The sequence below is a fragment of the Xyrauchen texanus genome, chromosome 28 (genome assembly GCF_025860055.1).
Source record: "Xyrauchen texanus isolate HMW12.3.18 chromosome 28, RBS_HiC_50CHRs, whole genome shotgun sequence".
Lineage (NCBI taxonomy): Eukaryota > Metazoa > Chordata > Actinopteri > Cypriniformes > Catostomidae > Xyrauchen > Xyrauchen texanus.
Window position 1 is genome coordinate 24,997,396 of NC_068303.1, and position 72,089 is coordinate 25,069,484.

General features: G+C 38.5%; 5 protein-coding genes and 1 long non-coding RNA gene across 6 annotated transcripts in view; all 6 read left to right on the top strand.

Moving 5' to 3' along the window:
- The first annotated feature begins 588 nt into the window (after positions 1-588).
- hif1ab (hypoxia inducible factor 1 subunit alpha b) lies at positions 589-18,406 on the top strand. The gene is made up of 15 exons (XM_052095569.1): positions 589-901; positions 8,995-9,185; positions 9,616-9,761; positions 9,857-9,941; positions 10,049-10,161; positions 12,246-12,448; positions 12,937-13,043; positions 13,185-13,332; positions 14,211-14,467; positions 14,921-15,141; positions 15,674-15,796; positions 15,883-16,214; positions 16,410-16,518; positions 16,644-16,761; positions 16,938-18,406. The coding sequence occupies exons 1-15, from the start codon at positions 870-872 to the stop codon at positions 17,090-17,092; spliced, it is 2,340 nt and encodes a 779-aa protein (XP_051951529.1). The 5' UTR covers positions 589-869; the 3' UTR covers positions 17,093-18,406.
- Positions 18,407-19,928: 1,522 nt separating this feature from the next.
- Positions 19,929-25,765, top strand: snapc1a (small nuclear RNA activating complex, polypeptide 1a; the record flags this gene model as incomplete). Its single annotated transcript, XM_052095420.1, has 8 exons — positions 19,929-20,104; positions 22,561-22,720; positions 22,837-22,977; positions 23,171-23,272; positions 23,451-23,591; positions 23,747-23,797; positions 23,933-23,995; positions 25,718-25,765. Coding segments are annotated over exons 1-8 (882 nt in total), but the record flags the coding sequence as incomplete, so codon positions are not given.
- Positions 25,766-26,508, top strand: LOC127621835 (uncharacterized). The gene is made up of 3 exons (XR_007967910.1): positions 25,766-25,850; positions 25,981-26,040; positions 26,400-26,508. It is a non-coding gene; the product is annotated as an uncharacterized LOC127621835 (long non-coding RNA).
- Positions 26,509-30,576: 4,068 nt separating this feature from the next.
- LOC127621699 (dual specificity tyrosine-phosphorylation-regulated kinase 4-like) lies at positions 30,577-35,391 on the top strand. The gene is made up of 10 exons (XM_052095421.1): positions 30,577-30,771; positions 30,934-31,070; positions 32,794-32,934; positions 33,172-33,310; positions 33,580-33,661; positions 34,259-34,431; positions 34,520-34,580; positions 34,668-34,788; positions 34,887-35,062; positions 35,219-35,391. The coding sequence occupies exons 1-10, from the start codon at positions 30,577-30,579 to the stop codon at positions 35,389-35,391; spliced, it is 1,398 nt and encodes a 465-aa protein (XP_051951381.1).
- Positions 35,392-38,857: 3,466 nt separating this feature from the next.
- On the top strand, positions 38,858-53,375 carry sgpp1a (sphingosine-1-phosphate phosphatase 1a). The gene is made up of 3 exons (XM_052095574.1): positions 38,858-39,788; positions 46,344-46,433; positions 50,720-53,375. The coding sequence occupies exons 1-3, from the start codon at positions 39,066-39,068 to the stop codon at positions 51,269-51,271; spliced, it is 1,365 nt and encodes a 454-aa protein (XP_051951534.1). The 5' UTR covers positions 38,858-39,065; the 3' UTR covers positions 51,272-53,375.
- Positions 53,376-60,989: 7,614 nt separating this feature from the next.
- Positions 60,990-72,089, top strand: part of ppp2r5ea (protein phosphatase 2, regulatory subunit B', epsilon isoform a) — a 33,070-nt gene continuing 21,970 nt past the window's right edge. Inside the window, exon 1 of the mRNA XM_052095573.1 lies at positions 60,990-61,427. The gene's annotated coding sequence lies outside the window, so the exon portion shown is untranslated. The remainder of the gene's footprint in view (positions 61,428-72,089) is intronic.

The following is a 72,089-nucleotide window of genomic DNA, read 5'->3' on the forward strand; positions in this document are numbered from 1 at the left end:
CATAAATATCATAGAATTCATGATTTTATGCTTTAATGGAACTGGGATCAAAAATTTCCGTTTTAATGGGTTTAAACGGAGACATTATTGTCCTGAAGGTCCTGAGTGTAACTATTTTGTGTACACAGTGTATTATAGATGTATTATAGTCTAGTAACTGAGGTTGGAATATCAAAATTCGCCAAAAAATAAAAATATTTGACTAAATGTATGATCGAAAACAAAAATGAAAAAAATGTCCCTAAGGTCGCACGAGGGTTAGCCTAATTATTATTAATTTCAACCTAGTCGTAATTCAAATCTCAATATAATTAAGTATTGACTGACAACAGCGCACAATATTCACTGGACGAGAAAAAAGGAAAACTGTGTATGACGGCAAACTTCGACAGATGCAAATGCCAATTCTTGGACACACAAGTGACATGAAATGACTACAGTGGTCAAATCGATGGGTGGTGGTGATTAAATCACATGCCCGCTTGAGGTCGATTGAACTGCTAGTTGTATGAATGTCCATTCGGATCTATGAATGGCTTTACAGTGTGAACACATGCGACTGCGCGCTCTCGTGTGTGTCCCATGAACGCGCGGGCCACGAGAAGTAGGAGTGTTACGAGTAGCCACGGAACACAGGCTGCACAGACTGGTGCCAGATTAATCATTTGACCTTCAGCGAACCAGAGGACTTATTTCACAAATCCAGACGCTTCAAATCCACCGGACTTGTATATGACAAACACATTTTTATCGCGTTTGGTCGTTTTTTAAATAAACATATTTATTTGTTAACAAGAGGTGTCCACGTCCTTGATTTTCTTGCCTCGGCGGTTTGGAAAAACTAACATACTGAGTGGTTTCACCCAGGAATGGATACTGGAGTTGTCACTGAAAAGAAAAGGTAGGGCTGTAAATCTCTAGTTGCCGTCTCTTTGTCAAATAAAGTCATCTGTTGAGCGGTATTTCTTGTGGTTAGTGTTGTACACAGGCCAAAAGATTTTCATCCCTACTTCATATTGAACGTGTCGCCATTTTGTGCCGGATGGCCAACCAAAATACCGAGAGAAAGTATGCAAACCAAATAACAGCACCCTTCTCGATTATTTATCCTTAAACGTAATTGAAATATTATGTGCGAATCAATATGTAATATATTTGGCTTTGGAGTGCATTATTAGTTGTATGTGTTTGTCAGAGATCTCATGTCTTGTCTGTAAGCTAACAGGCTAGCATCGCGCGCACTTCAAGTTACCGATTTAATGCATTCGTCTGCTATTAACATGTAAATAGCTAATATTATTGACATTTCTGTGTTTAAATAAAAGGTTGTGTTCTTCTAAATGTCGTCAGAGACATCTTTGAGCATGTGTCAATCAATCTGGGATGCAGAATGAAGGTTTTTATTTATTTATTACAACATGCTCAAATGTGTTGTTTTGTATCATTTTGAAAGCTTATATTAGTAAACCAACAGCAGAACTATATCTCAGGTCACATTTAATTAGTTGCCTTTGTTTGGCCAGCCTTTTTGTCATATTTGTGTATAAATTACACAAGGCAGAAATTCTTGTGTATTTTGCTGCCACAATGCCTTTGTCAAGCCTGTCTTTGGTGTCAGTTAAAATTGAATTGGGTCAAAACTAGAAATGTTTTTAGTTTTGATATTTCAATGGCTTGAAAATTTTGCTTGATTTGTCTGTTTTTCAGTAGGAGTATATTTACAGGAAGGATAAACTAGTCTATGTACAAGATTTAATAATACAGTATGGTAGGTGAGCCTGTAATTAGGCGAGCTACACTTTCCTGTGTGCCAGGTATTCCTCTGTAGGGCTGCACCTAACGATGATTTTTTTTTCTTCCGGTTAATCTTATGATTATTATTATTATAATTTTGTTTTTCGATTAATCTACCGATTAATTTGCAGATTTATTTTATTATTTGATTAATATAACAATGAAGTAACCCAAAATAAATATTTATTTAGTCATTCATATTTTAATAAATTATCTTCTCTTAAACACAAACAAAAAACAAAGTGCACTGCAGGGCATCATTCTGCAACAAAAATAGCCCTGTCTTAACTGATAATCTCCATTTTACAGTCCAACATTAATTTTATTTTGGAGAGATTTTATGTTGGTCTGCTAAACTCAAGGTTGCACAATGTTTTGATATTCCTCCTGAAAGTGACATGAATTTAACTTTTGTAAATCTCATTTAGCAATCCAACAACCAATTAAATTAAACAAAATGTAAAATTCAAGTCACTTTCAGGGGGAATATAAAAACATTGTGCAACCTCGAGTTTAGCAGTCCAACATAAAATTATTTTACAGTAGGCCTATAATTAGTGCAATTTGAGTAACACTTAAATGTTTTTCTAACAGGAATAACTAAAACTTGTGCATTCTTAATCAACTCTCAGTAAAATAAACATTTGTAACAAAACAATTCCCAAGGTAGGAACATAATAATGAAAATTAGGGGGTCACGATTGTGAAATTTGGCTGACAATTAATTGTCAAACTAATAATTGTGATTATGACTATGATTACTGTTTTAGGACTATGATGATTAATTGACTATGACTATTCAACTGACCTTGTTATTTTGTTTAACATTCAAGTCAATTCATGCAAACAGCAAATGAGCAAAATATTTGACTCCATATATTTTCTCAAATCTTAGTCACATTCTGCATTGACGTCAAATCCACTTCCTGCCCAGTCTTGTGGCAAGACAGCTGCAAGACTTCTAACAGTTAAATGTTGAAGTTTGGCTCTCTTTAAAAAAATAATAATAAATTAATAGGTCCAATGCATGTCTAACTGATTATGTCATCTCAATGACTGGTGTGTGATCTGTTTGAATCCAATTAAGTTCATTATACACACTACTGGTCTGTAAAACTCCCAATTCCCAATGCGCTCTAAATCCTTGTGATGGTGTAGTGACTCAATCCGAGTGGCGGAGGACAAATTTCAGTTGCGTCCGTGTCTGAGACTGTCAACCCGCGCATCTTATCCCGTGGCATGTTGAATGTGTGACCGCGAAGACGTAGCTCTTGTGGAGGCCCACGCTATTCTCCATGGCATCCACGCACCGCTCGCCACGCACCCTGTCAAGAGCGAACCACATTATAGCGACCACGTTGATGTTACTCCATGTGACTACCCACCCTAGCAACCGGCCCAATTTGGTTGCCTAGGAGACTTGGCTGGAGTCACTCAGCACGCCCTGGATTCGAACTCTCTCGTCTCGAGGTGGTACTCGCTGTGCACCCCCCACCTGGAAGCTTGTCTAGAAATGGACAAGCATGGTTTATTGTATCACTAAGGTGTTTCATGACTAATTGAAGGGAAATAGGCAATTAAGTTATACAATTAAGTCAATGTAGACATCAGGGGTTGAAAATTGCTTTGGCAAATGGACCAAGAGAAAACAGCATTATAAAATAAATATTGAACCAACGGATATAAGAACATGACTGGCGTCTTGATTGTTATCAGTTTACTTTATTGGTGGCAATTAGCCATCTTGTCATCATGATGAGACAAATCTGCTAGAAATGCTCAAGCACTGTATCAAAGCTTGTGTTTTTAGTTTTCTCATTGTGTTCTGAAATGGCTGTACTAAATTACTTTACAATGCATCATCTTAAAGCAGGGGGTCGGCAACCTTTGGCATGCAACAGTGAGAGAGGAGTAGACTATTTTATTTAAATTAAATTCCACACCTGCTTTCCTATCTACATCTTGATGTAATCATTCCTCATGATCTCGCAGCATGTTTTCATTAGCTGAATGGGAGGCTTGTTCAGAAAAAATATATTACTGCCATATCCAAAGAATTTTGGATAAACTATTTGGTAAAAACTTCAACAGGTTTGCCCTTAAAAAAACAATAATTTTATCACAACAGTGTAAGTTAAGTATGATATTTGTAGCAAAATCATAGTAACCACAATATAAACATGGTTACTGTTATTGTTACAATATATAGTAAAGTCATGGTTACTATTTAGAAACTAAAGTATTATTGTTGCAAAACTAATTGTATCAAAACCATGATTTCTGCCCAGAAAACCATGGTGACAGCAGTCATGGTTACTACAATTTTACTTTAGTAAAACCATGGTTAATTTTCGTCAGCGTCCTAATACGCTACATTCATCAACATAATGTGCACTTCAAACTTAACCTATATTCAATATACGGAAGCTGTTAATCACTATAGAAGGAATATCCTTGCAATTAAAATGCATAGGAGAATGGATGTTGTGATAATTCTGCTCAAGTATTTTAATAATACGTGGAAATCCCACATGAACACCCCAAGCACTTTAGTTATTGTTTCATGTCTGTCCGAATTAGTGCCTGCTAAAAATCAAAGAGAGTGTGTTCTGCCTGTGTTTGTGTGAGTGTCGGCACAGCCGTTGACCAGGAAAGTAAAAAATGGCACTCCATGTCAAAAATGTTGCTGACCCTTGTCTTAAAGGAATTTTCTGTATTGTCACACGGTACAGATTCAATGAAAACTCCCTTTGTGTCTCCCGATGAAGTTTTATATATATATACACACACACACATTTGTATGTGAAACAGGTGATCCTCTTTGGATAACTTAAGGGAATTGTGAAATTAGTGCAATCCTCTGAGTAGTAGGCTAGCAGCTAAAACTTATGCTGTGTCGGAAGTCTCCCCCATCCACTATATAGTGCACTATTTTGAGTGTAGGCCATTTTGCAGTAGTGTCTGAATTCGTTCCCTATATCTCGTTCCCTATGTTTGTTCACTCATTCTTACCCACAATGCATCCGGATTTCGGGTGTACAGCCGATTTACAATCTCTGGCACCATTTTGCCCATAATCCAATGTGGGGAGGACTGATATGCTGGGAGAGAGAGTGCGATTGGGTGAGCAAAAGACAGAGGAAGTGTGAGAGATGTCAGTTCACAGCTTCATCTCATTCCTGCAATGTTTTATTTCTTGCTGGCTGTAGTTTTTATTTACATCAACATAATAAAATATAGCAATCCAAAATCATACAGAAAATGTTTACTTATTATTAGTTATATAGATGAAATATTTGATATGTTATTTATTTATTTTATAAGTGATGTCTTCACTAATTCACTGAGGTTATATAATTGTTAACTCCGAAGACTGTGCACAGTGCAAATTATTCAAATATTAATTTATCACATGTATGTATTTGTCTAATAACAATGGCTGATGTTATTATTAATAACTTTAGTGCTGTATTACACATGTAATTTCTTCTCTGCGCTCAGAAATGCTTTCGAGTTTGGATGGGAGAGTGTCAAGATGGTCAAACAATACAAATAAATACAATAATGTACACTTGTACAAATGTTTTTGTTCTTGTTGGCAGTTAGTAGTATTAATATTTTAATAATAACAGGTATAACATTAGTGTTGTCAAAAGTACCGGTACTTTGGTACCAAGCCGATACTAAAATAAAAAAAGATGTAACGATACCAGTGTTTCTGCAGTATCGGTAGTACCGAGCACCGACTCTAACCGGTACCAGTGAAAGGTTTGACCTACACATGACTGCTTAAAATTATCATTTTGAGCACATGCTCTTTTACTCTTTACACTGAAATAGACAATTAATCAAATAAAAATCATGACGTGTCCTATTGTGATTTATTAAACCGGTAAATGCTGCAATCTTAGTGTGGAAGAGCTGCGTACTTTGAATGTATGTATAAATCTGACCAGTCATATATATTGAGAATCATTCACAACATGTATCATATGACAGGGCAGAGCACTAATCTACTGTGAACAATGCAGCACATGTAAACTATATAATTAAATCACAGCATTTGCACTTTAATCTCCACTCAGCTTTATTTATAAAGCATTTAAAACAAATTGCTTCACAGTAATACAATTTAAATCATTACATTTCAAAATGACCACATACACAAACACCAGTAATCTAAATCAAAAAATACAAACACTCCAAAAATCATAATAAAAGCACATTGCAAAATATATTTCAAATATATAGTAAGATATAATATGCACTTTAATCATAGTAATAATAATAATTTAGCAATATCTCACAAGCAAGACTGCTGTTGAATATAAGTTTGGCATACAAACACAATGACATGTTGAACATTTCTATTTGCACTTAATAAAAGATTTAAGAATGAATTGATTAGACACCATTTTGATGATGAAATAAATTTAACTAAAACATGGAGTTCTGGAAAATAATAATAATAATAAAAAGGAAAATATGATTTGGTAAAGAATAAAATTTAAAAACACTTAAGAAATGAATCCTTGATTGAGAAGCACTTCAAATTACATTTAAATGGAGCGGCTGTGGCTCAGGTGGTAGAGTGGGTTGTCCACTAATCACAGGGTTGGCTTTTCGATTCCTGGCCCACTTGACTCCACATGCCGAAGTGTCTTTGGGCAAGACACCGAACCCCAAGTTTCTCCCAATGGTAGGCTAGCACCTTGCAAGGCAGCTCTGCCGTCATTGGTGTGTGTGTGGGTGGGTGAATGAGTCACAGTGTAAAGCACTTTGAATATATGCCCCAAAAGTACCTACTCTGGAGTAGGAGCTAAAAATCCCCCTAAAACTATAGTTCCTCAGGTGACAAGTTCAATAGTAAACCATGGAATCACAATACGAAAGACAAGCGAGTTCTCTAGTGAGCTGATTGAAAAAAGAAAACTCATCTCTCTACAAGCTGCAGCAGTGATGACGAGTGAGTTGTCGATTTTCTCAACGAGGAACATTCAAAACCCTTTCACAAACATTTGCAATTCACCTGCTAGGTAAATTGTATTGACAGTATTATCATGTAGACACATTCTGAGGGGTGATTTAAATCACTACGTAATGCATGCACATAAGAACTTTTAAAACAAACGTTGTCTATTGGAAAAATACTGATTGTGTCTTATTGCCGCGCTCATCTACTTGTATAATACATTTGATCAACTCTGCATGTTATTAATTAAACTTGACTAAATCTAAATGCTCCAAGAGTCTATATCAGGGCTTCTTAAACTTTCTCGGCCCAGGACCCACATTTTTTGCTATATCCTTTAATTTATTAACTTTTTAAAACTAAACAATTGTGATGTAGACAGACTCTTACAGAAATCATTATTATCCTTTCACAGACTCAAAAAAATAAATAAAATTAAACATTTAAACGTGCACACAAACATGCACTCTCAAACTGTAGGAATAAAGAAAAAAAATATGTAGATATTGATAAAATCATTTGCTGCCATTTTGAACTGGAAAGCATCATATTTTGTAACCCCTACAAACATGTACCATGACAACCATAGTTCTGCCAAAACGTACCATAGTTAATACAGGTATTGTAAATTATAATACTAATATTCTATACTAATAATTTCCCTAACTAAACATTCCCACCAAGTTTGTTTATATTTTTAGTATAAACAAACTTGGTGGGAACTTTTAGTTAGGGAAAGATTCTGCAAGCATTTTACACAGTTTGAAAGTGATACCAATACCATGTGAATTGTAGTAACAATAACTGCAGATACAATGTGTTCATGTGAGGGCACATTGAGATATAATATTTACAATGCCATTCTAAAATTACATTTAAAAATAGGACTTGTGTAATATGATTTGTTTGATTTTATGCCCTTTCTCCCTTTCTTGTACATTAATCATATATTAATCATATATCTTACATAAGCCAACCAAGTACCACACTCAGACAGAAAAAGGCTGAAAATGGCTGTGAAGTGCATGTAAACATCCCCTGAGCACAATTTCCTCTCTTTCTGGAGGAATGATATCTGCCTTACTTTAGAAAACACTTTAAAAGGGATCATGGGTGCAGTTAGGAAGCCTTCTGTCTGAAGATGCTGTTTTTTTTCCTGCAAGGGCTGTCTTGGTCGTCTTCCCTCCTTTGTCCTGCTCGGCTTTGATGTTTGACACTATGCCTTGCCTTCTCATTATATGCCTTGCCTTCTCATTGTTCCAGCTGCTTTGGCCTTGGAGCTCTTGGGTGTGGAATATATAGATATTGCTAGTTGTTTGTTGACCTCATTAGTCCAATTAAAACCTTGCTGCTTATTTAGCTTTTGTTGAAAACATTACATCCACCACAGTAAGAGGCTGCCAGTTCTTGACCTCTGTCTGCTCAACAATGTGAATAAAAATGTATCTAAGCTTATAAAAATTACGTTTATCAGGATTTCAGGATCAGCAATTCTGGACTTGCAACCCATTTGCCTTAAGCAAGTGTCTTGAGAGCTTTTGTGAAAAAATAAATATTTTTTTTAAATGGTAAACATTTAAATAACACCAAAGGGAATTTGTATTTAAGAGAAGCTTTTTTTTCTCCAAAAGGTGTGCATTAAATTGTTGTAGCCAGCAGTTTTGCCTTGTTGCCAGAGCCCTCCATTCATGCAGTAATCAGCTGAAACACTAAAATAAACCTATGTATAGGTCACTGGCAGAATAGGCAGAGGTCCCAGAGGTAATAGATCTGTTTCTTTAGAAACCAGGATAGCCTTTTTTTAGGCAGAAAACTTTGTGATGGTGACGCGATTGAAGAGGAAAAGTTTTTTTTTGGCCAAGGACTGTTTATTTGAACTATTCTTTGTGCAGAAATGTACCTTGTCTGTTTGTAAGAGCTGTTGCTTTTATGGTTTGTTTGTGTGTATAGAGTTGTTCCTTTCATCTGACACCATAACATTTATCACCTTTTGGCTAAGCTTCAAGATTGATTCTCTCTCTCTCTCTCTCTCAGCAGCCAGTCATATTGAGACTATCTTTGTATCATCCTAACTGTGACCAATGCCATTGCTATGTTTGATGGCATGCAAATAAGACATTTAAATAAAAACTTGAGATTGCTGTTGCCATCAAACTAGCACAAGATGTTTCTCCTATCTCATAGACACTGTGTCAAACTAACGGCACAATCTTCCTTTATCTTTTCAGGGTGAGCTCGGAGCGCAGGAAGGAGAAGTCCAGAGATGCGGCTCGAAGTCGCAGGGGAAAGGAGTCTGAAGTATACTACGAGCTAGCACACCAGCTCCCCCTGCCACACAATGTCAGCTCCCACCTGGACAAAGCCTCGATCATGAGGCTGACCATCAGCTACCTGCGCATGAGGAACCTGCTCAGCTCTGGTCAGTCCCTGTCTTGAGAATAAGTAGTTGTATTGTACAGGTATATAGATGTGTAAATAGTCTATTTCCACATGCAAACAGGCATCAAAACCTTTGAACAATCACCAGCAGCTGGTTTAAAGAGATGCCATAACTACTGTGTCAATAAGTGTTATGTTTTCTTTACAAAACAAACAAGTTACACAATGACTATGTTTTCAATTTGCAATAATAGCAGGAAATAGCAGCTATAATGTAACTTCACTTGTTTATCAATCATCCTTGTCCATTTGTGAATATTCAATGTAGCTGTTTTGGGTACTTCGCCACCGGAAGTCCATCACACGAAATAAACGATTCCCATTGAGATAACTGTATTTCGGCTGCAAAATTTTACTGTGTGAACGTTAATGTGACTGCACTTTAAGACCCTTTTTTTGATGTTTTGCAGATGAAGAAGAGAAGGAGAATGAGGTGGAGAGTCAGTTTAACAGCTTCTACCTGAAGGCCCTGGAGGGATTCCTCATGGTCCTCTCTGAGGATGGAGACATGGTTTATCTCTCTGAGAATGTCAGCAAGAGCATGGGCCTCACACAGGTATTCAGCTGTTTTCATTTGTCTTCTGTCATTTGCGTAAGTCTTATATTGGTGCTTTTGGTGTTGCTAACCATCTTGGCCTTCTTTTCTCTCAGTTTGATCTGACCGGTCACAGCATCTTTGAATTTTCACACCCGTGTGATCATGAGGAGTTGAGAGAAATGCTGGTCCACAGGATGGGTGAGTCAGACAGACATGCGACGCTGTAGTTTCCTTTCAGTTGCAGCTGATAACACAACCGCTATTAGTAATTGAAGTAATGATGGCCCTCCTCCCCCCATGTTTAGGATCCAAAAAAAACAAGGAAATGCAAAACACAGAGCGAAGCTTCTTCCTGCGTATGAAGTGCACACTCACTAGCAGAGGGCGCACTGTCAATATCAAGTCTGCTACATGGAAGGTGAGATGCTTTCTGCATTCTTAAGCATTATTCTCAGACTGCTGTGAGTCAGTGAATGTGACACTCAGGATGGCCAGTGAATAAATTGGATTACTATGCGCTCTGAACAAAGCACAATATAGAATAGGCAGATAGTTTTCTCAAAGTTCATGGATAACTTGCCAAATCTCTCCTGTTGAGAGGAGCTGCATGGTCAGGTTTCTCCTAGGAGGATAATATGCTCAACACAAGTCTGAAAAGAATGCATTTAAATCCAATCTATCTTTTAATGTTACTGTTTTCACTAATGCGACATGTTAATTTGTATTTTGAATATAAGTAGTTGTAGACACAGTGACATTTTCATTTCTATTTTATGTACATATTTATTTTGCATTTAAATCTTACAACTGCAATTCATCTTGCTGTACAGTTGAAGTCAGAAGTTTACATACACCTCAGCATGTAAACTTAGTTTTTCCACAATTCCTGGCATTTAATCATATAAAACATTCCCTATCTTATGTCAGTTAGGATCACTACTTTATTTAAAAAATTTGAAATGTCAGAATAATAGTAGAGAGAATGATTTATTTCAGCTTTTATATCTTTCATCACATTCCCAATGGGTCAGAATTTTACATTCACTTTGTTATTATTTGGTAGCATTACCTTTAAATTGTTTAACTCTTGTCAAACATTTTGGGTAGCCATCCACAACCTTCTCACAATAAATTGCTGGAATTTTGGCCCATTCCTCCAGACAGAACTGATGTAACTGAGTCAGGTTTATAGGCTGGCTTTTTTATGGTGGTTTTGGTTTAGCCTTTCAGGTTATGTCGATATAGGACTCATTTACTGTGGATATAGATACTTGTCTGTCTGTTTCCTCCAGCATCTTCACACGGTCCTTTGCTGTTTTTCTGGGATGGATTTAAATTTTTCGCACCAAATTACTTTCAACTCTAGGGGACAGAATGCACCTCCTTCCTGTGCGGTATGATGGCTGCATAGTCCCAGGTGTTTATACTTGTGTACTATTGTTGTACAGATGAACGTGATACCGTCAGGCATTTGGAAATTGCTCCCAAGGATGAACCAGACTTGTGGAGGTCCACATTTATTTTTTCTGAGGTCTTGACTCATTTATTTTGATTTTTCCTTGATGTCAAGCAAAGAGGCACTGAGTTTGAAGGTAGGCCTTAAAATACATCCACAGGTACACATCCAGTTGACTCCCATTATCCAGTTAGCCTATCAGAAGCTAATTTCTTAAAGGCTTGACATAAGGAATTCTGGAATTTTTAAAGCTGCTTAAAGGCCCAGTTAACTTAGTGTATGTAAACTTCTGACCAACTGGAATTGTTATATAGTCAGTTAAAAGTGAAACAGTCTGTCTGTTAACAATTGTTGGAAAAATTAATTGTGTCATGCACAAAGTAGATATCCTAAACAAATTGCAAAACTATAGTTTGCTGTGGAGTGGTTAAAAAATGTGTTTTAATGACTTCAACCTAATATACAGTATGTAAACTTCTGACTTCAACTGTACATAATTGTTTAACACTGAACGTTTCTCCAATCATCGTCAATTACTCCATTTAAAACAATTAAATCTGTCATATAATCAGACTCATATATTTATATCGAAAATATACATTTTATTTGAACATTTGTTAAATTGATCTTATATCTGGAGATTATATTAAAAATAAAGGGCATAAAATGTATGCGATCATTATCATTGTGTGCTAAATGTTCTCACATTTCTGTAAAAAAGATGGAAGGTGAGGTAGGTCTGTTTAGATAAAGTATGCTATTGGCACTGCCATTGATAAAGACTGCAACGGGTGTGGTTTAACGCTACAATTTGAAGCTTCCATTACGAACACAGAAGCACTATAGCTGTGTAAGCAAGTTTTTCCCATAGGTTTACAGAATAATTTCCATTTAAAAGTTGGACACTTTTTTTGTTTTGCATTTAACAAGGATGTAGGACAGACAACTTGAGTCCTTCTCTGTGCACCGAGCATCCTTTCAATACTTTTTATGACATGTCTAGGGTTGGTGTTGGCAGACTGCTAAACCCCCCTCTTTTTCTACAGGTACTCCACTGCACAGGCCATGTCCGTGTGCAGGAGCGCAGTGAGGGTTCTGGAGACTGTGACTTTAAAGAACCCCCTCAGGCCTACCTTGTGCTTATATGTGAGCCCATTCCTCATCCCTCAAACATCGAGGTTCCTTTGGACAGCAAGACCTTCCTCAGCCGCCACACTCTGGACATGAAGTTCTCGTACTGTGATGAAAGGTTTGTAGAGAGATATTATGCCCTCATGTAAACAAAATGTAAAGCTGAACAGATATTAGATGATTAGTATATGTTTTACACATATTTTTCTTTCATCCTTTTAATTTTTGTGTGTGTACATTTATTTATTGTTAATTTGTTTTGCCTACCCTATTACATTTTTTCATTCCATTTTGCCTTTGGGCTTACACTGATGGTATCTCTATCTTGATGTGAATGCTGTACATGTCTATGACCTGTTTACCTCTTTTTGAATCAATACAATGCTGCAGAACTGGTCTTGCACACCACAGCAAAAAGGCTGCTGTTCTTTATCCTTGTAAATGATGTTAACACCATCTATTGGCAGAAGCCAGTAGAGCTCAGTTTTAAGCCATTGCTGTCCAGCCTCTATATCACAAGCCTTTGCGGTTGGCTCTGCATGTAGTACTTGCTAAATGCACACTCTCCTGACCATTGTCTCTCTCTCCTCTCACTCTATCCCACAGGATCACAGAATTAATGGGATATGAGCCAGATGATCTGCTAAACAAGTCAGTGTATGAATATTATCATGCCCTTGATTCAGACCATCTAACCAAGACACTTCACAACTGTGAGAACCCTTATATTATGATTACGTCCTCATTAATTAAACATGCTAAACTGCCACAGAAGATGTTGTAACTCCAGAGTGATTATAATCCAATAAATACTTGTGATTTGAGAGCAGTCAATTTTATTAATTCCTTCCCAGTGTTTGCAAAGGGCCAGGCTACCACAGGCCAGTACCGCATGCTGGCTAAGAAAGGTGGTTACATGTGGGTGGAAACTCAGGCCACCGTCATCTACAACCCCAAGAATTCCCAGCCACAGTGCATTGTGTGCGTCAACTATGTTCTCAGGTACGGATTCAGTTTGTGTTGCCTCTCAAATGTGGTTTTATGGAAACAAACTTTTTGGAATTTAATGTACATACAAAGACATTGAGTGACCAACTTTACATGCACATGTTTAAAAAAAAAAAGGTTCCAGGGTTTCTGCAGTCATGTAAACGAGAACGGCGATTTCTTTATGCTGTTAAAGGAATTAAGTGAAAGCGGTTCAACACCTAGGCTTCTCCCAGAGAACGCAGCTTATGTGGTCATGTAAACACACAAGCGGCATTGTTACAGGTTTTTGCATGTGCGTGAACAGACCGGAGAACAAATATCATTGGGAGTACAATGGGAAAAGCACATACACAATAAACTATACCCATTTACACCAATGTAAAATATTGACGGTCCCTCGCATTTGCGTATATGCGCTCATTCATTGAGCTAATACCATTTTTGTTTTTTTATGTAAGAGGGAAACCCACTATTACAGCACAATTCCACTGCATATCGCAATAAAAAGTTAAGGAGACAAACACAGCAATAACTTTGGAATATCAGTAAATAAAGCAAAGCAATGAAGAATAAAATATTGAAGTCTTCCTCGGATCCCATGGTTGTTATTTACAGTAGCATCGCAGGGAAATAGAGTTGCTATGGAGAAAACCGCTTACTGACTGAGCCACATTTATATGAGAGTAAAGAATATGCCGCTTATACAGTGTATGTAAACGTGTATGTCTCGCAATAAGCCGCTTTCCGGTGTCCATGTAAACGTATTCTTTGTTTTTTGTTAAATTAGTGTGCATATTTAGCATGTACGTATACGTATATAACCCCCAACCAAAAAAAATTATACTATATTTGTGATCACATACTCAGCTTGAACTTTCTGTCCATTTCAGTGGCATTGTGAATGGGGACATTGTCCTTTCCCTGCAGCAGACTGTGACAGAGCCACAGGCTGTGGAGAAAGAGAGCCTGGAGATTGCAGAGGCATCTGAGGTCGATGTGCGCAAACTCTTCAAGCCAGAAGGTCTCAAGCATTCAAAGGGGAGCTCTTCAAATCTGTATGATATGTTAAAGGACAAGTCTGAGGACCTTGATCGATTGGCACCTGCAATTGGAGACACCATCATCTCTCTGGAATTCAACAACTCAGGTCTGAAGACTCATCTGTAGGCCCCACTCTGAAAAGTGCTTTCTGAAGAATAGTTACATTTTAAACAAGACCGATTAAGCCTAGCTTTCATTGATGGAGATTTGCAGTGATCTTAAGTCATTTGTTTTCAATTAGAGTTGCTAATTTAAGGTGACTTGAGCAGCAATGATCTTGGATGATGCGTTGTGGGTGTATCCTCAACGTGATAAAGTTGAGCTTTATGCAAATTAGAAGTGGCGGAGCAACTACCAATGGGAGTGAAAATAGAGGAGATCACGTTATCTGCCATCTGTTGGATACAATAGAAAAATTAACCACAGCTGTGAGCTATAGAGCATGTAGTGTGAGACATATTGATTCATTTTCTTAGTTTAGGAAATGGTATCATAAACATGTTAAACAAATGCATAGTGTTTCTACTTATAATAGCTAACACGATTTAATTCTCTCTAGATTCTGATGTGCAGCTGCTGAAGGAGGTGCCCCTCTACAATGATGTCATGTTGCCCTCCAGCAGTGAGAATCTGCCTATGACTCTGTCTTGTCTGACCACCAGTGAGTCCGTCCCTCCACTGACCAAATTGGAGACAGCCGAGGACTTCCCTTTCAGCTCAGACTCACACCGGGTTCCCGACTCTAACACACCTTCTGCACCTGGACTTGGTTCCTCAGTGGTAAAGACACCATAAACACGATTTGTTAAAAAATTTAAATTCTCTCATTGTTTACTCATCCTCATACCATCCCAGATGTGTATGACTTTCTTCTGCAGAACACAAACAAAGATTTTCAAAAGAATATCTCAGCTCTGTAGATCCATACAATGCAAGTAAATGGTGACCAAAACTTTGAAGTTCCATAAAGCCCATAAAGGCAGCATAAAAGGAATCCATAAGACTTCAATGGATTAATCCATGTCTTCTGAAGTAATCCAATCGGTTTTGGGTGAAAACAGACCAAAATGTAACTCCTTTATTACTCTGTTTTTCTGATAATTATACACATCTGGGATGCCGTAATGGTGAGTAAATGATGAGAGAATTTTCATTTTTGGTTGAACTATCGCTTTAAAATGGTGTTCTTGGAAATGGGGAAAAATTCTTGCTCCTTTTTAATCATTAATACGGTAATGAGTCTCAAATTTTTACATGCTTTTGGATAAGTGATTTCTCATTAATGAGCTGTGTGTCCATTTATTGATCTTAGCACAACTGTCCTATGGATTACTGTTTCCAAATGGACTCCGATATCAGTTCTGAATTTAAACTGGACCTGGTCGAGAAACTGTTTGCTATTGATACAGAGGCAAAGACCCCTTTTACCACACAGGTAATCATCTCTGCCTGTACTCGTTATGCATTACCGTGTCACCATAAACTAAATTCATCGAAACTCAGCATTTCAATGATTCCCAGGACATGGAGGATCTTGATCTAGAGATGCTAGCTCCATACATCCCAATGGATGATGACTTCCAGCTGCACATCCCTTCTCCCCTGGATCCACTCCCATCTGGCCCTCACTCTGTTATGGCCATTAGCTCCCTGTTCCAGCATTTGCCCACCCCTGCATCTTCAGATTCTGCTTCCACCAGTGCTGTGAAGCAGGAGCCTTCACCACGGTCCCCTTCACCTCTGCACCTGCTGCAGGAGGTGTGCAGCGCTCCGGTCTCACCCTTCAGTGGCAGCAGGGAGGCTTCCCCAGCATGTTCCCCTGCCCCACAGGGAGGCAAACAGCTCAACAACAGGTAAAGCTCCTGTTGGCACAACTTTCTGCTGGCATCATCTACCATAAGTTAATCTCAGTCATACCAGTTCTGTAGTGCAGGGATCAGATGAGCAAATGAGATTGGATTTCGTCTCTCTTTTAGATAATATATTACTCAAAGTTGCACGTCTAGTAGATTATATGATTTTCTGTTTTTGTTACTCAAATTCCCCAGAATGCCTATAGGGGATCGAGAGCTGTCCCCAAAGATTTTAGCCATTCAGAATGCCCAACGGAAGAGGAAGCTGGAGGAGGTGACATCACTTTCTGAAGCCGTTGGACTGGTCAGTCTTGACAATTTAAAAAAAAACAAAAAAAAACAAAGTGAGGTTATTAGAAATCTTAAGAGATCTGTTATCTATTAAAGATGTAACACCAAGGCTAATGACTACTCTACAATTTCTTGCAGGGTGCTTTGCTTCAGAGAGTGGACAGTGCTGTTGAGTCTGGAAAGAGGGCCAAGGTTTTGGAGCTTAAAGGATCAAGTGTGCTTGGGGGAAACAAAACCATTCTCATTCTTCCCTCCGGTGAGTAAATTGATCATCACTCTAATATGGATTTTATGCATTTTCTATCGTGATCTACTACAGCTGAAAGGCAAATTTTCAAAGCTCACTAATTTTCTATCTTAGTCTGCTTACATCTTATATGCATGCTTCATGTATGACAACAAAAACCCATATCCTTTACTCTCATTCTGCAGATGTGGCAAGTCGTCTGTTGTCCAGTTCTCTAGAGAGCAGTGATGGGCTGCCTCGGTTAACACGCTACGACTGCGAGGTCAATGCTCCGGTTCAAGACCGCCATCATCTGCTCCAGGGAGAGGAGCTCCTTTGTGCTCTGGACCAAGTCAACTGAGCTCTGTTGTGTTTGGCTATTCTAGACACTTCATCCCTCCCTCTGCCCTTGACCCTGATCCCTTAAATTTGCCTTCACTTGTCTCCCTTATTCCACACCCTACCCCATCTGATAATATTCTCAATAAATAAACCCCAGTGTTTTAAATATGTACTAAAAGAGCTGCACCTAGATGATGTGAAAAGGAGCCCAGAGGGAGTGTCACAGTGTATACAGGGCAGTCTCTTCCCTGCCAGTAAAAAGAGAAAGGAGTGTAATATGGTTTGGCAAGCAGTGGCATCAGCCAGAGAGAAGCCTTCATGTGAAATGAAAACTTGTCCTTGCACACAGATGTAGATGTGCATACCTCTCACACTCCCTCTGTATTCCGTATTTTCACTTTAATATCCTCCTGTGTGTTTAATTGTTCCCCCAAACCGTGTGCATTGTAGCTACAGTCGCACAATAATCTATTTTCTTAAGAAAGAGTACCAGCAGTCCATGCAATATATTAAACCATTTTTTATAAATATGTACCTTTAATGAAATATTGAACAGTTTAATTTTTCTCTCTCTCTTGTTATTTTGCTTCTGTCTTCTGAGTTTTGTTTTGTAGTGGTTATGTAAAGGTTCTGTGTGTTCACACTTAGAATCTGGTTAAATGCATTTGTATGTTTGTGAATTCCTGTTGCTTTTCCTGTTGCATTGTAATTGCTTTCATCACTTTGTTTCCTCTTGAACAGCAAAGATAATTGTACCATTGAAAGTAAGAATCGAGAATGTGCAGAAGGGGAATTTGAAATAATTGTATGGTGTTCTCATGATGGTTTTTGTGTCTGAAAGGTTAAAACAGATTTATAGTTTAATTATGCAATAGATTTTTATATTTTTAGTGGACATTTTTTCTGTTTAATTATCTACGTAGTAAATGCTTAAAGTTAATTGATTCTTGTGAGAAGAAGTAGCTGGTCAACTTTCTGCTTTATAAACTGTTTTAGATCATGCAAAACTGATGTATCATTTATCCCAGTTTTACACGTATTTATAATGGCATTAGAACATGAATGCTTAGTTTAAGTAAGACAATATTTGTTTTCATTAGGCTTACAGATAAATGTCTGCTTTTGCTGATAATGACATTGTCCTGCAAACATTTTATGACCTTTTATTTTGTTTTTCAATAGAAAAGACATTTCCGTTTGTGTTATTGTAATCTGTTCATTCATCTCTGCAGTCTCCAGTCATCTCCTTTATTCTCTTAACACTAAATGTATTGTTTATTGCATAATCAGTAAAAGACAATTGTGGACCAGAATTTTGTGAAGTATGTTTCAATTACCCATCTTTGATTAAGATCATTATTCATTTGCTTTTAAACCAATCCTACCATTTAAATGTTTATTCACACCTTTTTACCATGCATGCTGATTATTAGTTAACGTCTATTTTGATGGTTCTCAGATTTAATTATTAAAGGTGTTTGTTCCCTTCAGCGTAGGACTACAGAAGCATGATGCACATGTTTCTGGGCTAATTTTAAAGTGTCACTCATTAAACCAAACAACACATGCTGGATTTATCAAATCTGTTCAAAATTATATAATGCATACTGCACACCATTTATGATTGATAGTATAAATCACGGCTGCATGCAGGATTTTTTGTGATGTACTCACAGAAATCTGACTTAAAAGTATACATTATTAAGCCTTTCTCACAGCACAAACTGTTTTATTAATAATAATAATTCCTTACATTTATATAGCACTTTGCATAGTATAGGGGTAACCTCTTTTACCACCACCAGTGTGCAGCATCTACCTGGATGATGCAACGGCAGCCATAGTGTGCCAGAAAGCCCACCACACACCAGCTATTGGTGGAGATGAGAGTAGAGTAATGTAGCCAATTCAGGGTTGGGAATTATTGTGAGGCCATGATAGATAAGGGCCAATGATGGAAATTTGGCCAGGACATCAGGGTACACCCCTACTCTTTATGATAAGTGGCCAGGAATCTTTAATGACCACAGAGAGTCAGGACCTCAGTTTAATGTCTCATCTGAAGGACGGTGCATTTTTACAGTAAAGTGTATCCATCACTACACTGGGGCCTTAGGACCCACACAGACCACAGGGTGAAACCTGTACATGTTCACAAACACCTTAGAGAATATTAAAAGATAAATATGTAAATATTACTTACAGATAGCAAAAAGGTGCATACTCCTTTTCAAACACTTCACCATTACTAATAACTTAAATATTATTCATGTTAAGGCAATTATTACAGTCGCATGTATATATATATATATATATATATATATATATATATATATATATATATATATAAAATTTATTTTATTTTATTTTTTATAAATAGCTCTTCAAAATCCTAAACCATCATTGACCCTTACGGCTTTCCATTCTCGAATCGATTCAGACCGTTTTGCAAGCCCGTTTGGCCAATTGACTGAAAAGAACCCACTCAAAAGAGTGATTCTTTCGCGAATCGGGCCTCGCTAGTTCTGATATTTAACAGGAAATATTCTGAGAACATGTTTCTCAGGTCAGTCGGAGCGCTCATCGCACGAAAAGGGCCACTGGCATCATGAACGACACAAAAAGTCACTCCACTGAGCAGAATCGTCTGTCAAATTCCAAAGCCTCGAAATCGAAGAATCGATTCATTTTTTAAATCGACTCTCAGCCCTACAAATATCCGAGCACAGGTGCATTCGCTCAAATAATTACAGTTCAAGATCTTGTAGAAACTGTTGTTTTCCCCGAATTCAGAAAACTTAAATAACTGATGGAAAAAAGTAAGTTACAGGAAAATTATAAAACATTTTTGCATGATGTCGGTGCTGAATTCACGTGTGTGTGTTCCATTAGAGAAGACGTGTGATCACTACCGACTGCCCTTCAAAACCGACTGTGAGGAGCTTCTGGGCCGCTTTCAGCAAACAGAGTCGGTTCGATATGAAGTATTTTCTGCTATCTGGAGAGAAATGAACTTCTCAAGTGTGTTTTTGTAAGGCCACATTTGTTCAGGATTATGTTCCTGGGATGATGTATCGTTTGAAGCGTAATAATATGACACATTCTACATCATGTGTATGGAATCATTGAAAGTAGCATACGAGTATTATGCTTGTGTAAAATGTAAGATGTTTGCCACAATTGTGTTTGATGCTCCTGCTCTTTAAGGAGAGTTCACCCAAAAATGACAACCGCAATTATTCATGTTGACTTAGGCCTACATAATTTTATTTTGTGGAACTCACGATATTTTGCTAAATAAGAGTTCTTTTCTCCCCCCATAAAGTGAATGTGTGTAGACCTTATTCACAACAGTGCCATCTTTGATTTTTGACGAGAATGACAACGAGGCTGTGAGGTACCGACGTACAATGGATTGAATTGGATTGTCTTGCAGTTTAAAGTATTTTTGGATTGTTCCGCGGACGAAATTGTTTTTGCTTTGAATATTTGTAAGTTGCTCTCTTACAGCCTCGTTGTCATTCCCATAAAATAAAAAAATCTAAGATAGCGCCAGCTTGAATAAGGTATATGCTGTGGAGTTATCAAATACTATAAAAAGAACGGACTGAAATTTAATCGAATAGTACATCCAAAAATAAAAACCATCTCATCTAATCCCCTTCATGCTGATCCCAGTTGTGTATGACTTACTTCTGCAGAACACAAATATAGTTTTTAGAAGAATATCTCAGCTCTGCAAGTGAATGGTGACCAAAACGTTGAAGCTCTTAAAAGCACAAAGGCAACAAAAAATTAATCCATAAGACTTAAGTGGTTTAATCCATGTCTTCTGAAGCATTCCGATTTTTTGGTGAGAACAGACCAAAATTTTACTCTTGACATCTGAAGTCTCCTTGGCGTTCATCATTTCAAGAACGATTACACTACCTAGCGCTCTGCGCATACATCAAGCACTAGGTAGTGTGATCGAGCCTTAAGACATGATCGTGCCTAGATACTGCAATGGCGAGGTGTAGAGATTCAGTTTGGTCTGTTCTCGCCCAAAATTCACATCCGTTCTGTTCAAAAGATAAGGGCTTAATGTGTGTTCTTTTGTTCTTACGTTCTCGTGGACGCGTTCGACATCATCCACTGCCGAAGTTCAATTCCAGTACTCAAGAATGCAAGTACAGAGAATGCATGAAATTACCTTGATGAGTCTGCATATTAAGGATGCATCAGATGGTGGCTTATGAGGAAGAACATAGTACTATGGTAGCAGACGAAGGACATTTGTCGTTGTGTTTTACTACCTGTTATATCAATGGTTTTACCTCGACTTTTGCCTGCTGTAAGCTCACGAAAGTCTGACGGCTTGTGAGAGTTGTTATACTCTGCCAACATTTGTTGTTTTGTTGGGCATCATTTTAATATAGTAATAAACACCTGAAGGAAACAAGTGTTTACATACAGACTATTGTATGTAATTGCATTACTTGCAAAACCTCACTGGTGAGATTGATAATAATGCTGTCACTGGTGTGTGTTGATTAAGATTCAACTTTATTGTCATTGTGCAGAGTACAGGTACAGAGCCAATGAAATGCAGTTGTTTTCACATATCCCAACTAAGGGGTCAGAGTGCAGGGTCAGCCATGAAACCGCACCCCTGGAGCAGATAGGGTCAAGGGCACAACAGTGGTATTTTGGCAGTGCTGGAGCTTGAACCCCCAACTTTTCGGTCAGTAACCCAGAGCCTTAACCACTGAGCCACCACTGGCCTAATAACAGTAGTTCTCTCACTGTCTTCTATGTGCTATCACAGTTAATTGTGCAACAGGAAGATCGCAGCACATCTCAAAGCTTGTAATAGACATGTTCTACATCCTCCTGTCCTTCCCAAATTTGTTCTTCTAAGGTGGCTTGACAAGACTGGTCTCCATGAGAATGGAAGTCCGTCTGACTTGCATCAAGATGCAAAATGTCAGGTTTGATGTCCATTATGTTTAATGTCATTGGTTCTTGCATGTCTCATAACCGAAAGTCATTAATGTCAAACCTGGCACAACACATCATATTAATTTATGGAAGCGTGAATGAGATGAAGAGCTATGGCAAGATTTTCAGAAGATAATGATTTGCATATTTTGTCTACTCGTCGTATAGCTTCAGAATATGAAGACTTGGAATAAAATGCACAAAGTCATATGGACCACTTTTATGGTGCGTTGTTGAAGCCCACATGTCAATTCATATCAGTCATAGGTATGGAAAAGAGCAAGAAATTCTGCAAAATTTCATTTTGTGTTCCACAGAAGAAAATCATATGGGGTTGGAACAACATGAGGGTAAATTGCCCACTTTTCATTTTTGGATGAACTACTCCTGTAACGCCTACTGGTTTCTCTTATGAAATAAACATGAAACGAGGAATGTGTTTAAGCTTCACTGTAAACTACTGTTACATGGTCTTGCTTGAAGCTCTCTTTTCTTTTTTTCCAACAGTGGAAACCAAACAGGCCATGAGAAGAGATCCTTCACTCGCCTTACTTTTACAACGGTCTACAATTACTTTCTACCACCGTACAGCTTTCAAATTCGAGTGGGGGCCATGTATATGATCTATGGGCTTTACAACACACAACTTGTTTGGCCTAAAGAAACGGTGACCCTTTTGCATTATCACTCTGGTTTCGAAGCAAGTCGTATGATTTAACTTTGAATCCTTAAATAACCATATGACAAATGCATAACTGACCAAAGGCTGTCTCTTTTACTCAGATCAGGGTTGCTCTTAAGGATTGGTATGAAGTTCAGAAGCTTATCTCGGAGGCAAAAAGTTGCCAGCATCTGGATGTTGTTTACATCTTTAGGAGACTTTTGTCTGATAAAGTCTTTACTTTCACCGCCATGCCCAAACAGGTCAGCAACTCCCATGTCTACAGTATGTACTTGTACAGTTTACATTCAGTCATTCTACATACTGTAACACTGCCACCACAAGGCTTTTTGTCCACTTCAGAATACAGCCTGAGGGATCAGAGATGCTACTAGTGGTGTTTTCCAACTTCCAACAGTGTCTGAAAAGTCTCCAAATTTGTTATCTTATTGGCAGCTAACATTTGAAGCAAGTCAACGGATTCAACATGATGTGAATGAAGAGTTTCGGGCCCGTAGTGACAGAGTGGCCGAACTTGCTTCCTTTGAAATGCAGGAAGTGAGCATATATTATAACACATAGTATTTTGCAAACATATTTGCATGCATACAAATACTAATATATATAATACAAAAAGTAAATGTATTATTACATAAAATATTTCCATTTTGATGACATGATCTCCACAATATAGATACTTTTAAATGAACTGTTATAAATGTGTGTTTACATGCAGGAGGTTGCAAATGTGCACAATCACTATGAGAGAATGAAGGCATCATCAGTGCCCACATCAGTTGGAGTGACTCTGCTTAACCTGACAAGTTTACTTCAAAAATCCACTCTTGAGTACCAGAATTGGCAGCACAAAAACACAGTCAGTATTGAATTGACTGCATTGAATTCAATAGTATTCACACTGTTGTTTTCATAGCTGCATGTTGTTTGTTAATTGCTTTTAGTTTAGAGCTGATTTCATTAAAATGTATATGACATTGTCTTACTAGTATTTATTTACTATATTGTTCTCAGGCTGCAAAAGATAAAGACTCTAAAAAGACTGAAACCACTCAGAAGTCAGAGGTGAGTTAAACTTCCCAGGAACCTTCCATTGTACAGATGCATGTAATTTGGATGGAAATAGAGGAAGAAATTATTATGTTTCTGGATTTATTAGAGACCTTTGGTCTAATAGCATTGTCTTTTGTGTATCTCCAGTCCAGTGACCGAGCAGATCTGCTTGCTGCCATCAAGTCCAAATCATATGGTCATCTGTCAAAGGTTTGAGATTTCTTACCCTTTAAGCTCAGTTGGCCCACCTAGAATTGTTTTTTTTTATCAAAATATTAAAACTACAGTCTTGACCAACACACAATCGGTATTGTTTTAAAGCTTAAAAGCTGTACTTTATAATGAATGTATGCATTATGACCAATGATGAATAAGCTTTGAAATTTGCAGACCAGTTTTCTATTTTGATAAACTGATCAAATAGCAATGTATCATACGTTGTTGGAAAGCTTTCAAAGAGTTGAATACAACCAGATATTTGTAATACTTGCAGACAAAAATATAGAGAGTAATAACATTACTCTCTATATTGCAGTCAGCAGGTGTTGCTTATAAACCATTTTTACTTACAACTTAAAACAACGGAACATAAAATCACATAACATTATTTAGAGGTGATTCCCATTAAAACGAGCCCACACACAACATAATCCGATGCATAGACCATTAGATAATCCACACGAAGCACCATGTGCACATAGCACAAAATGTACTATCTGTCTAAAAACATGTTAGCTTTCCTGGATCAGATGTCTTAATCAGAAATAATGTAGTACGTTGTCCAGCATCATGGAACGAATCCTATTAGGATTCAGATCGCTGCAACCAGAGGTGGAATATGGAATATATGTGGAATATATATACAAATATGGGCAGAGAGTATCGTTCACTGTAATTACATATGACCACCAGGAGATGGCATCAATTAGATGACTCAGACTCAATGATGGCTCAAATGACACAGAATGGAACTGAACGAGAGATTTTTACTCGTGCCTGCATGCTTTGGAGAGGGATAATAACTGTAGTCGTTGTATTTGCATGTGTAATTTGTTCTTGTAAATTGTTAAAGTACAAGTATTATGTTTTTTTTCTTTGTTTGGAGAGGCTTTTGGACACTTGGAGATGTTTTTGGATAAATTACTAGGATAAATAATTTTTGTAATGCCATAACTGTTGATTCCTTTGTCGGATCAACATAAAATCCGAAAAATACAAATTTCTTTTTTTTTCAGCAATTTCTTTGGCTGAGAGACTCATAATTTATCATAATCTATATCATTATACATTTTGAAGTTTTCTTTAAAATTATACCAAGCAATTTACTTTTTATTTATTATTATTATAATTTTTTTTACATTTTTTTTTTTTAGTTGTAAGCCTTTAATTTTGTGCATGTTTGTGAAACAGGAAACCTTTAAAAACACCTTCAGAGCTTAAAGGGCTAACATTTTTTTCATGAATTGGGGATTGTACTGTTTTATTTTTTGGTTTACAATAGAATAACTGAATAATATGACACATGATTCATTAAGCAGTTTAGGCAGTATTCTTGAATATTTTCAAACATAAAACATTTGGAGAGCTACAGCTCCTTACCAAGATATGATATGGCTTCAGAATCCGAAAACTTTGATTAGAGCACACCTAAACTTTGATTAGGACTACTTTTATGGTGCCTTTTTGTGTCCTTTTTGAGTGTTCTAATTTGAGTGTTCTCTGCCTCATAGCAGAATAAGTGGGACAATTATTGTTTGATCAGTTTAAAAAAAAAAAAAAAAAAGAGTTAAAACAATTAATGTCATTGCTCATATTTGGGATACAGCAACATATTTTCATATTAACAGCTGTCGTAGTAGTGTAGGCTACAGTAGAGTACAATCCAGTTCTAAAGATGTTTTTTTCTTTCTTCTTTGCTGAAATGGTCTAAAGGAATCTAAATCTAGGCGCCACAGACAGAAAAAGATGCTCGTGTCAGGATCTGTAACTGATCAAACCCTGTTTGGATGCAAGAGCAAACCAACATCCCTCAGGGCCAGAACCTACCAAAACCTTGGCAAATCAGGTCAGAATTGGCTAAGACCATCTGTTAGCCATATAACACATTTTGATTTCAATTGTAGTTCAAATTGTGTCTGAAGTTGATGCTTGTATAACACGTAAGACAATTTTTGTGTCCACTTTTGTCTGAAAAGGGGAGGCAGATCCGATGAAGGTATGGCTTCTGACAAGGATGGAGGAAGACAAGAATGCATGTAAGCAAAGTTTTAGCAATTAAATGGGAAATTTGAATTGGGTGTACTCATTATATTTGTCTTTAAAATGACTTCCAGGTATTGAAAAGTCATGAAAATGTAAATCTTTTTGGATCTAGTCATTGATATGTTTGTTGTCTAAAATATTTAATTGGCTAGGCATCACTCTTTGTGCAATTCCTCAACTAAGATGCATTAAAATCTTCTTTGAGACGAATGTACACAACATATTTAATTCTGCATTTGTACAATATAAATGTAGAGATGTATGACTGGAAAAGTCATGGAAATTCTTTGGTCAAAAGGAATGGAAATCCTGTTTATACAAATTTTGTAATATAAGTGTCTTCTGATTGCAGTGAAACGAAAAGACCAGAGAAGATTCAAGTGGTGAAATGACTGCATAGCAGTGGACAAAGAGAGCATTGTATTATGCTGTGTCGTTAAAAGGGGAGTTTTCTGTCTTGGCTACTGTACATAAAATTGAGAAATGAAGCTTTTGCGTTGTGTAGTCCACAGACAGTGTTGTTTTATTTCATACTGTGTTCACAGACATTATAGAATGTTATATAGGTCTTGTGTGATGTTTTGGTTTGGACAAAAATAAATATATAAAATAATGTATTATCTTGCCTTGTAGTGCATTTCTGATTTGGCACTTGGTACACAATTCTCTCTATTTTTGGGCCTCTGCCAAATATTCATAAACAGCCTTGCAACCTTCAACCATCTTGTGATTGCAACAAGATATCATCCAGTTAACCAGAGAATCAAATAGATTTTATGCCATGTAGGCTCCGTGCCCATGAAGAGTACATGTGCAACATTTGAAGCAGGGAACATTTAATATAGTGAGACTGATACTGTTTTTATTTCATTTATTTAATTTCATATTATTTAGGCCTAAATTAAGTAGAAAGTGTGAAATATTTGAGTCTATGACTGGATTATTGTTGCAGTGATTAATATGTTTCAGCTGGCAATAATTATTTGAATCCTAACTGATGCAGATTCTCATTTCTTAAACAACCATGTCGGAAGATGTATCCCGTGGTCATGGAAAAGATGCTAATTATTGGCCTGCATCAAGCAAAGAAAACGACTAAGATTGCTGAAAGCACTTGAATTGGGTTAAGAATTGTCCAACGCATAATTAAAACCTGGAAGGATAGTGGTGAACCAACCGCTTCAAAATGTGTTCAGAAAAAGATCTTGAATGATCGGAGATCACTAGAACGCTTGAAGCATCATAAAAACAAATCGACAGTAGAACTCACGGCTATGTTTAATAGTGAAGTTAAGAGTATTTCCACATGCACAATTTGACATGAATTTACAGGATTGTGACTAATCAGCTGTGTGGCCACAAGAAGTCCACTTGCTAGTGAGGCTAATCCGATAAAATGACATCAATTTGCTAGGGATCATAAAGATTGGACTGTGAAGCAATGGAAAAAGGTCATGTGGTCTGATGAGTCCAGATTTACCCTATTCCAAAGTGATGGGCACATCAGGGAAAGAAGGGAAGTGCATCATGTGACGCATCCATCATGCATAGTGCCCACTATTCAAGCCTCTGGAGGCATGTTTCAATTGGTCAGGTCTAAGCTCAGCAAGATTATGTGGCAAATATAATAAAGTCAGCTGACTACCTGAATGTACTGAATTAACAGGTTATCAATGGATTTTTTCTTCCATGACTGCACAACCATATTCCAGGATGACAATGCCACGTTCATCAGGCTCAAATTGTGAAAGAGTGGTTCAGGGAGCATGAGGAATCATTTTCACACATTGGACATCACAGATTCACAATCAAAGCTAAAGGTGGTCCAACGAAATTGAGTTTGACTAAACTTGTTAAACTCTGGACAGAAGATGAGAAAAAACAAACCTTTAATTCAATTCTGAATATAAAGTTCACCTTTCTTTCTTTCTTTAGAAGCCTAAATGTATTTGTATGTTTGGACAGCAGATATGTTCATATAATAAGACAAAAAGGTTAGTTTTTTATTTAGGTTAGCGTATTTTCAGATATATTTTTTTAAATGAATAAAAACATAATTTAAGGGGCGAAAGTAATTAAGATGAATTGAATACCGGGACGTTGTCTCCCTCTGGTGGAAGCAATATTTAAACATTAAAATCGCTCGGGGTTTTGAGGCGTTGATGGGCCAAATTGTTTTTGACTATTTGAGTTAAGAGTGATTTTTAACCTCTGTTTTTACTATTAGATTGACGTGTTCCAGAGATTCATGACGTCTCGTTGTGTTTAGAACTGGCATTATGACGTTACATTCTATATTCTATACTCTTCACAGATACTGCAGATCATTCTTCACGAATATTTACAATGTTTTAGCTCGCTCATTTTATCTAAGAAAAATATGAGTTCAGCATTTACAAATATACACGGTCCTCGTCCATCGGTCAACTCGCCGTAAGTAACCTATATTTAAGAATATATTCAGATCATAAATATGAAATTACTGTTAAAGACGCGCTAACCCAAATGTATGTATATAAAATGACTCTATTTTTTTTTCTTATGAAGAGAGATGAACAACAGGTCGAAGCTTAAAAAGCTGCTGACCCGTCCGATGCAGAAAAAGGTTTGCAAAAGCACTTTCCATAAATACAATACAAGCAAAATTGCTTGAAGATAAAAAAAATATATATTTTTTTTTTTAAATCCTCGTTCTGAATTTTCAAGAAAATTTTTAAGATTACATGAGAAATATAGTTGTTTTAAACCTTGATTTGTGTGATATTTAGTTTATTTTTAGCAATAAAGTAACATAAACAAATTAAATAGACAAAATGTATAATTATCTAAAATGTATAATAATAGTTCAAATGATTGATAAAAAAAACAATGTTGTAATTTATCTTTAAATAAGCTACCACTCCGTAGGTAGCTGTTATACGAATTGTTGGTAATTAAGTTTATTAAAAATATTGCTAACACTTCTCAATAGTGTTCTATTAGTTAACATTTGGTATCATTAACAAACAATTAGAAATATATTGTTTACAGCATGTATTAATCTTTGGTAATGCTAATAAAATACAAATACAATTGTTCATATAGTTAAAACTGTATTACTTTACAGTATGTTGAAATTAACCAAGATTAATACATGCTGTAAACAATTGTTCATTGTTAGTTAATGTTAACTCATGTTTGTAACTAACATTAACAAATGGAACCTTATTGTAAAGTGTTACCCAAATCGTTTTTTTGCTATTCAGAGGTGTTATTTAAAAAATAGGTTAATATGTGGTTTAACATTTCAGGCTACTAATTGTTGTTGGTCATTCTCCCTTTCTTTAGGCAACCTGCCTTTTCCCTCCGCTGGGACCCAAACCAAAACCACCGACTCGACAGCCTACCACATCCATCCAACTGAATGGTGGCTCTCTGCATCATTCCAGTTTTAAGCCCCAGCTTAGTAACCTGGCGATCCATCAGATGAGACTCTCCGTGAGTTTCTTTGCACTTGTCATTTAGAAAGTCTCTCTTGGAGAGAAGAAAAAATAAAAATAATAATAATATATATAATACATTTTTTTTTTTTACAGAAAGTGAAGCCAAGTACCTCTAAACAGAGTCACCCTCTAAAGGGCATCTCTGGCAAGAACAAAGTGGAACCACTAAGTCCCACAGGTAGAGAAATGTGAACTTTTTACCATTTCCTTTTTTTTTTTTTTTACTTTATTTTATATCAAAGCTGTATATCATGACAGTGTGCCACTGATGTGTAGTAACTTAAAAAAAAAATACAATTTCTTTGTCCAAAAACAAGAGTAATCATATCTTTTAGTTCATCTTGTTTATGTAAAGACATAATTTCATTGATTTGAATTGCTTGTACATTAAAATCTACTGTAAAGTGCAAAAGTTTTAGGCACTTGTGAAAAATGTTGCATAGTGAGGATGTCTTCAGAAATAATGCCATATATAGTTTTCTTTTATCAATTAAGGTCATACAAAGTCCAGTAAACATAAAAAATAGCTACATCAGTATTTGGTGTGAGCACCTTTGCCTTCAAAACAGCCCCAATTCTCCTAGGTACACCTGGACACAGTTTTTCTTGGTTGTTGGCTGATAGGATGTTCCAAGCTTCTTGGAGAATTCACCACAGTTCTTCTATCCGTTTATGCTGTCTCAATTGTTTCTGCCTCTCTTTATGTCTCTCAGACTGACTCGATGTTCAGTGGGGGCCATGCTATCTGTTGCAGAGCTCCCTGTACTTGTATTCTATTTGCTAAAGAAATGTTTGGGAGTTTAAAATTAAGACAAATGTTTTTGTGAAATATCTTATGTTCCTAAAACTTTTGCACAGTAATGTATATAAAAATATAAGATTCTGGTTTGCTTGAATTCAGTCATTTGAATTTTAGTTAAGATAATTTCTGTAGCTGAATTAATATAAATCTCAGTTTATTCCCCTATGATCACATACTAAATGATTTACAGCCTTTTCACAACATGTTTATTTTACAGTTTACCTTGTTTAACACATTACTGGGTTATGTTTCTCTTTTGCCACCTAACTTTGCCAGATGCACTGACGCTTTATGGACAAAAGCTAACAGACTTTGAGCGGAATGAGATAATGGGATACCCAGAGATCTGGTACCTTGGCCTGAAAGCACTAAAGATTGCAGGGTCCATTTACAATGGCTGTAACTCTGGTTATGATAATGAGGGTGGTCATTACATTAAGGTAACAGTCAAATACTTAAAAACAATAATGATTGACTGATTGTTATATCAAATTTAGTTCAGAGTTTGGTTTTAAATCTGTCAGTTGACATAGCTGTAACCTTTGCATGCGTGTTATCTCTTGGTGGTGCATATCTAATGTATCCTGTTGTGTTGTTTACAGGTTGCTCATGACCACGTCGCATATCGTTATGAGGTGCTGGATGAGATTGGTCAAGGCACCTTTGGCCAAGTGCTTAAATGTCTGGATCACAAGACCAATGAGATGGTTGCTCTGAAAATAGTACGCTGCAATGAACGGTATCTCACATCATGTCTCACTTCCCTTTAGTTCAGAGTTGTAAAGACAAGAGCATATACATCTTAATTGTTTGTGTTTGGTGTTATGTATATTTGCACTCATTTTTCTCATTGATATTCCTTAAATTTAGATCGAAAACACAAAACAGCTTTTGGGTAACACTTTACAATAAGGTTCCATTGGTTAACTTTAGTTAATGCATTAGGTATCATGAACAAACCTAATGCATTGACTAATGTTAAAAGATTAGTTCACCCAAAATTTATAATTGACTCCAGTCAAAATAATTAAAACTTTCACTTTTAAAAAACGCTTCCTGCCAGCATTCGACCCATCACAGAGCTGTCACGTGACGTAAGCGTGATGATTTACAGTAAAAAAAATAAAAAATATTGATTTGCTTAAAAATTTGTATTGATCGTCAGGAGTCCTGTGGATTACTTTTATGCTGTTTAAAGCCCGTTATACACTGTAGGATTTCTAGGATTGTTGCTTGTCAGACTGCATGAAATGAACACATTGAGATCGCCATGGCACACCTTTGGACATTTTGTCAGACTGTGCAATACACATTGTAGCCAACTGTGGTCCCAATCATTCTGATCAGCCAACGTGACTCACGTTAGGAGCATTGTGGAATAGAAGCGAAACGGCGAGATTTGCCCACCCTGTAGGAGTATTTTGTTTTTCTGAAAGTCAGGACATCAGCATTTCCATTGCTCCAACACCACTTCATCACGAGCATAGGCTAACATTTAAAAAGATCGATGGATTATGTCAAATAGGCCTATAATAAGATCTGATCCTAAATACAAAAAAAATTACAGATGTTGAGAATGAACGCGAGTGCGGGAGGTTGCCTACAGTAATAATGAGCGTCCACACGCAAATATTAATTGTGGAAATAAAAAGCCTTGTGGCCCAAAAAATTACAAACTTCACCGTTTACATAGGGGAAAACAAAAACGGTGGTTTATAGTACGTCTTTCTCCACTTTTAGATTAGTAACCTATAGGCCACACAAAATATATCGCATTTGCAAATTTCCTACGGATAATGCACAAACACAACATAGATTTCTATAATTGATTCCAATTGTATCTGCTGATTTGGATTAAAAATTCCCATAAATACCAATACAAATTGTTCCCTTTTTATTTTTATATATACATATATATATAGATAGATATATACATATAAAATTGGAGCGGTGAATGCTGAATGTTGTAAGATTGCCGATTCTGCCCTATGATGACAGGCCTTTAAAAATCCTTTAGGATTCACAAATTTTGTCTCAGATGGTAGAATTGAGGTCAAAATCGCACAGTGTGCGGGCTTAAATATGGCTTTTGGACCGTCAAACAGCCAGCAGCATCATGGCACTCATTCTCTTTCATCGTATGGACAAACAGAGCTGAAATGTGCTTATACAAATCTTCATTTTGGTTCTGATGAAGAAGGAAAGACATACACATCTGAGATTGCTTAAAGGTGAGTAAATCATGAGAGAATTATAATTTTTGGGTGAACTAATCCTTTAACAAATACAATTTATGGTTTTAACATGTATTAGTATATGTTTAAATTACATTAATAAGTATTGTTCATTGTTATTTGAACTAATCTTAACAAATTGAACCTTATTGCAAAATGTTACCATTTGTTGCTGTTTGCTTGTAACTGTTCAGGTTTAATTGACTATATTTATGTGCTGTTTATCAGGATTAATAAATTAGCCATGGTGGAGGTGCAGATTTTGGACACGCTGCGTGAGAAAGACAAAGATAACTCCAACAATGTCATCCACATGAAGGAGTTCTTTTTCTTCCGCAACCATCTCTGCATCACCTTCGAGCTTTTGGGGTGAGAGTGAAAGAGAATATACATTTCAGAAGATCATCAGATTGGTGATTCTAATCCTATCAGTGTTTGCTTTGAGTTTAAAATTAAGACAGACAGGTGGATTGGTTTGTTTTGGTCAGTTGGTTTCTTTTGTGGTTAGAATTACAATACTACAAGACTGGTAAATGGAAGAGAAACTCAATCAGCCTCTAATGGAAACCTAGTTTTTTTGTTTGTTTGTTTTTTGTCTCTGCAAAGACCAAGCTTGTATGATCTGCTTAAAAAGAGACATCATCAGGGTTTCTGCAAGACGCTAGTCCACCGCTTTGCCTGCTCATTGCTGGAGTGCCTGCAGATGCTTCACAATGAGAAGATCGCCCATTGTGACCTCAAACCTGTGAGTTGACCAACATCGGGCTTTTGTCTTCATTTTAGACATCAGAGACAAAATCATGCACTGAACATTTTTCCAGCCCTGTTAAATGCAAAACCCCTTTAAGGTGGGTTCCCATTTGCCTACAATGGACTCGTTAATGTTTGACAAAAGTAAACGTACTCACGAGGTCAAATTATTGAACCATTATAATTATTACTAGTATTAGTTTACTTTTGAAATGATGGACTGAAATGAAGACCTGCAGTAAACGAATGTGTTGCGGTGCACAGGAGAACATTCTGCTGTGCCCAGGTGACCACTTTGACACCAAGGTGACTGATTTTGGATGCAGCAGCTATGAGAATGAGAGAGGTGAATTTAGCTTTTAATGGCTAAAACATGGGAGAATAAAGAGCAAAGTATACTTTGGTCAGATGTGAAAGCTGAGCGTCTGTGTAAAGAAGGTGACGCAAATTTCGTGTCACGAAGAAGTGCTAGGATTAAATCACCAGAAGGCCTATACAACAGAAGGAAAATGTGGAAACAACAACAGTGGATGTGCATTTCAAGAGCGCATATGTGTGAGGAGGTCAGGACATACCTGCATTTTTATAACTCAAGTCTGAAAGAATATAAATACACCTTTATAAGTCTAAACTCCTGAAGAAAAATAGTCCAGTATCTCACAGCAGTCGTTGCGCAGTTGCGTCGACCACCTATATTGGCGTGCACAATCAAGTGAAGGATGCTTTGAAAGTCTAGCATTCAGCTGTACGCATATGTTCAACATTCACATTAAAACCGAAGTATACTTTGGGCTTTAGTGTTCAGGTGTAAATATGTGTAGAACAAGACTGTGGGAGGGTAATTTGCCATTTATGAGGTGGACAGAATGGAACATATGTATCATATATGTCTGTTCAAGGTTGTATTTCATTATCCTACCATTTATTATTTTATCCATTGTAGTTTTGACCTATGTTGGAAGCCGATGGTACCGTGCACCAGAGGTTATCCTACGTCAGCCATATGACACTGCAATAGATATGTGGAGCTTTGGCTGTGTCATAGCAGAGCTGTTCACTGGCCGGCCAGTCATCACTGGGAAAAATGAGTTGGATCAGCTGGCTTCCATTATGGAGGTAAAGGCAGTGTGTGGTTGGTAAATATGCACTGATAAACATGAATAATCATTTGAAGTCTGAGTTTGTAATGATTGTGTTTCTTTAGGTACTTGGTGTGCCACCTACTTATTTTACTGAAGAATCAGAAATTTGGGAGAAGTACTTTGGTGAGCTCAAAACTTTTTCCAATTATTTTCAGTTGTGTAATTTTGGAACTGTGCTGAAGTGAAATTGTTTGTTGTGTTCTATTAAAGATTCAAAGGGGATGCCCAAGATAGTGATCTTTCCTAAAAGACATCCCAGGACTAGACCTCTGGCCAGTATTCTGAGGACCACTGATCCAACCTTCTTGGACTTTTTGAGGCGCTGCCTGACGTATGCTCACTCACTGATGACAATAAAAGAGAATTGTGTTTTCAGCTGTCCATATGCCATCTGTATATGTACTGACCTTGAACGTCTACACTTTAAAGGTGGGATCCAAAGAAGCGCATGACCCCAGAGGAGGCCATGCAGCATAAATGGATCGTGGATGGTTGCATTAAAAATCCCAGCCAGCAGCGACGTGAACAGAAGCACAGCACTGGCAAGAACATCACTGAGATTCCCCTTCTCAAAACTGCTGAAAACGGCCGTTTACAGCAGCAGGGTATGGCGGACTAGATATTATTGTTGACATGTTGTACCCACACAGTAATAGAAGAGTAATGCTAGTGTTTTAATTGCATTGATAAACCTCTTAGCTAACAGTGTCCAATAGCTATCTGCAAAATTTTTCAGTAATAGTTTTTTGTTTGTTCATCAGTTAAGAAAGACCTGATCAACAATCGGGGGCCATCAAAGGAAGTTGTGTCGGTCCCTGACTCTGGCCCATTGGCAGGACCTTCCAATGAGCCAAATCAAGGACAGCCACAAAAAATATGTCCCAGGAATGGTTTATTGAAGCGATTGACCAGCAAGCGTCTATCAAAGCCCTAGCCATGATGCCACAGTGTCCCAGGAAACACAGCGGCCACAAGGAGGCGATAGCTGAACGTCAGATTATACAGGATATTGCTGAGCCCACATCCAGCATTACCATATTATCAGGGCCAATGCAACGGTATTAGGCTCTTCAACACTTTTTCCAGGATATTAGTTGACTGTATGTGAATTTCTTTTTTAAATAAAATCTTTTGCTTTTATTTGTGGAACATATCTCTTTCTTGATGCTTTCAGCTAAATCATATGTTGAACTTTAGCATGATTTTGCAAGTATATTTTCACAGATTACTGTGTAATTATTTTAGTGTCCTGCCTGTGAAAAAGGATTATTGAGTTTATAGTGGCTCCAGTTTAGATATTTGTTCTGTTTCTACAGAATCGACACATCACATAATCACATAATTGGTATTTTGTGCTATTTATTTTGCATCAAACATCAAAGCAGAGAGCACTCATTATGCTTTGCTTAATTTCTATTCAACCTACAGCCCAAAATCCTGGGTGTTCTTTTAAAGAAACTATGGACCTGTGGTTACATCATCTCGGTGCCCTCTGGTTTCTTCAGTGTTGATGAAATGTCGTGTGAAAGTGGCTCCTTGTTTTGAGTGAGTACTTCATTTTGTGGGTTTTTGAAGGATGTGAGATGAACATTTCCATGTCTTGGTGTGTCCCTCCCTTTAGTAAGACTAAGTAACATTTCGTCAATGTAACTGAATAGTCAAAATATGCAGCATTACAGGCAATTGGCCATGTATCATTAAATACAACCGAGGGCCTGCTTTATTTCTGTAAATATAGATGCCATTAGGCATTAAGATATGGCTTAATAATTTCGTAATCTGTAAGTTGAAGACGAAGGTCACTCAAGATAAACCATCATGCTTTTATGCATCAGAGACGCCACTCTTTAACACTATGGCCACAAGTGTGAAACAACCAGTGTCAACCCACAGGTTAATTGAAAACTGGTTTTGCAAAGGAAGGAAAACCCTTTTACCTGACCACTTGTTAAAAAACAAAGATCTCTCTGTGTCTTTTGGCATGCTCCACATCGTCACACCAGTGTTGCAATCACCATGAGAATAAGCGGTGTAAAGCGTCTAATTCCACTCTTGGCTGTTACTGTAGTGCTCCTCTTTGTAGGAATTCAAACCCCTAAGGGGCAGTTGTAACAGTCCCAGCATAACTTTTCATACATGCCCTCAACTGGAATTAATTGCTGACTTGTGTTATACAAGAAAGAGGTTAACTAATTGATGAATTTATGTATAATTTTTCTTAATCTAAAAGCAGTTCACAAAATTGACTGCTTATTTTATTTCTACATCCAAATGCATAAATAATAACTGACAGGAATCAAATTTCGTAGCTAACAGTTTCATATGACACAAAGTGGTCAAAGAGACATGAAATGGTCTTCCTCTGAAAACGCTTGACTGAATACTCTACTTGTTTAGTTTACACCTGAATAATTACACAGAGAAACTTTGTGCCTCTTAATATAAAATAATGTAGAATTAGGTTTCTTATTTAGACCCATACCTGAACAATTAGAGACAATGTCAAACGTCAAGCGCCACCAGATTACATTGAGCGGAATGAAAATAAGGGTGGAACTGAAACTGGGGTTCAGGGAGTGCAAAGGGGGCACAAGGGGGTGCTAGGGGATCCGCTGAATATTATAAAAAGTGTGAAAATTTTTGCTTTCTAAAGACTGGTTGGAAATCACGGTTATTCTATTCACAGTCATATATTTTTAACATTAGATGTGATGATAATACAAAAATGCATATAGGTTTGTGATAAATATTTCTTGAACCTTTAGCAGTCACCTTTAGCTTGCTCACTGGGTGTTTGTAAGATCATATTCCCAGTAAAGCTGCTTTGGTACAATATTTTGTGAAAGCTATTTACAAGGACATTTAAATGTCATTGAAACAAAATTCTCTTTAGGTTTTATACAAACATTAATAGCAACAAAGGAAAATCTCTAATCTCAATAATATTTAATAATTTGGTTTTAGTACAATAAAGCCAATTATTAAATTTTGTAAGCATGTTAACTTTACAATATCACACTTCCTGTTTTTCTAAAGTAAAATTGGGTCTTTATAGATGAAAATATAAAGCTGCCTTTATATTTTATGAATAGGGGTCCCTTGCAAGGATATCATCATATTTGGGGATTTTTGGCATTGAAACTCCCTGATCTAGGGGCTTTATACTACAGTGCATGCCATTGAAAAAAAAACTGTATCCCTCACAGTCTCTCATTCCTGTCAAAAAATTAAATGTGGCTTAACTCTGAAAAGGTATTTTACCATTCAACTCTTTTTATATCCTCCTGAGACCCAGAAGAAAAGGGTTAAAATGACTGTACATTTCTGAAATCTGACTAAAGTCAAGATTCTAACATTGAAGAAATAATTAGATTATTAGCAAGAGAAACATAATCTCTCCAAAAAATGTATCTGACCTCACTTACCTCCCAAGTTGCCATAAAATGTGAAAGCAGCAATGACTGCCAATTTGAAAAGAAAGTCTGTGTTCTCTGTTAGCCACACCCCCACAACCGTGGCGTCACTAGAAAGCCCGGGTGTCCTCTTGACAGTACTGTAGGACTCAAATAGATTGCATGAATTGTGCTTGACTTACAGGTCTCAGACTCATGTCCCCCACAGAGGGCAAAAATGAATTGCTGGGTTTTAGGAGAATATTTAACTGGGCAAATACTGTCTGCAGACCCTTGAACATTTTATAACTCCTTTACTCGAATTATGGAGGGCCATATTACTCATTTAAATAAATATTTAATAAATAATTAAATACATAATGAGCTAGTTAATATATAGTGGGCGTCACCTTTTAAAAATCTATTTCTTTGGACTTTCTGATTAATGAGATTAGGTGCATTCTTTTTTTTTTCACAATGAAGCTATAGCTAAGCTTCGTACATTAAGAGATCTCTTGTTCAATCTTGAAAATCACTTAGTTTGAACCCATATACTGTAGAAAATGTAATTGAAATGTTGGCTGAAATAAATGCTGTTAAAGTAGCATTGGTTTTGTAAAGAATATATTTTTGTGGTAATCAATATTATGACACAAATGCTGTCGGTTGAGCTTAACTTGTATTGAACCCGGAATATTCCTTTTTAAATGAAAAATCAACCGAAACATAATGCTAAAATGAAAATGCATGCAGACTATTCTAAAATAAAATTCAAGTGCTTGTTCAAAAATTCAAATTATTGATTAATTTAGTAATTTAATTAATAATTCTTATTTTTAATTTCAATAGTTTTTAACGATGTCATTATGAATTTAATAATTTATTTAATAATTTAATTTCAAAGTAATTTGGCCCTCCATAGAGAATGACCGGGACCTAGAGTGCGTCATCTGTCCCGCCTTCAATTACGTACATGCCTCATCTGTCGCCCTCCCTCTCCGGCTCAATAACGGACGGTACTTCCTTATTCCTAGTTTATGGTTTCAAGATTCGAGGAGCAGTTGCATGTTTGCCAATGTGAATACCTTCAAATCTGGCTGTGTTTAGTGCAAAATTGTCAGGGGTGCGGCTCTGCACACTAGTCGTTTGTTTACAGCGGCTCGCGAGCAGCTCGTGGGATATAGCTACAGTGTAAAAGAGCTCTTTCGCTTTCATAATGACCAGCGACGTGGTCGAAAGATTCATTTGCTTTTGTCGATACCTGCAAGATCCTTGCCATGTCGCACAATTCCAGCAACTTTGTGGCGTCCGAGGGACATTTACTATCAAATCGGACGAGAGTGAGTCGCAGCATTCGGTCAACGGTGTGTTCTCGGGTCAATGTCAGGGAGACAGCGCTGCTGATGAGACTAAAACACAGGGACTTCCGGGCGAAAGGCTGAGGAAAAGATTAAATGATGGGAATGTTAAGCAGGACGGATGCTTAGGTGATCTGAATGGACCCGGGATATCTGATTCGGACAGCACAGAGGTGGCTGACGGGAGCGAGAAGGGTTCCAGAGACCGAGTGAAGCCCTTGCGCAGGAACTCATTGACAGGCGATGTTGGGCAAGAGTTCATAATCGAGAACAAGTTTCTCTTCTATCTCTTCACCATAGGTACCGAGCTGGGCAATGAGATGTTCTTCATCGTGTTTTTCCCCTTCTTGATGTGGAACGTTGATCCCTATGTCAGCCGGCAGCTCATCGTGGTGTGGGCCTGGGTGCTGTTCCTCGGCCAGTCCACGAAAGATCTGGTCCGATGGACTCGTCCTGCCTCTCCTCCCGTGGTTAAAGTGGAGGTGTTCTACAACACAGAGTACAGCATGCCATCAACACACGCCATGACCGGAACCGCGATGCCCTTCTCTCTGTTCATGCTAACATACTGCCGTTGGGAGGTAATGCGTTCACTAGTTTAAGGGGTTTTTCTATTGAAACATGAGCTAGAAGGACGTATTTCAGAGTTACATAGCGTGGGAGCGCAGCGTTTTTAGACGCGTCAAGTAAAAAAAAAGAATTAAAAGTTTTAAAAATATGCAAAAGTTAAAAACAAACAAAAAATAAAATAAAAACATTTGCACTCACCGGTAGCTTATAAGCATAGAAACCATCACTTATAGCATTAGGCGAATGAATGGTGGTGTAAATTGGATTTTAAGAGATGTTAAGAGACTTAAAGAGTACCTATTATTATGTTTTTTTAAATATTACCTTTCATGTTGTGTGTTATATAGCTGTTTGTAAATTTAAAAAGTCTGCAAAGTTTCAAAAAGTCAAAGTGCACGTCAAATTATTGTTTTGGGAGTTATTGACTCCCAAACAAAAGAACCGATTCTGAAACTAGTCATTAGTAATTCCAGACTTCCTGTACTAAACAATGTAATTTGGTAACAAAAACCCCACCTTTGGTCTTCATTGGCTGCTTGTGAACAGCTTTGACCCACCCTCAAACACTACATTAAGTGGTAGACCAATCACAACAGACTGGTACATCTAACCAATCAGAGCAGAGTAGGCTGTCTGAAAGGAGGAGTTTAGAATGAATCCTTTAGATCGGATCATTGAACGAGTTGTTTTTGACACTGGGGGAAAAAGGGTAATGCTGCAATTTAAATTATGAGCAAATTAAAGTGTTTTTTGACCGTGGGTGCATGTACATCTATTGATTTGAGACCTTAAAAACAAAATTAGGCACGTTTAAAAACCATAATAGGTGCTCTTCAAAGCATACCGGTCTGATAAGCTTCAGAGTTTCTTGTATCGCTTCACCATAAAAGCAGATCCTTGTACATTGGTTGACTCCAAAAGAGATCTGAATTTCAATAGGGTAGAGTTGAAAAGAATCAACATACATAATTATTGCTATTGCTGCACTAGGCTTTGCTTTCAAAAGTACATGGGCCATTTCTTCTCTCTTCCAACAACTCAACAAAACGCATTCAAAGCGCACCCAGTGGACTCCTGTAACTGTAAGATTTGGTCAGAGATTCAGAGGGAAAGTACAGTATTATTCAGCACTGCTCATGACAGGGAAATGTGCAAAGAAATACACATTTGTGATATTTGAGTAGTGTTGTTAATAGTCGACTAGCCGGTGCAGAACGAGTACTCTAGTTGATTACTCGTGCATATCCATACTTTTTCCCCATCTCACGTGATTAAGATATGTCATTCAGCTTAGGTCTGCTGTATTCATTTTGAACATCTGTCATAGTAATCAAAACAACCCATTCAGCAAAGCCAACAGAGCATTCCAGTTATCGCACATAGACTAGCTAATAATAACAACCAAATGCCCATCCTTTCATTATAATATGTAGCCTTTCAAGGCAGTTATGGTTGATGTGATTTCCTTGAAATGTATCCACCTTTTTCTGGGGGTCTTATTGTGGAAATTAATGTGGGTGGGACTTCTGCTGGAAGTCATTCTACAGCATTCCCTAGCTCTGACTGCAGTCATTTTAAGACCTTGTTTACAGATGGTAATAAGCTGCATTTCGAATGATCCGATCACAAAGTTTACCGCTTAATATAATTGTAAACGGGGTGCAAAATGTTTTGTGATTGGATCACAAAAACACATACATAGGTAGTCAAAAACCACATCGCATTTGGGGTTTAAAATGGCATCCTTATGCATCCCAGACAGCAGCAAAACACCATCTCTCACCAGTCAATCACCCACCGAACAAAAGCTTAAATTAACGTGTGGATTTAAAAGGAAATAACCGTCTGATTGGAAAATTTGAAAAAGCAATTACATGCCCAAGGATGAGAACATCACAGCTCTTCCTTAGTGTGTCTGTCTGATTTGAGCATGCAGGGTGACAAGCACAAGCACACACATCTGAACCTAAACTAACACAGGTACTCCACTAAAACAACCAATAATTTTGCTAAAAATGTTGCGTTTGTGACAAGATTAAATATCAAATGGGAGAAACAGCGTGCCAGCTTTGTTCGTGCTTTCTTTGTCTTCATAATTTTTCATTATCATATAGTAACACACTGATATAGTGATTTATGTATGTCCATACAAAATAATCTCCTCAAAATCCCAACACCAAAGCAAAAGAATGAATGGAGGTACGCCGCAACAACAGCTGTGTTAACTTGACAATGGAAGTAACGCCCAAATTTCTCGCTAAGCATCATGGGACATAAGAAAAAGGTGGATAAATAAAGCTTTTCATGTTGTGACAGTAAGAGTGCATGATGTGGAAAAATATTTTTTTCTAGGTTCTTTATTAATAGGGCGTTAATTAATAAATGTCGTAACATAATGCATCTGGTCTATACGCATTATATCACTTGTCATTTTCATCGCAGAACAAATGAAATGCTAAAAAGAGAATGCTAACATTATGTATTTTTAACATCAAGTATTGAATAGGCCCTGAAATGCAGTTCATATAGTCGTGAATAAGTCTGTGTTAAATAATACTTCTAATACTGCTGTGATTGATGATAATGAGGAGGATGCATTCTGACATTTTGTGGTGATGTGGCATTAGGAGAGTTGCCTAATGATCTCATTCCAAAATGTTAACTGCTTTGATGTATTAAGTTCTTTGTGTTACTCTTTAAAGTTACCTTTGTTTCTCCTCCCATAGAAGCAGTTTTCTATCCTTGTTTGTTCTTTTACAATGCTTGTTGTTTAACCACCCTTAAACTACCATCAGTTTCTCTTCATCCCTATACAGGAAGAACTGTGTTTGTGCTTGCTTGCATGCTGCATATTTGAAGAAGCATATTTAAGCATTTTGTTATTCTCAAAACTCAATATGGTCAGGGTTGGCAGCACTAAAAAGAAGAACAGAAAGTACTGATATAAGCGTTCCTCTTGAATGGAAATGAGTGTCAAATAATGTCATTTTAGGATTCATGTATGCATTCACAACTTGCATTTTAGTAAATGTAAATTTACCTTGCCATCCTTTTAAGTGGCATATGCAATGCAGACTGTGCTTGACTTAGAGAATTGATCTTGTTCTGTAGCCTTTATCAGTCTCTTGCTTTTACTAAAACTGATTCTGCAGAGACGAGAACTAAACAAAAATACCTTTTGTACTGTAAGGGCTACAAACAACATTATTTTGTCCTGTGATTCCTTGGATTATGACAAACCTTAAAACTCCCCACTAAATTTTTGCTCCGCCCTTTCGTTTTCCCTATAGTTTGGATTTTTATTTTTAATGTGTATATATATATATATTTTTTTTTTTTTACGAACTAGTCCTAGGCTGTTTGCCTGTTCTGAACCAATCCAGTGCAGAAAGATTCTCTGTAGTTCCAATATTAATAATTAATAAGTTTAGATTTCGATAGCAAAGGTATGCCAAAACTTACATAGCATGCATGGCCACTTTTACAAAAACGGTTATATCTTTAACAGAGTGAGATATCACCAAATTTAGACATTCTGAGGACACTCACAAAAATTGCACTCTTCTGCCTCTTGGTGTCACTAAAATAATTAAAAGCCTAAAATTGGCTCTAACTCGACCTGCCTGACCTGTAATTTTGCATGCAGTGTCTTTGTTCAAGGTGCCATCAAGTTCCATCAGGGATAGTTGGAGCTCTCCAAAAAATGGCCGCCATCAGCTAGGGCTGCAACTAACAATCTTTTTTTGATTATTATTTTGATAATCTATTAATCTAATGATTATTAGAACAATTATTTGACTATTCAGTGATTATTGCAACGATTAGTCTTTAGCTCTTAACCTATTATTCAGTTTGTGCCCGACTTAAAAGGTTGTATTAAACATGCTTACTAACAATAAACAGGACAACTCATCTTTTAAAAATACCTCTAAATGACATTCACTGCAAAAATATCTAAATATCCGTAAAACAAGATTAATTTACTTTGAAACATGTAAGATGTTAAGAATTGCTTTTGGAGAATGTATCTTGAATATAAGTGTAATTTTGCGAGTGCAGTAAAGACAAAATATGCTTGTATTCTAGATCTATTCTCTAAAAGGTAGTCTAAATATATTATAGAGCTGCATATAGCTGATTTTCTGGATGATAAGAAGCACACAGTGACACGCATATTATGATTCAATATGTTGCGAGCCATCACGTTATAATCTAGCTGCAGTAAGCGCACTTGAGGGACGAACGTCCCCACGCCAGAGCCGGCTGCCGTTTCAATCTCACCCCCTTAGATCGGGTTTCTTCACGTGACCCATAGAAGCGGCGCTGACCGCACAGAAAAATGCCAGTTTCGGAGTCTGTAATTATTTACATGACCTGCTTTCTTATTATTTGAACTTGAATAATGGATACATTAAAGATATAATACCAGGGTGTTTCATTTAAAGAATCTCTGATATGCAAGTTTTGCTTAAGTGGAACGGTAGCTCCGGCTCTGTTTTATTTCACAATGAGAGTGCTTCTTACAATTTCCTCATACTTCACGATCTAAATCACCTGAAGCTATTTGGAAAGTGTGTTTCATTAATCAGGCACAAGCTGCAGTACTGCTCTCACACTTCATCATTAGAGTTTAATGTGATCTCATGTTCCGTTAATTGAGGTCAAACGACTATTCGACAACAACATTTTTTTTTACAAATTTTATTGTCGACGTTGCCAACAACATTGACTAATCTTTTTAGCCCTAAAAGGCACTATGCTGCTTGAATCCTGGTTATTGCTGCTTGCAGCTATTTAGATCTGTTTTCTGAATAATGAGAAATCCAGAGGCATTTTTGCAGATCAGCAGATTCTTAAATACACTTGCTCAGAATGATGCTTAGTTCTGCCTCTTTTTGTCTTTCAAATTTGACAGATTTGTATTAATGGATTCCTGAACACATTTTCATACTCTTTAGCCTCTTAACTGTGTGCTTGGTGTTCTTCGCTTTCCACTTTCTTCTGGTACTGGGATTTGTATGGCTGTTTGTTAAGTAACAAAAAGTTACTTAATTTGTGGTTGATCATTTGCACTAAAAGCTACTACATACATAGGGTCCAAAATTAACTTTTTAGGCTGGTAGATATGAGAATTTATCAGTCAGTCAAAAAAATTGTTGTATTGCATTTTTAAAGTTTATTCAACAAACTTGATACAAGTAAACTGTACTGTAAGCATGTTTAAATGTGAACTGCTTTTTTAAAGATTGCTTTTTTATCAAATATTTAAATGCCTGATAGTCCTTTTTATCTACAACCAAACTAAATGTGTATTTAAAACTACATATAAATAAATAACCAGTAAATTACTTGAATAAGAGTCTTAAGTACAAAAAACGCAGAACAGTTCTTTATTTATTTTGAGTGAGTTGATTAATTCAGTTAGAATCATCAAGTCAGCTCTGACTGACTGCAATTTGTGTTGATTCGTTAAAAAGAGCTGGCTCAAGAGTCATTCATTTGTGAATTTGACAACAATGGTAGTGCTGTAGTTGTTGATTCATTAAAAATTTGGCTCTGATTCATTTGTAGGGGAATCAGACTACACTGATGGCACTTTGTCTCACGGTACAGATTAAAATGAACCAGAGTGGCAGCTGACTGCAAAATTCACCAGCCAAAAATAAAAAATGTACCTGCATTTGGCGTTAGTTTCGAACCCTGGCTAAACCATAAGCTTTTCAGGACAACCCTTTATTCAACCCTTGTGCGTGAAGAAACAATGCATTTCTGGATGCCATGTCTTTTTAAATTAATTAAAATGTATTTATAAATCTTAAATACATTTACATGTTGATATAAAAATTATACACCGATCATTTACATTTATGCATTTGGCAGACACTTTTATCCAAAGCGACTTACAGTGCAATTATTACAGGGACAATCCCCCCAGAAGAACCTGGAGTTAAGTGCCTTGCTCAAGGGCACAATGGTGGTGGCCATGGGGTTCGAACCAACGACCTTCTGATTAACAGCCCTGTGCTTTAGCCACTACACCACCACCACTCATATCAGCCACTAGATTAAAGCAGCCTGCCTAATATTGTGTAGAATCCCACTCATGCTGCCAAAACAGAGCCAAACCACATCTCAGTATAGCATTCTGAGATGCTATTCTTCTCGCGCCAATTGTACAGAGCGGTTATCTGGGTTAACGTACACTTTGTGAGTTTGAAATAGTCTGGCCATTCTCTGTTGACCTCTCTTATCAACAAGGCATTTCCGTCCACAGAACTGTTTTTGGCACCATTCGGAGTAAATTCTAGAGGCTGTTGTGTGTAAAAATCACAAGAGATCAGCAGTTACAGAAATACTCAAACCAGCCCATCTGTGAGGCTGCGGGTTTTGCGCTGTTTTGGTGGCACAAGGGGGACCTACACAATATTAGGCAGGTGGTTTTAATGATGTGGCTGATCGGTATATGTAAAGAAACTCGTATCCTGTGTTTTAAGAGTGATGATATGTCTTAAGTACCTATTAAACTGCAGTTCTCTTATTACTCTTTCCCTCTCTGTGTTCAACAGTACCCATTCATGTTTGGACTGAGTGTAGCTCTGTTCTGGAGTGTCCTTGTGTGCATCAGCAGAATTTATATGGGCATGCACTCTGTCTTGGTAAGTAAAGTTTTCAGAACACTTTCATTGTGATTGCATTGTAATTGTTCAGTTATGCCTGCACAAGACATGAAATGGCATGTTGCTTGCATGATAATGGAATTAATTGTGCCACTTTTGTAAATTTAATCTAATTGTATTTGCTCAATGATTAAATCTTTGTTACCTTATCTGGGTATGAGCATTACAGTCAGTTGCACTGGTAACGTTGCATGACGTTCGATTATTCAGACCTTCTTGGCCTTTCAGCTGTCTGGCCACTGCTTTGGAGGATTAGGAACTTTCCTGTGGCTTCTTGACTTAAGGTTTTGATAACAATTCATGAAGAACCATTAAGCAGCCTAATGTACTGCACAGTAGAAGCCTTTGTCAGTAGAGTTTCTGAAACTAAGCCAATCAGTGAGTCATCATTGCTGACTCTGAATCTTCTGACCGTTTATCGTGCATCTGTTTTCCATTTTTTTTTAGAATAGAAGATCGCTGATTGGATGGAGCCAATGGGGCTAATTTACATGTTGACAGTCTCTAAGATTTGTTGAGCATATGGAGTTTTGCATTTGTTATCAGGGTTGCAGGTTGGACTGTTAGCAACAGTGATGACTGACTTTACACATACCTGTTCTTTTTTGGAAAGATTTTGTTTCTTTATCTGTTGAAATGCTGTTGGTAGGAGCTGCCAAATTTAGAAAGCAGATGCTGGTTGCTTAAGTGATAGGAGCCTTGCTAATTTAATGTTATGTTCTCAGTGAAGGTGTCTGAAACATCTTAGTTAAAATCTACAGAACCTAAGTCTAGATCTTGGCTTGCGGTCTTGTCAATTACCATTACCATCAAAAATCTGCCATATGTATGAAGTGTGTGTTCTCTGCACTCGTACATTGAAAGTATACACATCAGTCACGACTAAGATTTCTTGATGTGACTGAGCAGATCGCTCATGATTAGGCATTTCCTCCTTTGTCTGCAGGTTATGCTGACCTTTTTTTTTTTTTTAAACCTCAGTACAAGTGTATCACATGAAGGTTACAGCAATCAGATAATCATGTTATCCTGAGGTGTTCAAGGTCACTCTAATCTCTAATAAACCTTGAACGTGCACCACGTCAGATCAGGTGACGAGGTGAAAATAGATAAGGTTTATCGCATAGTCAAAATCAACTTAAAATGTCAAAAAAGGACAGTTTCAGTTTGTTTTACATGGCTGCTGTGTTACAAAATTGTGAGGTGGAGAATTAGGATGCCTGGTGTCTTTGAAATCTTACACCAGGTGGAGAAATGCCCTGAACTTGGCGACTAACTTTTGTGCCACACAATGCCACTTACCTACCAAATAAAGACCTAAAAAATATACATCATTATTACCATATCCATAGGCCATGTTCTTGCAGCCATCTTTACATCCATGTTTTGACTTAAGGTTAGAGATGTGCAAAACTACCAATTAGTGTATTTTTCAGTGTTAAGGATAATAATGTATAATTGGCCTCCATTTATGTTCATGTGAACTGGATCAGACGCGTTTCAGAGGAATATATACGGACGCTAAGTGCAGCACTTCAACGTGGTGCCTAATGGATATTCAACAAATAAAAAGGCTAAATAATTATTACATATTATTGCACAAAACTATCAAAGTATGAAAAGTAAGAGATAAGAAATGCTTAAATAAAGAATGGCACAGAACCACTTATTCGCATCCTGAATGCAGAATGACGCTGTTCATGAACAGAGCTTGGGAGTTTCAAGGGTGATCCTCGCTGCGAGGTCAAAAGCACAGAACTGCAAGATAATATTGCATGTACATATCAAGTTCACGACTTTGAGCAGTTTAAACCTTTTTTACAGCAACTATTTATTTTAGCAGTGTCAGACAGAATCAGCAAAAGAAAAGGCACCTAAAAAATACAGGAACATTACTCTCAGAGTGTAATGAATTGTTTATGTGGTGCTTTGATTGCTGTAAAAGCAGCGGTGCGTAATGAACTAAACTTAAAAGCATTAAAGATCAAAACATTGTGCAGAGGTTTTTACCATGCTGACTATAATTAACTTTTAAGTACAGCAGGCTATAATAATACAAAAACACTCAAGAAGTTGCGTCTCTCAAATAATTTTAGAATTGTGTCTCCCATAAAACAAAAAATATATATTTTAGTAGTCGACCCCCGACCCCACTAATCGACTAGTCAGTTGTTGGACGTAGTGTTGTCAAAAATACTGGTACTCCGGTACCATGTCGGTACTAAAACAAAACATTATTTACGATACCAGAATTTCTGGAGGTACCGAGTTGGGAACATTCGAACGCTCACAACAAGAAAAAAGATGACAACAAGCAAAGCTGCTGCGGAGTCTCAACTGAATCTTGTCAAAGTAGAGTGGAAAAAGCCAGGTTTGGAAATTCATAGGTTAGGGAAACATCATGGATCAGCAAAAACCTATTTGAAACGCTGCTTTTGCAATTTTCTGACGAAAGGAGGAAACACATCAAACTTAATTAAGCACATGAAAGACAGACATCCGGATTTATTCAAGCTCTTATTCAAGATTTTTCAAGCTCTTATTATTCAAGATTTATTTAGTTTGAACTTATTAAAGTTCAAACTAATGCAGGTGAGTTTAAAATCATATTATCATTTGCATTAGGGCTGAAACGTTTAGTCGACATTATCGACATCTTCGAAAATACAAAATTGACGAGAAAAATGTTCGTTGTTGAATAGTCGTTTGATCTCATTTAACGTAACACGAAATCACAATAAACTGTAAATGATGCGCGAGAGCAGTTCACGCCTGATGGAGGAAGAATTACACCGATCAGTCCAGATGCACTCTAAACTTTCACAGTTTATTTTATGTAGATCCCAAAGTATTAGGGAATTATACAAAAAAAGTACATTCAGAAGCATGTACCGTTGTGGAATAAGCGGAGCTGGAGCTCTTTAAAGGAAACATGCGTTACATCTTAAATGCAGTAAAATTGAATGCGTTATAGCTTTATTAAAGTTCAAATAATACAGAAGCAGCTCATGTTAATAACTATAAACTCAGAAACTGGCATTTCTCTGTGTGGTCGGTGTCTCTTCTATAAGTTGCGTGAATGTCCCAATCTAAGGGGGAGAGATTGAAACTGCACCCGGCTGAGAGAGACTCTCCTTCGAACGTGGACTCTTAATGCAGCTTGATTAGAACTTATTTAATCATAATATCTATATATATGTCCATATGCATTTCTTATCATGAAGAAAAATGGCAAAATGCAGCTTTATTAATAAGAGAGCACTTTGCACATTAGTTTGGAAATTGTTTTTTATTCATTCTATTATATTTAGGTTTTGTTTTTTAGTACTTGGTAAAAATGTAAATTAAAATTTGCAAAAGTTGAAGAAAATCTTATATAAGTGTTCAAAAATACTTTAAGCATACATTGTTCAGTTTTGTTATAATTAAAAAATAATATATTTAAATTAAAGTGTTGCTCAATGGCATACTTTTGTTCTTAGTTCTGCTGCTAATGTTTTGTAGACTTTGTTATTAAAAGAGTGTTGTTTAGTAACCTGTTTTTGTGTTTTGCTTTGGTACCGAAAATGGTATCGAGTATTGTGAAATTTCACTGGTATTGGTACCGACTACTGAAATTTTGGTACCGTGACAACACTAGTTGGACGATTAGTCAACCACTGTAGCACATCCCTAGTTAAAGTAACACCTGACTTTGTATTAGTAGACTCTGTATAATAAAAGAAAACACTATAATCAACATTTGAATAAGGGGTTGTTGTTCCAATAAATTATGGATACCTTGTTAATTCTGTATACAATTGATTCTTGCTCCCATAATGGCTCCACCATTTATATTGCACAGTGACCTTTAATAAGTAATACCATACCTGTTTTCACTACCATCACTAATGTTTTTGCCTGGCCAGTAGTGGATAAACAATGAGATTTAAATGGCAGTTTGTCTAAAATTGGAAGTTTGTTAAACAACAAGTGTCAACAAATATGTCAATGAAATGTTTGACTTTATGGTTCCTGGTTTGAATCACTAAATTATTGCTTGTGTTTGAATAACTTGGCAAAATACGACTGATAATAAATGGAGCATAGCAAGTATGCCAAAAAAGGATGTTCTAACCAGTGGCTAAGATTTATTCATGTCAAGATTTGCAGAGAAACTTCAAATTGTGGGGGGATTGTCCATTCATATTTATGCTGAAATGTATGTTGTGTATCATTTTGTACACATTAGTTCATCTCTGTTTTAATGTCCTCGTATCTTCCAGGAGGTGATCACAGGCTTCCTCTACAGCATATTCATCCTGGCAGTCATTCAACCCATGCTGGATGACATTGACACATTCTACCTAACCCACAGCTATGCCCCCTTGGTAATTGTCCTTGTGCATGTTGGCTTCAGTTTGGTGGCATTCTCCCTGGACTCATGGAGCACTTCCCGTGGTGACACTGCCCAGGCATTGGCCACAGCTGCTGGAACTGCTCTGGCATCCCGTCTGGCCCACCAACTGGTCCTGCAGACAGATCATCCCGAAGAAGCTCTACCGCTCACCCTACCCCTGATCGACGGAGCCTTACTGGGGCGCTCAGTCATGCGGCTCTTGGTGGGAGTGGCCGTGCTTCTGGCTGTTAGGGCTGCCATGAAGGTGGTGGCGATCCCATTGGCCTGCAAGCTCTTCGGTGTGCCCTCGGATGACGTGCGGAAGGCCAGACAACATGAAAAAGTGGAAATTTCCTATCGGTTTATAGTCTATGGCCCTGTGGCCTACAGCTGTGTTTTCCTGGTGCCGCTTCTGTTTGGCTTCCTAGGCTTATCTTGAACTTCCAGTATCCCTCTCTTCATCTCTGTTATCTACTATTATACAGTTTTTAGACATACTCCCAGAACATGGTAAACTCGTACATGGCCTGGACTAATCAAGGTCTAAGTACTAGGAAATACTGAACTTGGCAAAGCCTTGGAAAAGCAATGTATGATGCTTTGATTTTTAAAATGTACTGTTTCATTTTTTTTAACAGATTTGAGGAAATGTTTGTTTAGCGTGAGCTCAGACTTGAGGGCATTACTGATGGTTTGTTCAATAGTGAACAATATGTCTGCCTCTGAAATGTTCAAAGCAAGCTCCTCTCTATTGAATAGTGATTCATATTTTCTCATGAATGCCTCGCGTGTTTTCTCATGTGTATCCTGCATTTGTCTTTCACTGGTTTCCCCTCAGTAGACCGACACCCACCCATCCTGCACTATTGGTGGAGTAGAGCCAAAGAATATTGCGTTGTGTGATGCAACCAAGTTCAAACTCTATCCAGTCATAGAGGGCAGATTCCTTATCTATATATCAGCTGATTTCCATTTATTGCTCTCCAAAACCCCAGCGCCTTGAGTTTTCATGGTAATATTGTCCTGTTTTGTAGATTTACTGGTGCATCATTAAAAATGAATCACTTGTGCATTAAGTACATTTGATTAACTGTGTATAAAGCAAACATTTGATTTAACTATATATATTATATAGAAAATATGGGATAATAATTAAATACATTAAAAACAATTTCCCCTCAGCAGACTGACGCCCACTCATCCTGCACCCTTGTGATGTCGCTCCCTCAAAAATTTTCTGGATTGTCTCTTACAAAATAGTCTTTGTTTTTATTTCACCAGTGCTGTCTGCAGTTATTTCTGTCTGTTTCCATCCTGGGAAAGCAAACTAACCCAGGTTAAAGTTTTTGTGCAGTAATGCATTGAAAGAATGATGGGAGGGGACCTTCCTCTCAGTATAAATGCTGAATACATGAACTTCCTTTTGGATGTTGCATTTTAACCCCTAGACAGCTTTGAATCTTGCAGCATCAAAACCACCAAATGAATCTGACAATTTTAAGTATGAAAGCATCTGATTAAAGAAAAATGATCATGATTACACTTTTGGAATGTTTCCTATAGGCTAAAGTAAGTCATAAAACCTCAGTTTATTAAACTGAGCTTTAACATGCAGATGTTCTGGGTGTCTCTCCGTTTGTTCACTGCATAAAGAGGGATGCATTGAAATCAATGTGGCTTTATTTAATGGGCCAGGGAAACCTTTACTGAACTTGCTTGCTTGGTCTTCTTGTCTGAACTCACCGCAGTTTAAAACAGTTTAAAAACATTATTATGGCATAATAACATGGCCAAATAAATAAAACACACACACACACACACACACACACACACACACACACACACACACACACACAAACCCCATGTATGTTCAGATTCCAATAAATTGTCAGTATTATCTTGGTAGATATGTTGTCTGTCATTGAAGTAATACTCTGTACTTGCAGTCTATTTTATTGATGTTTGTAGTTTCACAAGGAAGCTACCTAGTCTTTTGCCTCAACACCAAGTGTGAGCTACTGACCAGTCATGGAGGGCAGGGCACGGCACTTCCTAATTGCTGCCAATATCAATTAATTGCTCACTTCTCAGAAACCCCAGTGCCTTGAGATCTTTTCTGGGCAATTTTGTCCTCCAACTAGGCACAAGCCACCACAGCTATCTTGTTTGTGATGGTCCATAATGTTACTGTAATTTGCAATGTGTAGTAGTTAATGCAATTGGATGCTGTTATTTTATTTTTTATGGCATGTAACCAGATATGTTTTTGTTTAATGCACTTCATGTGGAAGTTTGTATGCAGTGCTTTTATTTTGTTTCCATTTTCTGGAACCATATTATGTTGGGACAGATATTTTTGAAATTATTTACTTATTCAGTTTTTATGTTTTAAGGTTTCCCAGCAGGAATTGCAGTATGAACGATGCTTGTACACCCTGCCTGTACAGAGCTTTAAGCTGTTCATGGTCATTTTAACTGACAAAGGGTACTCTAACTGTAATCAATTGCTACTTGTCTGCAGTGTATGAAAATTAATATAAAGAAAAATAAATTTTTTTTTTTTTTTTCATTTTTCTGTTCTCATTATTGACGGTAGTAAATGATGACTTGGTGAAAATTGCCTTTTGACTATGACCAACTATTTGCTTGGTTTGCACTTACAACATTGTTTTTTTCCCTTATCAGCACAAGTGTGTGTGCTTGAGTATTCTTGTTACAGCAAGGTTCAAAGAGACACACTCATTTTTCAATTTGTCAGCTTTTTGGGCAAAAGTCTACTTTCATAAGTGCTAGATGACTCTAATTATTTCCTAAAATAGGACCTAAACCATGCTAATGCAACTCCACAAATGACAACATAATTCTCAAGCCTATTCAAGAGAATGACGTGATCTATCGTGTCGAATGCAGCACTAAGATCTAAAAGCACTAGAAGTGAAATTCAGCTGTGGTCAAATGATAAAAGTCATTTGTAACTCTGATAAGTGCAGTACTGTGATGAGGCCTAAACCAGCCCATCTTGCACCAACAATCATTCCATGCTCCGAGTCAAGCTCCTGACCCATAAATGCATGATTTTATGCACTTGATTTTTTCAGCACAGGAGACCGCCACATCATCTGCGCTCTCTGCCTGGGACTGGGGCACGCAGAGCTCGCCCTCACTGAGGGCGGATGCGATTTCTGCGAGGAGCTACCGATGTCGACCCTGCGGGCTCGACTCGAAGCGCTCAAAGCAGAAACCGCCGCGCCACCTTACCTTCAGCCGCGCAGGAAGAAGCGCCGCTCACAAAGGCTGCCGGAAACTGTGGTTGAAGCGACTGCCTCGCCGGAGCCTCTCCCTCGAGCATCGCTTTCACCCTCCCCGCCTCGGGATGCGCAGTTGCCGCCGAGCGGCCGCGACTGCTGCCATCTCGGATGACGAGGCAGAGGATAAGGGCCGCTGTTCCATCATGGCTTCGGACAGCGAGGAGTGGTCAGGCTCCCAAGCCTCCTCCTCGGCCCAGGAATCCAGCAGGACCCGCGCCGGAGTCGAAGGAGAGTTAACACGCCTCCTCACACAGGCCATCGACCGCCTCGGGCTCGAGTGGTCACTGCCCCACTCCACCCAACAGACTCGACGGCTGCTTTCTTCAAAGCCATCGCCACTCTACACCCGCGGCCCGGGCCACTCCCTTCCTGCCGGAATTACATACGGAGCTTGCAAAGTCGTGGAACGCTCCTTTTTCAGCCAGGACCCGTTCCCACGTCTCCACCTCTCTCGCGTCGGTGGACGGCGCCACTGAGAGAGGCTACTCCTCCATCCCCCCGGTCGAGGACTCGGTAGCAGCACACCTTTGTCCGCCCTCCGCGAGATGGCGTTCCAAGCCTGTGCTCCCATCTAAGGCCTGCAGAGCAACTTCCGCCTATGTTGGCCGCGCCTATTCCGCGAAGCGCGACAGACCTCGCCCTTCGCGCTACCAAAGCTGCAGCCCAAGCTCTAGGGAAGTGCATGGCCTCGCTGACTGTGACCGAGAGACACTTATGGCTAACACTAGCCGACATGGGAGAAGCAGAGCGCTCCACGTTCCTCAACGCACCGCTCTCTCCGACCGGTCTCTTCGGCTCTGTGGTGAGTGGCATTGTTGACCGCTTCTCAGAAGTCCAGAAAGCCACCCAAGCCATGAACCTCTTCCTGCCGCGTCGCACTAGCTCCTCTGCAGGCCGCTCACGTGATCAGCCTCCTGCACGAGCCTCTTCACAGCGCCCAGTTCAACAAACTCAGACTTCTCAGCGTCGACAGGGCGGCCGCCCTCGATCGCGCTCAGACAGCCGCCGCAGACCGCCGCCGCAGACCGCCGCCCCCCCGCGGGCCTCGATTTAAGGTAACGCTGAAACCAGAGCAACCGAAGTCTTCCTAACTTTGTTGAACAAACGACGGCTCAGTCCCGCCGCGGCCGGACCACCGTTAAAGCTTTGCCCCCTGTCAGTCCCCTTCTCTCAGGCTACTACAGTGGTGAATTTAGCAGCCAACAAGCCGGATGACACTGCCCGCTTGCCTGCACTCAAACGCCGTTTTCACGGTGACCCAAATAAATCTTGTAAAGAGCAAACATGTCTTATGTGTAGAAAAAGTGCCCACAACCCAGTGTAATAACACAGTGTAGCATAACACATCCCGTGCCCCTATCAGAGCACGCTCTCATAAAGCGGTTACGAACCGCTCGAGCGTCAGAGTCAATGAAGGCGCCCACAAATGCGTGCGCGCGCCCATTCTCTGCCCGCTCTGTCACACGACCAGCCCTATGTGTAGAAAATGTGCCCACAATCCAGTGTTCACTTCTGCACACAAGCACTGCATGTCTCGTGTCCCTACCAGAGCACGCTCACATAAAGCGGTTACTGAACAGCTCGAGCGTCAGAGTCAATGAAGGCGCCCACAAATGCGTCGCGCGCCCATTCTCTGCCCGCTCTGTTACACGGCCAGCAACCATTCCTCTGTGTGTAAGTCCCGTGCCCATGAGTATGCTTGCGCATCACGTAACAGATGTGACTCTTTCCCCATTCATTCCAATCGGAAGTCACTCACAAACAGCCTGTTCATGCTGTCTGCGAGCAATCATGCATGAACACACTAAACGCGCTCACACATTTTGTTCAGCACTCTGTGTGCGGCAATCAGAGCCGAATTGGCCATTCACCCTCTAGCGTTACGCTTCAAAGCATGGGAAGCTATTCCAGGGATATCCAAGTGGGTGTTAAGCACAATACAACAGGGCTATTTGCTACAGTTCGATCGCCGCCCCTCGCTTCAGAGCTGGCTCGAAACCACTGTGAACACGGAAGCAGCGTGCATGCTTCGTTCAGAAATAGCAAGCCTTCTGTGCAAAGGGCCATAGAAAAAGTGCCACCCTCTCTGAGCTGAGTCGGGGCTTTACAGCCGTTATTTTCTTGTTCCCAAGAAAGACGGCGGCCTCAGACCCATATTAGATCTCAGGGTTTTGAACAAGGTGCTTGCAAAAGACCGTTCAAAATGCTTACAATCAGGAAACTCCTCGCGCATGTGCGCCAGGGGACTGGTTTATTTCTCTCGATCTGAAAGATGCATACTTTCAGATTCAGATAAATCCCTGTCACAGGTCATTCTTGAGATTCGCCCGACGGCCAGGTTTATCAATACACCGTCCTTCCATTCGGCCTGTCCTTAGCACCCGTACTTTCACGAAGTGCATGGATGCGGCGCTCGCACCACTGCGGAGTCAGGGTTTGCGAATTCTGAACTATTTGGACGACTGGCTGATTATGGCTCAGTCACATATGGAGCTTCTGTCTCACAGAGCAGTTCTCCTCAGCCATCTGAACAGTTTGGGTCTTGCAGTCAATTGGACCAAGAGCTCACTACAGCCCAGTCAGACCATTTCCTTCCTGGGAATAGAACTAGACTCCGTGGCAATGACGGCTCGCTTATCTACACAGCGCCGACGCCGTGTTCAGTGACTAGCCGCATCTTTTCAGATGAACAGCCTCACGCCTCTGAAGAAATTCCAGAGAGTGCTAGGTTACATGGCCTCAGCCGCAGCAGTACTTCAGCTGGGTTTACTGCACATCGCCCGCTTCAGCATTGGCTAAACACCCGGCGTCTCGCCGGGCTTGGGCCACAGGCCGCCAGCCCATCAAGGTGACTCAGACCTGTATATCAGCTCTGCAGCCCTGGACAGTGGCCGAATGGTATCAGCGGGAGTGACAATGGGAGCTGTATCTCGCCGAAAAGTCATCTCGACAGACGCGTCCAACACGGGTTGGGGCGCGGTCTCGCGAGGGCTCTCCGGTTTTCGGCCTATGGTCAGTTCAGGAAAAGCTCCTTCACATAAATTGTCTGGAAATGATAGCGGTCGAGTACGCCGCTGGCGCTTTCTCCCGGTCATTCAGGGTCACCACGTCCTGGTCTGTTCGGACAACAGATCTGTGGTATCCTACCTAAACCGTCAGGGCGGTGTCAGATCCAGGAACCTCTTCCATCTGACAAAACGCATACTGAGTTGGTCCCAGTGCCACCTGCGCTGGCGCGCTGAGGCCACCTGAGCGGCCCGGACAGACTGTCCAGAGACAATATTCCCCAGGGGAATGGTCCCTGCACGCTCAAACAGTCCAGACGTTATGGCACCTATTCGGCAGAGCAGAGATAGACCTCATTGCGTCCAAAGAGAACTCTCACTGCCCAATATTTTTCTCGAAGCGAGGACGCAGCTGGCCCAGGACTGGCCCAGACGCCCGCTTTACGCCTTCCCTCCCGTCTCGCTATTGCCACAGGTAATGCAGAGGATCAGGAAACGCGTCACTCGGTGCTCCTCATAGCCCCGCGTTGGGAGAATCAGACATGGTTCCCGGAGCTTACGCAGCTGTCACTGACAGCGCCGTGGCCCATCCCAGTGAGAGCAGATCTCCTCTCTCAAGCTCGCGGCACAATCTGGCATCCCCACCCAGAGCGCTGGGCGCTGCATGCGTGGGTGATCAACGACTACCCGTCGCTCTGCCAGAAGGAGTAATAAACACCATCATACACGCTAGAGCCCCTTCCACGAGAAGACTCTATGCGTCAAAATGGTCTGTGTTCTCAAAATGGTGCACCGACAGAGACCTGGACCCGCGGACATGTGGGGTGTCGTCGCTGCTCGTATTTCTACTGGATAAGGGCAGATCCCCATCCACGCTCAAAGTGTATGTGGCGGCCGTTGCGGCGTTCGCTGAACCCCTGCACGGCCAGTCATGGGGTAAAAACGAGCTGGTCATCCGCTTCCTCAGGGGAGCTAGAAGGATGAACCCCCACGCCCCATCGGTTCCTATCTGGGATCTTTCTATAGTTCTCGAAACTATGAAAGCCCCCTTTCGAACCACTTCAATCCGTGGATTTGAAATACCTTTCACTCAAAACCGTTTTCTGACTGCCCTGTCATCAGTCAAACGTGTGGGAGACCTTCACGCTGTCTGTCAGCGCGTGTCTTGAGTTCGGACCAAGTGACTCCAAGGTCATTTTAAAGCCTAGACACGGCTATGTTCCCAAGGTGATCGGTACTCCTTTCAGAGCACAGGTCATTTCCCTATCGGCGCTGCCAGCATCCGATAGCGAACGCGACGCCAATCTCCTTTGCCCGGTCAGAGCACTGAGATTGTATACTGCGCGCTCCGCTGCTTTCAGACGCTCCGAGCAGCTTTTCGCTTCGCTCGGAGGGTGCACCAAATGTCTCGCCGCCGAAACAGACACTATCTAGATGGATAGTGGATGCTATTGCTGCTGCATACGCGTCAAAAGACCTGCCATGCCCGTTGGGCATTAGGGCTCACTCCACTAGAGGCATGGCATCCTCGTGGGCATGGTCCAGCGGGATTTCCATTCACGACATATGTGTGGCAGCGGGATGGACTTCCCCTCCACCTTTGTCAGATTTTACAATATGGAAGTGCCCGCTCTGCAGGCAAAACTACTAGCGGTTTAATACGCTACAGCTCCCCTGGTGAGCTGCACTGATGGGACACATTCCACACAGACCGGCACCGCCGCTCTGTCGTTCCCTTCCCACTATGTGCTTATGTATTACACAATCAATGACCCGCATTCTTGCCGGCCAAATATTATTTCCCCACTCATAAGGGCTCCCCGGGTCCCCCTTAATTCCCTGGGGCTCATACAGTGGATGCTTGGCGCGCACGGCGTTGACAATGGGTTCCCGTAGCGTAAGCTAGCTTACGCAATACGAGAGAACCTCTCGTAAGAGAACGTATCGGTTACCTAACGTAACCTCGGTTCTCTCTAGATGAGTATTGCGTAGCCGGCCGTGCTCGCGCCACGAGCGACTTTTCGCTTCAGTCAATGAAAACCAGGGTTCCAGCCTACGAACTACGCTTATATGCACTCTAGTCATGCCCATTTTGGCGGGCTTTGATGCAGTGAGCACACAGACGCCTCTCATTGGATGCGAGTTCGCCCAAGCTCGTCTATAGGCTGCAGCAGTTGCCACAGAGCAACCTATGAGCTCGCTAGCTAGCCCGCTCAAGGTCTGCAGCTGCCGCACTGCGTTGACAATGGATACAAAAATTAAGGATAATTTTTTGGCTTCAATATCTCAGAAAAGATTAATCTTTCCCGTAGCGTAAGCTAGCTTACGCAATACTCGTTCCCTCGTCTAGAGAGAACCGAGGTTACGTTAGGTAACCGATACGTTTTACAACAAGCCACATAAACAATATGCAAGTTAACATGATTTTAGTATGACAAAATCACTTACTAAACTTATCTATGTAAAGCTATAGCCAATTGTACTACAACACAATTCAGTTTACCTTAAAACAACCCTAAAAACGACGATTTAAACAACTTTACAGCTCAAATAACAGAAGAATTAATGTAAGTGCTTTTATAAAATAATAAGCTTCACTTTTGCGACTTTAAACCCTCCAGAAATTGTCCCCATTAACTTCCATTGTAAGTGCCTCACTATAACCTTGATTTTTGCTTTTTCTTTAAAGAAAATTAGAGAGTCAAAATATTTTTTGTGGTTATCAATATTATGATTTTATTTAGTTTAATTTGAAAAAAGTTGAAAGGTGATTAAAATAAATAAATAAATGGTGACCAATCCCAAAACCTAAATCCTTGCATTGGCATGTTACTTTGAACTGTTGTTCACGTTTTATCAAACAAGGGTCCAATAAGTGTTAACGAGTTCAACTCATATTGTGGCCTCATAGAGAACGGAAGGCACAAATTTGAGGAACTATATCGCCACCCTGTGGTTATAAGTAAACAGTCCATCGCAGAGACAGGTGAAATAAGTTACTTCCTCACAAATGTAAAATTGATAATGGTTGACCGCTAAAACAGTTTAAAAACTTATCTTAATTTAAACTTATCTGGCCTTCGTCCATGGTAAAAAAGCCATTGAGAAGTCAGAATTGTATCCTGAAATCTCTCATCCCTGATGTAAAAGTCTTTATTAGATTCCCATAAATGGTCTAGTTGCATAGTTATTCTTAGTATACTGAAACATTGTAGAGAAACTGCCACTTCTTAATCGTTTTAAGATTTTTTCATTTAGTAACTCTAATAATTGCGTGCAACAGTCGGGTAATGAATGTACCTGTCCCCCGTGAGAGAAAAAGTGAGCGAACGAATAAACGGAGGGATGAATGAATGAATGAACGAGGAGAAACACCATCACTGGTAAGTGTCATTAGTGTTATGTAACACCATGTTCCGAGTGAGGACTTAGTAATTGTAGAGGGGGGGATCCCCCAAATCCTTTTCTAAGAATAGTAAACGGTAATGAAAACGTTTGTCTTGTTGTCTATGGCCTTATAAACGAATTATTTGTTGTAATATAATTCAATTGTGGTAAATGGGGCATGAAGAGACCAAAAGGACAGAAGCTCGGGTGACATTTCTTGCCATCCGGGCATTTCTGGTCCTTGTCTTCATCTATTCTCCATCTCAAACATTTTACTCCGCAACCTACCTCCATCGCTTTCGACGTCAATGACGTTTGACTTTCGGGGCGTGCCTAAAGCCACTTTTGATTGACAGCTCATCTCAACCAACCAGCGCGTTCTAAGTGCAGAAAGCCACCAATCATTGACATTTTATCTTAAAACGACTTTCATCATGTTAGGTTCAACCGTCTGTTTTGAGGCAGGAAAAAAAACTGGCACTGAGCACTAGCGCAGCCTGCTAACGTTTTCTTGTATTAACAGGTTAGCAATTAGTCGCTAGTTGAGTGAGTTTTACAGAAAGGTGAATCTTACCCAAGTGCCCAAACATCTGGGTATGTAGTCGGTCAGTGAATGTGTATTTTGGTGTAGGCAGGGACGGCAGCTACGGGGATTAGCAGTAAAATGCTCGCATACCTTTAGGCGGCTTTCTAATTATATCATAAACTTGCATTCTGGAGTGTTTTGAGCCGGAATAATCTTCATCATTTATACGTGGATTCTATTACAATCCTGAAACCGGTGTAAGTAGTCGGGTAGTGAAGCATTTTGAGTTAACTAGCTAGCTGGGTCGCCTGCAAGTACACGGTTAGCTGCTTAAAACGAGCCACCTGGACCCGAGCACCATCGCGAGAGGTAAGAAACCCAAATAAACAATATATTACCAACTTAATAGTTATTTTCAGCGTGATATTAAAGAAGAGTCCTGCCATTCAGATCAGACTGACCAGATAATTCCTTCTAGAAAGAGAACGAATGAGATTTGTTTGAATTGTGAAGTCAAAGATGACTATACATCTACATAATTTAGGTAAATTGATATCATATGCAATCGAGCTTTGAATATAATGTTGCCGTTCAGATTTTTGTCACGCACATACAGCAGCGCCTACTTTCTGGTACAGTGACACTGCTGTCAAATGAATACCGGTTGTCTTAACAGAAACTGACACACATTTGTAGACTAACAACTTGAATTCAGTCATCGGTATTTCATTGTTCTTTCCTTTCATCTGTCTTGTACTTTTCAGGCAAGTCAACAGTCTTGTTTATTCGCCTTGTCATTCAGGCTCATGGGAATGCAATATACTCCACGCCTTTTTGTTCTCTATTTTCTCAGCTGCAATCATGCGTTTTGTTGACTGACAATTAAGACATCAGATTCGCTGATTCAAAACTCCATCTGAACTTTTTGGCCCATTTGTCTCTGAGTGCTTAGATTATGTCAGGACACAATTATCTCTCAAAGACATACATTCTATTAGAAAGGACAATGCTGGATCATAACAACACTGAAATAAAGCCATTTTCCAGTTACATTTGCTTGGTTACACAAACGGCAAATGTTACAAGAACAGGAAATTAGCGAATTCAGTAGCCTAGGTTAGTTTTGACAAATGTTTCTATAAACTTCTGCTTGAGCAACGTGACTGGGAGAAAGTCCTCTCAGAACTGTTTGTACTCCTGCAGACATAAAAATGACCTGGTATTTGTCTAGGTTATTGTTATAGAGTCCAGTATTTGACTACCCAAATACACAGATGGAAAGTTTCGCTATCTTTAGGTGGGAAATCCATCTATATAAAGGTTGTAATTTGAGTCAAACAATTAGATCAATGAAATGAGTCAATTATACATTTCAGGGCCCTTCCTTATAAAACAAACACATTTCTGTCTCTGGAGTATGCTTTTTAAATCACAGGCTTATGAAGTGCATTATGCTTGGTTAAAGGTTCATTATGCTTCAGAAAAAATGTTAAACTTATGGAGCTGGAAGAGTTCCAATAACATCCATGGTGATGCAGGTATGAACATTTAAAGTTATTATTTGGCTGACCCATCTAAAATATCTCCAAGAGGAAAGTGTGAGATCTTTTCACCAGGTCAGAGGTCACACAAGCCCAGTGTGACACATAAAGGCCTATTTATACTTCTGTGTCGAACCTACGTTGTAAGTTCCACGTAGTGGTCAAAGCAGTGGCTTGTATTTATACTTCTGTGTCTGCATTGTTTTGCCATTACAAAGCCAAAATGCTTGTGAAAATGACTCCTTGGTATTAAAAACAAGTTTATCAAAGCATGAGATTGAGTTTCAAATTACTTATTACACATGTTGTTTGCCGTACAGAAAGAAAATAAATCAAGCTATACTAAGACGCTTAAAGCTGAAGTATGTTTCTGCGACACTAGCACCACTGAATGTAATTGCAAAAATAAACAATGTTTTTAAAAATGGCTTTCCAAATACACCCCCCCCATCTGCTGTTGTTCAAATATTCCATCACCCAACTCAAGGCATTGTTTAAGTAACATTGTTGGTGCAGGTCTAAGCGGGTCTCTCAAAACAAACAGGAATTTTATAGCATCACAAAGACACAGTAACAACGTTTACATGCACTTAAGAAAACGTTTTATTTCAGGATTTTTTGCTGTATGCGGCATTCTGAAAACGTAATGTAAACAAGAATACAAATTATCCTTCGCCGTTTAAGGGATTAAGAGAAAACTGTTTTACACACACACACAGGTTTCTCCTAAAGAACACAGTCATGTAAACGCATAAGCAGCATTGTTACAATTTTTTTTAAGAGTGCTCGTGCTTGAAGAGACCGGATAATAAACGTCATAGGATGGAGCCCAACAACAAGTCAACAAAGCTGAAATAATTCAACATTTCTGGAAGTACATTGGGAAAAGCACTTACACTACATACTGTACACACCAATATAAAGTATCGACAATCCCTCATGTTCACAGATTATCCACGTACATTGGGGGAATCCTGGAGTTTTATGTAATAGGTAAACCCCACTAATGCAGCGCAATTCCACTGCGGGTCACGATAGGAATGAAACACAGTAACAACACTGGAATATCTTGAAATAAAGCAAAGCAACATTGAATACAAATAACGAAGTCTTCCTTGAGCTGAAATTACATTGCTGTGGAGAAAGCTGCTTTCTAGCAATACACAGCTTTCTGGTGTCCATGTAAACACAGTCACTGTTTACAGTTTTCATTCAAATTAACCTATGAATGGCTTACTTACACTTGGCTTTGCATATTAAGCTGGGATAGAAGTATTTTAATACAGAAAAAGTTACATACTTCAGCCTTAATACATATTTTGGCATACTTTTGACATGCCATACTGAAAAAAATCTAAATAATTAGATGTTTTCTTGACCAACACAAAATGGGTGTTGTTTTCAAGCTTAGAAGTTGGATTTAACAATGCATATACAGTGCATTCAGAAAGTATTCATACCCCTTCATTTTTTCACATTTCGTTATGTTGCAGCATTGTGCTAAAATGCTTTTAAATTATTTTTTCCCCACAACAATCTACACTCCATACCCCATAATGACCAAGCAAAAAAAAGTTTTTTGATAACTTTTCAACTTTATTAAAAATAAAAAAAACTGAAATCACATTGACTCTTAAGTATTCAGACCCCTAACTCAGTACTTGGTTGAAGCACCTTTGGCAGCGATTACAGCCTCAAAGTTTTTTGTCTGGGTATAATGCGACAAGGTTTGCACACCTGGATTTGGGGATTTTCTACCATTCTTCTCTGCAGATCCTCTCAAGCTGTGTCAGGCTGGATGGGGACCAATGGTGGACAACCATTTTCAGGTCTCTCCAGAGATGTTTAATTGAGTACAAGTTCGTGCTCAAGGACAGGGAGTTTTTGTATTTGTTTTGTCATGGGTGTAGATTGATGTGAACAAATTATTTAAGTCATTTTAGCACAAGGCTGCAACAACAAAATGTGAAAAAAAATCAAGGGGGCTAAATACTTCCTGAATGCACTGTATATCTGTCATGTATACAGGTATTTATAACCAACTCTTAACAGGTACTTTTTAATTTGTTGAAAAATAATTTCTGTTTTTGTAACTTCTGAAATATTATTTATTGGACACCATACTGTCAAACATGCAGTCAGAACATCAATCAGTTCGGAAAGTTCTAGAGTGAAAAACAACACATAGTCACTCACATACAAAATATTCTCACTGAGCACTTTATTATGAGTACCTGAAAACCTACATAATCGTGTGATTATCTAATCAGCCATTCGTGTGGCAGCAGTGCAAAACATTAAATAATTCAGATACAGGTCAGGAGCATAATATTAATGTTCACATCAACCATCAGAATGGGGAATAAATGTGATCTCAGTTATTTCGACTGTTGCATGATTGTTTTTGCCAGACAGGCTGGTTTGAGTATTTCCATAATTGATGATTTTCATATACCAGAATGGGGCCAAAAACAAAAAACATCCAGTGAGTTGAGAGAGAGGCTACGGTAACTCCGATACCCTATCTGTACAATTGTTATGAGCAGAATAGCATCTCAGAATTCACAAAATGTCGAACCCTCAGATGGGCAACAGCAACAGAAGACCATGTCAGGCACTTTATTAAGATCAAACTATTCCTAAAATAGTGCTGAGTGAGTGTATGTCAAGTTTTTGCTTGTTACGTCATGAAACATATAAAAATGGCTGATGTTCTTGATTAAAACAATGCTCCTGACTCTAAATACAATGTGAAATAATCTTAAGTGAAGCCTACGGCGTAGGTTTTGCCACAGAGGTATAAATCAGCCTTAAGTAGGGGTGCACCGATCGACCGGCCAATCTTTGTCTTTAGTCTGTGATCGGCAATTGGCCGATCGCGCCTAGAATCGGTGGCAATCTTTTTTGCAACACACAGGGAAACACATACACTGCTACTCTAATGAATGTGCTCTTTCTCAGCACTTGGTGCATGACATTGTGGCCTCTGGAGGGTGAATTGTTGGCTATTTTAAGTAGTCATGAATTTAAACTTTCAGACATGCTTTTATTCAGATGAATATGCAGGTTTGTTTTTAAAAATGTGTAAGAATTAAACCGATATGAATATTGTTGTCCATTTTCTAGAGTCATTGCAGTAGTAATTCTGACTTTCTGCACAGTGAGCACGGAGAGGATAAAGAGACTGCAAAAGGGTTTAAAAACAAATGAAACATCAAATAAACATGCATATACAAATCTGAGTATACAGTTAAAGGCATTAAGATTCATTTTTTAACCACTCCACAGATTTAATATTAGCAAATTATAGTTTTGGCAAGTCGTTTAGGACATCTACTTTGCGCATGACACAAGTAATTTTTTCCAACAGTTTTTTACAGACAGATTATTTCAATTTTAATAGACCATATCACAATTCCAGTGGGTCAGAAGTTTACATACACCAAGTTAACTGTGCCTTTAAGCAGAAAATTACAGAAAATGTCTAGGCTTTAGACAATTAGCCAATAAGCTTCTGATATGAGATGTACGGAATTGGAGGTGTACCTGAGGATGTATTTTAAGATCTATCTTCAAACACGGTGCCTCTTTGTTTGACGTCATGGGAAAACCAAAAGAAATCAGCCAAGACCTCAGTAAATAAATTGTGGACCTCCACAAGTCTGGCTCATCCTTTTTTAATTTCCTAATGCCTGAAGTTACCCTGTACCAACAAAAGTATGCACGTATAAATACCATGGGACAATGCAGCCATCATACTGCTCAGGAAGGAGACCCATTCTGTGTTCTAGAGATTAACTTAGTTTTTGTGAAAAGTGGAAATTAATCACAGAGCAACAGCAAAGAACCTTGATAAGATGCTGGAGGAAATAGGTAGACAAGTATCTATATCCACAGTAAAACAAGTACTACATCGACATAACCTGAAAGGCTGATCAGCAAGGAAGAAGCCACTGCTCCAAAACTGCCATTAAAAAAAGCCAGACTACAGTTTTTAATTGCACATGGGGATAGGGCTGGGTATCGAGTTTGATACATTTTAGGCACCGACCGAATTGCCTCTAAACTATGGAATATCAAAAAATGTCTTGTCATTCGGTACCAAATTTCGATACCTATGGGGTTAATCTCGTCAACGTCTGTGAAAAGCTTGTAGCATGCGAGATGTGCCCAAATCTAAAAGTGCCAGTGATTGGCTGTGTTTAGGCATCAAGGAAAAGCACTAGTTTACACTGGTTACGCCTAGAGACGCGGCTAACACATGAGGTGGTATTGTGTATGCGTCCCAACACCCATAGATGTAAAAGATTTGGAAAAGATAAAAAGGGTGGCTACATTTCACTAAGCTCGAAGCCAACAGCGCGCGATGCAATATTTGCGACAAGATAATTGCTGCCAAGACCAGCAACCTGACAAATCTGATTAAGCACTTGACAGTGCATGGAATAAACTTAAGAGCAGAAAGTTGCTCCGTCTTCGACTGCTAGAAGACCAAGCCGGTGCAGTCATCCTCTCAGCGTCCTGCCATAGAGCTTCCTAGAACATGCCCACCTCGAGTACTCCTCCAAAACTACTGATGAATGCAGCTGCGCTATGACTGGGAATCCGACAGATAGTTTAACGTTTTAACAAACCAACAAACAAAATTGGCTAACTTGTAGTGGTACATGCTTGTGTACTTGTTAAATTAACGTTTCTGTGTGCGGTGACATAGTCCTATTAACTGGGACCTACATAACGTTAGATATTCTTTGGATGTATTGCTATAGATAGCTAAAAATGCTTTAAGGTTGACAGTAACTGATCAAGTTTAACTCGTACTTATCCTTAGGGTTGGCTGAATTAACAGTTTAGCTTTATTGTTTGTTGTTTTTTCCTCTTCACATTAATGTTATAGCCTCTGCCCTTGCCGACCCTGGCATGAGGAGACCAGAAGGCTCAGGAGATGAGACTTAAGAGTCTGTAAAAAAGTCAACAAACTGAAAAAATAAAACCCAAGTTTTTAATCTTGTTAAAACAGATTGACTTAAATAGGTATCGAAAAAAGTATTGTTTAGGAACCGATATTGAAGTCAAGATATCGGTATCGATATCGAAAGTTTTTGAATGATACCTAACCCTACATAGGGATGAAGATCTTACTTTTTGGAGAAGTCAGATGTCCTCTGGTCTAATGAAACTAAAATTATACTGTTTGGACATAAAGACCATTGTTATGTTTGGAGAAAAAAGGGTAAGGCTTGAAAACCGAAGAACACCATCGCAACCATGAAGCATGGTGGTGTCAGCATCTTCTTGTGGAGGCGCTTTGCTGCAGGAAGGACTGGTGGACTTCAAAAAACAGATGGCATCATGTGGAAGGAAAGTGATGTGGATATATTGAAGGAACATCTCAAGACATCAGCCAGGAGATTCGGTCACAAATGGGTCTTCAAATTGGACAATGCCCTCAAGCATACCTCCAAAGTTGTGGCAAAATGGCTTGAGGACAACAAAGTCAAGGTATTGGAGTGACCATCACAAAGCCCTGATCTCAGTCCGTTAGAAAATTTGTGGGCAGAACTGAAAAAGCGTGTGCTAGCAAGGAGGCATACAAACTCTGTTACACCAGTTCTCTCTGGAGGAATGGGCCAACATTTCAGCAACTTATTGTTAGTAGCTTGTTGAAGGCTACCCAAAACTTTTGATGTTTGTGTATGTAAACTTCTGACCCACTGGGAATGTGATGAAAGAAATAAAAGCTAAAATAAATAATTCTCTCTACTAATATTATGACATTTCACATTCTTAAATAAAGTAGTGATCCCAACTGACATAAGACAGGGAATGTTTTCTATGATTAATTGTCAGAAATTTTGAAAAACTTGATTTATAAATGTATTTGGCTTAGGTGTATGTACATTTCTTCAGCTGTATGTGATGTAATGTGAGTCATGTCAATCAGACATTGTGTTGAGCCATCATGAGTACTTTCAGCTTCACTCTTCAATAAGCTCACTCGCGGTGTCATTCAAACATGCGTGTTCTCAATATCTTATCAATCACTCATCTTGGCACTATTCTGTGAGGATCTCAATTGAAATCAGATTAATGTTGGTCACAATACCACTAATCACAGCAATTACTTTTTAACCGTAACATCACCTTGTCTTCACACAATTGCTTAATAAAATCACTACACCACTACGTGGACTTGGAGCGCATTGGGAATTGGGCATTCCAAATTGGGGAGAAAAAAAAAAACCTGGAGATCAGTATCGGCCTCAAATTTCTTGATCTGTGCACCACTAGCCTTAAGGATCTGTAGGTGGGGCTGGGTGATATGGCCATGGCCATATTTTCACTATATTCTTTTTCATATTGTTTTAAATCAATTTATCACGATTCATATTTACACATTTGAAATTGTTTTTTTTATTATTTCAAAGTTGACAGAAGAAACAGACAGCAGTCCAGTATTTGTTTGAATATTTTAACATTTAAAAGGAATTTCTTTAGATTCAGATACCAAAGTATGGGGGCATAAAAGCCATTGTGACTGTGGAATAATGCTGTATAGAGGTTTGAAATTTTATGGAGAAAATTTAGAAAAGTAAAAGTCTGAATGGAACATTTCGATTTTCATTAAAGTGAGATATTAGGCTACCAACTTTTTTTACTGTCTTGTCATCCATTCCAGAGAAGATGACATCTGATTAATTTTCACAAAATTAGAACAGAAAGTGATTTGTTAATTATTAAAGGTTAATAATTTAGAAGGGAAAAACTTGATGTCTGAAAGGCACTTTGGAACCACGTTAACTTGTGCGGTGCATCATGTCTACACGCATGTGGGGAAAAGAGGCAACATGTGCCGAGCGGGACAGGGCATAAATGATGCGTTTTTGGTGCTAGAGAAAAATATTCAAAACTACAGCACAGAAAGATCAGAGCTTGTGTACGTGGCACTGTTGTTTTTCGCACTTTTTACTAGAGACGATGAGAGGGCGCAGTCGTTGTCATGAAGTTTTGCAGTTTGGATGGAATCAATCCGGTGTCTGATGTAGCCTAATCATTACTAAGTCAGCTAACATTAGAAAGTTCATCCAGTCTCGATTATTTTGGTAATCGAGTAATATAATAAATATTTTGACAATAAATCAAGTAATCTGAAAAATCGCTTACTAACTCAGTTTGCATGAAGTTGTCGAGGTGTAGTCACGTTTGGCTAAAATCCTTTCATTAGACAAAATTTGTATGCAGTCTACGATTGAATAACAACAAAACAATTGTGCAAATAATATCAAAAACCAACTGACACCAAAAGCAGATCTATAATATATATAAAAATGTATAAAATTCCAGCTAACCGAGATTGGCTATTCCAGGTGTGCCTATCTTTTTTTAAATGCAAGTTCTAATTTTCCTTTTCTTTTTTTTTCAGATTAGAATATGGGACTACTTATCTTTCAGGGACTTTGTCTGCCCACTGATCTTGTTTATTGAGGATGAGTTATATTCATGGTTTAACTGTTTTATGGAGATATAAAAGCCATTTTATTTGGTTATTGGCAAGACTCAACATTACGCATTGTCGTGTGCTTGTCCTCTGGACAAGTAAGTTGGCCATTCACTTGTCTGAGTAAAATGGTTGCTCGTCTGGAGAGAAAAAAGGACATTTAAGTTACATGCTCAAGTCACATGTCAAAGTTTATGTTGTATATGTTTCTAAAATTATGACCAATACTCAACTTAATAGTGTATCTATTCAATAAACTCCATTCTCTGCGACATCATTTAAACTGCACTGGGTAGGGGTGAAGGCTATTATTATACTATGTATGGTAGTCAAATAAAGAAAAGCCACCATTAACAGCATAGCTCATAGTTATATGGATGGAGATCTTCTTTTTAATCAACTTATTGCAGCAAGATCTACAATGTATAATAAAGGCTATACATTATCACAATACCAACATTTCAGAAGTCTGTAGTGAAATTTGACGATTCTCAATTCCAGCTTCAAAACCACAACAAAAATGAATACAAACCAGTTTGTTCAATATTGAAGAATGGTTTCAAGTTAAGTAATTATTCAAGACTAGTAAACAGTCAGTAATAACAATAAAATAATTATGTGCTTTTTTAACAACTTTAAATGTTTTTACAGCAGTAGGCTATCAAGTATTCAAGGAAATATTCAGAATGAAATGAAAACTTCTGGTCTTCACTGTATGATTATAATACATTAATAATTTTTAACACTACTAAAGTTACACAGTCAAAAGCAGTGAGGGATTTCTCATTTTCTTTTTATGGTTGTTTGATTATTATAATGACACACAGTAGAATAAGAATATGAACTTTCTAATAAGTGAAACAGGCCTAGGCTAATCGTAAATATAGCTGGTTATTTATTTTTTTGTTACTGATGTTTTAATCAGCCTACTTTGATTCAAATGTTATCACAAATAGTGGTTGACCGATATGGGTTGTTAATGACCGATGCCAATATCCAGAGAGCAGGGTTGCTGATAGGCCGATATAATGCTATTAAGATATTAAGGATGTGCATGAGCAGTCGAATAGGACACCAAAAATGCCACTTATTGTGAGAATGTGGCTTACTGTGAGAGCTGGTTTCTTGTTTAAATTGTTTAAACTGGATAAACGGTGTACACTTTACTCTCATATATGTACAGCTCATCAGAAAGTAGTTTCAGTCTGCTATTGGTACATCCCTGTAGCAACGTTATCCCCACAACGCTTCTGTAAACAACAGACATAGCATCCGAGATGGAATATGCTAGCTGAGGTAAGGGGCATTCCATCATTTAAACTGGTGTGTATAAATGAGTATAGTGAGCACGTGGATGTGCTTGTTTTCCTCAACAAAAACATTACATGAGATACAATATAAACATAACTATTATATGCCGAGTGTTTATACTCAGCCTGTATGTTAACCGTGTCAGTCTACTTCATTAGCTGTTTCCTTTTCTTCGCTTTGCGTGAGCTTAAATGGTTTCATTCTATTCTTTTTTGTTTTCACGTATTGCTTGTTTAAATAAAAAAAAAAAACACCAAATAAACCCCGTGAGACATAATATAAGCTTGTTTTGAATATAATTAGAAGCTTGTAATATTATGTCTCTTTCTCTTTAATTACCTTCATTCAAATAATAGAATATTCGAATATTCGTTTTTTATTAACTTAAATATTCGAATACCAAATTATTGATGAATGCCCATCCCTAGTGTGTATAAATTAGTATAGTTTACTGAGCATGTGGATATGCTTGTTTTTCTTAACAAAAACATGACATGAGATACAATATAAACATGATAACTATTATATGCAGTGTTTATACTTGTCCTGTACGTTAACTGCGTCAGTCTGCGTCTTTAGCGGTTTCTTTTTCTACGCTTTGCGTGAGCTTAAATGCTTTCATTTTATATTTTATTTTTATTTGTTTAAATATTTTCAACAATAAAAACACAGGACAGAATA

What these genes read in the sequence shown, in the direction of transcription:
- hif1ab (XM_052095569.1), top strand. Translation starts at nt 870, where the DNA reads ATGGATACTGGAGTTGTCACTGAAAAGAAAAG. An exon ending in GAGGAACCTGCTCAGCTCTG is followed by an intron (nt 9,186 to 9,615) that starts GTCAGTCCCTGT and finishes GATGTTTTGCAG; the next exon opens with ATGAAGAAGAGAAGGAGAAT. An exon ending in CTGGACTTGGTTCCTCAGTG is followed by an intron (nt 15,142 to 15,673) that starts GTAAAGACACCA and finishes TATTGATCTTAG; the next exon opens with CACAACTGTCCTATGGATTA.
- sgpp1a (XM_052095574.1), top strand. Translation starts at nt 39,066, where the DNA reads ATGACCAGCGACGTGGTCGAAAGATTCATTTGCTTTTGTCGATACCTG. An exon ending in TAACATACTGCCGTTGGGAG is followed by an intron (nt 39,789 to 46,343) that starts GTAATGCGTTCA and finishes TGTGTTCAACAG; the next exon opens with TACCCATTCATGTTTGGACT. An exon ending in TGGGCATGCACTCTGTCTTG is followed by an intron (nt 46,434 to 50,719) that starts GTAAGTAAAGTT and finishes CGTATCTTCCAG; the next exon opens with GAGGTGATCACAGGCTTCCT.
- LOC127621699 (XM_052095421.1), top strand. Translation starts at nt 30,577, where the DNA reads ATGTTTCTCTTTTGCCACCTAACTTTGCCAGATGCACTGACGCTTTAT. An exon ending in CCCATTGTGACCTCAAACCT is followed by an intron (nt 33,311 to 33,579) that starts GTGAGTTGACCA and finishes TGCGGTGCACAG; the next exon opens with GAGAACATTCTGCTGTGCCC. An exon ending in AATTTGGGAGAAGTACTTTG is followed by an intron (nt 34,581 to 34,667) that starts GTGAGCTCAAAA and finishes GTTCTATTAAAG; the next exon opens with ATTCAAAGGGGATGCCCAAG.